Source organism: Pinus tabuliformis, chromosome 9, assembly GCF_031772625.1.
Source record: "Pinus tabuliformis cultivar Carrire ecotype Pingquan chromosome 9, CPIR1, whole genome shotgun sequence".
Taxonomy (NCBI): Eukaryota; Viridiplantae; Streptophyta; class Pinopsida; order Pinales; family Pinaceae; genus Pinus; species Pinus tabuliformis.
The window spans coordinates 939,995,822-940,067,910 of record NC_142307.1 but is presented as its reverse complement, the minus strand read 5'-3'; the positions used below and the strand labels follow the sequence as shown (position 1 = coordinate 940,067,910).

Genomic DNA, 72,089 nt, shown 5'->3' with positions numbered 1-72,089 from the left:
CCAGATCTCAGTGAGGCGGGGGAGGCATACCTATACCCGCCGAGATAACTTAGTACAAAAATAATGATGCGCCCAAAAACATGAAACTGAGCGATAAAGTACATGCTGAATGGTACATGACATGCTGGCATAAATAAGCCAAAAAATAATACAATGTGTCCCATATACATAATGTGCCTAGAAAAAACATGAGGCATGACTTAATACAATAACATCTGAGTACATGAGATATAATGGCCCTCCCCTCAAAAAATGGGTGGGAGGGAGGGTATAACAACCAAAGAACCCCTGTTGAATAGGGAAGGGATCTAAAAAACTAAATGGATTATCTGAATGAGACGTGCATGCTATGAACACTACAAGTGGCAGGAACCGAACCCATCAAATCTGCAGAATTGCATCTGAGTCTATAACATAATATGAAGGCATTTGGGCATGTGGGGGGGTAATATGAAGGGCTACCCCCTCACGAGGTCTGAAGCATCTCACACACACCTGGGAATCACTGGTACAATAGTTGTATCACTGGACCATCACATGTATGAATCAGGAGCATGAAAAAACCATGTCAAAGGGCAATAATGAGTCCCTCTGCTTAATCTAACGCATCGAACAAGAATGGAAGATGGAACTAAGATATATCGCCCTCTAGGCCATTCGTCTGGAATAAATGTGTTGATGTCGATAGAATAGGGGCTGCCATAGGTGAGGCAATGAGGATCCTCAACTAAGGCATGAAGGAAAATAGTAATGTGACTAATTGACTGACAATAGGGACAATGGGGAAATGGGTTTGAGGGACAATCAAACGACTTCCCTTATCAGAGCATAAAGTGCATGGTTGACCTCACAACGACTTACTCGACTCCAGAGTGGATGGGGGACAATACGACTTGAGGAAAAAATGGGAAACTCAGGATGAGCGACATGAAAATATGGATGGAACACTGTGACATGAGACATTGGGACGTGAAACAGAATCCATGGATGCAAAGGTGACTCATCGTAGATGCTCTGAACAAGGGTGACTTGATGACACTGCCACATAGAATAGGCTCAGTGGGGACCATGAAGACATGAGCACATGATGGTTAATCATGAAGAAAATTGACACATGAGATGAAAAGTATTAAGAGGAGGTGGACTTCAATGTACAAGTGTCACTTTATGAAGAAAGTCAATTTTGAGGGGCGACAAAGTGACCCTTCTTGGAAAAATGGCTTCCGGGTGAAGTGTCAAATCATCAAAAACTGAGAAACACCCATTATAGTAATCCATAATAGCATTCCAATAGTACTAACGATTCTTCAAAATGAGCTACAGTTTGGTCACAATGGGTGACATAAAAACTGTGGGTTTTTCTATAAAAGGACGTTTTCCCTCCAATTTAAATTCCTTTGCTAAGTGAGATGTGGTGAATTTGGAGAGGAAGGAGAGGACCTAAATCTTGTGGAGATCAGAGCAGAAAAAACAACTATCAGAATCAAGATCTGCGACTTTTAGGTAGGTGGCCTTACTCATCTCTTCAATTTTAATGGTTTATTTCTTGATTTTTGGTAGCCTGCAGCTCCCTGGGAGATCACTGCTCCTCTTCTTAGCTGGATTTCACTTTTTGGGGCTAGAAATATGATCTGGGTCACAAGAAATAGGTGAAAACCTATAAGATCACACTTTTTGCATAGAAAATTGCGATTTGGAGCTGAAACGAGGGGTGGTCTGTTGGCCTAGTGGGGGCTGTAGGTTGATCAATCAAGGCAAGTGTGTTCTTCCTTGAATTGAAAAGAAATGCGGTGTTTTATAGGTATGGAAAAGTTGAGAATAAAATGGTGTGAGTGAGATTTGGATACCCTTTGATTCAAGATTCAGAGGGACAAGGGGGTTAAAGGGGCGTTTGCTCACTATGGGGTTCTCAAGTTGGTAGAGAACCCATTGATGAGGACAGGTGAGCCCTTGCTATCGAGGATTGTGTGCTATTGGGATCCAGACTAGGAGGTCTTTGTAGTGCAGGGGCACAAGATTGATCTCACATTACATGATATTTATTTCTTGATCGAGCTCCCTCTCCTAGGGGTTGTGGGGGATATACATCCAGTGTTGCCTAATGGGAGGAACACTACAAAGTTTATGGAGCGCCATTGTCCATGGTGTGTGCATTTCAAGGGCATGATCATCTCTATCAGTGATATAGATAGACTAGAGACATAGGTTGTTGCTGCAACAGTGCTATGGGTTCTGGGCAGCCAGGCATTCCACCACATCACCAGTGGGTAGATGATGCTGGTTGACAGTATTTTGGCAAAGATCCACTATGGGTGGGCCAAGATGATGTTGTCATCGGTGAAACGAGAGATAAGTCTATGAAGGAGGTAAGTGAACCATGATTGTGCATTTTGTACAGTGATGTGTGTGTTCTGCTTTGAGAAGATACCCTCCATCCGTCCTCATGTACAAATCTGAGATGGGGGCCCACAAGAGCCTGGGATGCACCACTAGGGGAAGCTACTGTTTAGAGGAGGAGGAGGAGGAGTCGGATGGGTGTTCTGACTTGAATTTTTCGCACACTGGGATCAGATGCCCCTCTACATTGGTGATTATCCTTATAGCGGGATGAAGTATCAGGGTGATATTGACCTACCACTTCCACCTGAGCGAGCATGGGACTAGATGGTAAGTGTTGAGTTGTTATTTTTATGGTGAATTTCATACTTTTATCACATGTATACGATACTTAGTGTAAAATATGTGGTACGAAGGCATAGCACTGGTAAAACTGACAAGATATGTAGGACAAGCCATAGCGCTAGGGACTGCATATCAAGGAACATCATCATCCCGTTAGGGTCCAAAGGATAGTGCGTTACTCATTGATCTACACCGTAGGTGTGAGGTGCTATTGACTAGAGTTTCTGAGTGTGGATGGCATGAGTTAGACAATCAATACATAGATGAGTGTACAAGCCTTCCCTCAGAGTGGCGAGGGATCATGTGGTGCATGGCGATGGCTGGTTAGGCAGTACGTGATCTACGTGCAGGTGGAGTAGAGCCTTGCGCACGAGATCCGCTAGATAGTGACTAGATATGGGGACATGTGGGTCCCTTTGGTTTTGATTTTTGGAACATTCTATGGGCATGTCGGATGTATTTAGAGCTATGGGCTCCAAACACTTATATGTTTTATGTGATACATAATATGATTATGCATTTTTATATGATGATGATGGTTCACCATGTGTTTTGTTTATGGTTGTCTTCTGTGGTATACATGTGATAAATTCCAATATAGAATGTTATTTGCAATGGTATCTACATAGTTATTTTTGGCTTTAGGAACATGACTGAAAGTGATCGTTTCAAATTCACGTACCAACAACTTAACTCGTAGATATTTTCTAAATAGGACTTGGTTATGCACATGATACACACCATTCAATTGCATGACAAGTAGCAAGGAATCTAAAAAAGCATGAAGATGAAGGATGCAATGAGTGAGGGAATCAAATGACAAACCTATAAATGCATCATATTCATCCTGGTTATTGGTGGCGTATCCAATGCACACATCATTCAAAAGGAATAACATATGCATGGGAATAAAAATGGTTGAGGTTAGATTCCTGGAGTAGCTACTCGCATCGTTGGCATAACTATTACATGGTGTGGATGATGGATCCATATGAAATGCATGAAAGACAATAGATGAGATGATGTAACCTACCTAACTTTATTACAGAAATAAAGACATGCAAATCAAGGGGATATGCTATGAGTGAAATTTGTTGAGGTAGAGTGCATTGGAAGAATTATGAAGGAGATGGCCTTCATAATCCTCCAAAATATATTCCCCCTTTCCTAAGTGTAAGGGTAATCAGGGGAAGACATGGCTTCCATGATGTCCCCATCAGAATGGAAGATGGGCGGATGAGAGGAAGACTGACTACATGATGCGGCCGAGGTAGCTGGTGCATCATCTTGAATGGTAGACGATGATCTAGTAGATAGAAGATCTACCGATGTTGAGACTTTGGATTCTACCAAAGGAGGTTCAATAGAAGCATGCGTAGAAACCTCAAAGAGTTTTGTCTGCGAGGAACTCAAGGATGACAATAGGTAAAGTCTGTGGCCCGTGGAGTCCTTCATCTCGACATTAAGGGGAGGGATCATGATGGTGTGACCAGAGTCCCCTTGTTTTGGTGTATTAGTGGTACCAGAATCCATGGGTAGAGGAGTAGGTGATCTACTATGAGTGGTCTCGTATTCATGAAGCACCTCTAGGCAATCGCGAAATTCATCGAGACGAGGGCAACAATGGGAGTAGTGACCAAATGATCACACAAGGCACAAGGGTGATTTGTGCATAATGTTTTGAGTTTCTTTGCTAGACTCGATAAGTTAATTTGGACCTCAAGGATATTAGACTCAGGAAATGTTTCAAGAACCAAAGGTTTGAGATGAGGAATTCTAGGACAATTATTGGTGGCATGCCCAACAACTTTACACAAAGTGCACGGAGGTGATGGCTTTGGGGCTTTGGGGGCTAGAGGAGCTTGGGGAGCCTTGTCCTTAGGTTCTTTCCTCTTGGATTTGTCCCCTTGTCTAGATGCTTTCACAATAGGAGTGGGTTCTTATTGAGGTTGCGGTGGAACTAGAGTAGCGACAAGGGCCGTAGGGATCGGTTGAACCAGGGTGAAAGCATGATATAGTCTTAGCTGACCAGGTGGAGTGCTTGTAGGGGGATCAATGTACCATACTGGGATCCCCAAAGTCATATTAGGGAGGACCAGTGAAGCCATGACAGGGATAGAAAGATTCCCGAAGGAGGAAACAAGAAAGGTATATGGTCTGTAGGGTAATGTCCCGATAGAATATCTCCTGGATGGTTGAGATCTGAAGGAACAGTTCTTGGTGGGAACATAGGAGAGGCACCCACAAACAAAGGAGGTCCATGGGGGGTGGATATGGATGGCTCGGCTCAGATGATAACAATAGGGTGATGAGGAGCTGGCTATTGTTTAGGTGTACCAGACTACTTGCGAGAAACCCTTGACACTTGTAACATGTAAGAACTCAAAGAGCTAGGCTCTAAGATGAGAGGGGGAGGACCAAGGAAAGCACCCAAGAATGAATAATATTTGTAGATTCTGGGTGAAACACCAGTGGGAGGAGTGGTAGACTACTTATCGGACATCAACGAGATAATGGACTCAAGGGAGGTCACAGATTCTGGCTCGTAGTATGTCAACTGATCGATGGTGACGATCTTCCCTTCGTGGGGGAAGAAAATCTTGCATAAAATCGTAGATGTGATGACTGACATGGAATAAGTGTAACTACAACCAAAGAGAATATTGTAATCAAGAGGGGGATCAATAAACTCAATTTCTACATGGACAGTCTTCCCTGCAAGAGTCACTGGACAATTGTGATACATGCCAAGAGGCTGGGAGGAGTGACCGTCCCAGGGATGGAAAGTGATGGTGGATGGGGAAATTCATGTGACTTAAGTTGTTTCCAAACGGCAATAGACATCACAGAGGTGGATTCACCTTTGTGAATAATTCATCGGGAAATGATGGCATTATAGACTCAGACTGGTATCTGGAAAGCAACAAATGAAGGTAATGGGGGATGTTCTGATGTATCAACTTGGAAGACAATCAAACGATTGTCTGAAGGATCTATTGCACCCAAAAAAATTAGTAGAGATTTATTTTGAGATGGTCATGACTGGAGGACTTCTAGTGTTGACATGGCAGTGGGGGATTGCGCCAAGTCATCTACTATAATGTATGTATGTGCATCTCAGTTAGAGGCCACGTTACGGCGTAATGGTCCCTTTGGGATCTTGGGAATTGCCTCAACTTTATGCTAATGGATTTGTAACAGACCATTTGGTGTCATAAGAGGCTTAGTAGATGCTTTGGTTTTGGATTCAGTGGTGTACGAAGTTGATGGCTTTTCATATTGACGTGATTGAGTTTGCAGTTTGATATCACAGGGGTTGACCTTATTAGAATTCATCATGAGAATATGGTAGTCGCCAGGACCAAAAGGTTGGGGGCGCTGGGATGCTTGAACTCTGTGAGGTTGAGAAACAACAAATCCTTGTTGGGGAAAGGATTTGCAAGCATTGTCGGTTAAGATGGTGTAGGATTCTGAGGCAATTGCTAGATGGGTGGTTGACCTCTAGAAGTTGCTTGAGCTTTGAAAATTTGGCACATCTGGGGTAAGAGAGGACACTCATGTGTAGAATGGCCATGTACACCATAACATGCACAAGGCTTGTTCATACAAATATCCTTTTTCTGCTTGGGCTGACTACCCTGTTGCTAGTTATTGGTGTTATTTTCGTTCCCCTAGGGTTCACTAGGTTGGTTACCTTGATTACCTTAGTTACCCTTGTTATCCTTCCCCTTATTCGTGTTCTTCAAAGTTTGGGGAGTGGTCGCACTCTGTTGTACAAACACTTGACCATGAGGGGGAGGTGGCTGTGGGTGCTGAAGATGCATGGTAGGATGTGGCATTAATGCCTGAGGGGCTGGAGCGCTCGGTGGTGCATAGGTATAAGATGGTGGAGGGGAAATGATTTTGTAGACAGGTTGAGCATTGGATGAAAACATGTTGCTAGCACGAGGGTAACAAGTGTTGGAGGAAATGGTGCCCACCTGTGGATAGACATAACTTTGTTGAGTATATGGCGAAGGCTGTGAAACGACTTTGTTTGGTCAATTTAGTGTGTTCTAAATTGCTGATTAAAATGTCAATTCAGGATTCGTTAACTGACGAAGTGAAGTGTACTATATGTACAAGATAACCATTTTCTTAGTATTTTGTCGTGTTTGATATTTTTTTAGTTTGTTTTTGGATTTATCTTTTATGGATTTCCTAGTGTGTGATGGCGAAAATGAAAGTTAAGTATGGATGGTAATGGTGATTTCTACAGTGATTTTCCAAACTTAAAAGTGTTCAAAAAGAAAGCTCTAAAATAACTGTAATGAAATCAATTCTTAAGAGGAAGTGAATGTATCAAACAGTGAACTAATGACAATGGCCCAGTATCCTTATTGCTGTATGAAAAAGAAAGTAAAAACTGAACTTAAAGGAACTCAAAGACTGAAAGCAAAATCAACTAATTCACACTACTTCAACTCTTCTGATCCTTTACCCTTCAGCTCAATCTACCTTATGGGAAGCAATCATGAAAAATTTAAGCAATATGATATCTAAATTACAAGAAATTAAATTGCTTAAAGGAAACTAATCACACTACTTCAACTCTTCTGATCCTTTACCCTTCAGCTCAATCTACCTTATGGGAAGCAATCGTGAACAAGTTAAGCAATATGATATCTAAATTGCAAGAAAGCAAACTGAATCACACTACAATAAGTAATATTCTGATTCCTTACTAATAGAGTCACTTGACTATAGAAATAAACCATAAACAAATGAGTAGTATGATGTCTAAGTAGCAGAAAAATAAATAAGAAAAACACAATTTGAAAAATGACAGTGCTAGAATTAAACTTTAGAAAATGAAAATTAGCAGGAAGGACAAGATGATCTCATATGTCTGTAGTTATCAAAAAGATGAAAATTTGCCCGGGCTGCCTAAGAAAACCTGTAGAAAAGCATTGATCAGCTGACAGCTATAAGAAAACATAAATGAAAATGTAAACAACAGTGAATTAAAAACATCAAAACATGTTATATACAAGCTAATAATTATGAAAGTAGAGACATAAGAAAATTTAATGAGAACTATACAGGGCTTTAGTGCGCAGGGGCCCTCTGCCACCTCAGCCAGTCAATGAACAGTCACAAAAACGAGCTCAGGAAAGTAGTCTTCTCATGTATTAAAGCAACAACAGAATATGTAAACAGAGTGCAGTGGGGTAATAATAACAACAGTTCAAAAATTACATCTCCAAAAGCTTCTTTACAGTGTTTATCAATGCGCTATTTATAATGAAAAGTGTTGTAACTAACTCCTAAATCCTATGCTGTTAAATGCGTTGCCAGAGACACATAGATCTCCTCAGCTCGAGATCTAGCGTAATGGTCATTATGTCCATTAAATATTTAGAGTGGTAGCTGCTGGATTCAGGTTACGGGGTTGATCTCCAGGTGTGCCGATATCTCCGTGAGCTGAGGACTGTGCCACGTAAACCTTCACGTGCTCAAAACAGAGACTTGCCACCACTAAATTCCTTGGTTGGCTTTGACTTTGACCTTTGTTGACCGTGACCTTTTATGGATGATTTGGCTGATCTGAAGGGACATGTTTCATGTACACATCACTTGTAGCTTGCCCATGTGGCTCGTTTCTTCATAGGACACCTGTAGCATAGCCTTTAACAAAATGGCTGCGGAAACCTATGCTGGCTGTGGAAACTGACAAGTTTCCGCAGCTGCCTGAACAAAAATCTAAACCAAACAACAGTCATAAGCATAGTTAGAAAACCATGTCAGAAGCTCTTTTTAGACTATAATGCAATGATTTAACAGCTTGGTGGATGAAATAAGTGGAAAGAGAAGGCTGAGAGGGTGTATAGGAAGGTGCAGGTTTGAGGCTCCACATACCCCCACTGTGAAGGTGTTGCATGTCCTCATGCAACCAAAATTTAGTCATTTCCCTCTAATCCATATGTTCTGAGGCTTTTTCTAGGACATCTAGCCCTCTTTTCTTCTTCTTTGGTGCTAACATCATCCTGGGTTTCCTGACTAGACATTTGAACTTGAGATTAATTAATGCTCTGCTTAACTTTTTGCACTTTTTCTTCAGTTTCTTGTTTTTCTTTTGCCACAGTCCTAAATGGAGCATAGTGTTATCATGGATAATCTTATCTACCTTGCTCTACTCTTTGAGTGCTTCATTTTCCTGCTTGATATGCCTATTTAGGACTTCTAATTCAAATACCTCCTGTTTCAAGGACTAAACTTGTGCATCTAGTGGCAGAGTGGTACTCGGACCTGCAGCTGATTGTTCTAAGGATTCCAGGTAGTTATATACCTCTTGCTGATTAGGATCTACCTCAGGTGTCTTTCTCGGACTAAGCTCAAAATCTGGTGGAGGAGGAGGATTGTTCTCTCTTTCCGGCCGAAAAGGGCTTTCATCATGTGGAGGACTTGGTTCAATGCTTGGCTGAGCTGGAGATTTCTCAAGTGTCTCTTCACCTAAATCGATAATGTGAGGCTGTTTTTCTTGGGTTTTACTCACCTTTCCTCTTAGCCTAGTGCTCTTCCTTAAGTATGGACTAGTACTCTTTTCTTGTGTACTCTGTTTTCCTTTTTGCTTTTTCTTTGCTATAGCAGCAACCTGAAGATGTACTAATCTTTCTGACAGTGGTTGATAATCCTCCTCTATGGATTTCTCAGGGGATGGATAGACTTCTTGGATGGTTCTTTTGCCTTTTTCTTTCTTCTGTTTCTTGTCTTTAACTCTATCTTCTTCTTCTTTTTGGTCAGTTTCTTGAGTTTCTATAGTAGGGGAGTCTTGGACTGTAGTGTTCTTTTCTCTCCTCCTACTTTTTCTTGGAATCTTTGGTGGAATACTTCCAGAGACCTCAGATGGCTCTTGGAAGTAGTTTCTTATCAAGAATTGCTCCCAAGTATCTTTAGTTTTCTTCAGCTGGTCCTCAATAAGAATTTTTATGAGTCCATGATGGTATAGATGAGTTTCAATGTTGCCTATGTGTTTTTGAACTGTAATACTCATCTTTTTCAAACTTAACAGCAGAAAATGAGGCAAATTAAGAGTGTGACCCTCTAAGAAATTCATCATCAGTCTAGCATGATACATATACATAGAACCAAAACGTCCTTCACACATGATAAATTTTTAGATAACTAATAGCAGACTAGACCATTCCTCTTTTAGTGCATGAACAGAGATGCCTCTTGTAAACACGGTGGTATCCATACCTTGGTTTCGTAGCATAATTCTCCATATTTGATCATCCACACTTCTATTTTTAAACCACCTATCACCTTCCTGAGGTAGGCCTGTGGCAGCTGCTACTGTGGCTTCAGTCACCGTGAACTTCAAGTCTCCAATCTCCACTGTTTGACCATCAAAAGACCGTGCAAAAGCTTTGGTCACCTCCTTGTTATGGCCTTTAAACTTTTGGATAAATCGTAACCATCTGGCTTTCTTCAGCAATTCTTTAGTTTGAGGATAACCTTCCAAGTATTTCGGTCCTTCTGGCTCTGCTCTCAGTAGTTTTCCCATCCTCTGTTTTTAAATTTCAACTGAGATCTCTTCTGCATGTGAGGGTTCAGAGAAAGAAATGGCTCGGTTACAGGGTTTAGGATAGACTGTAGTGGTTGTAATCGGGGTTTAGAATAAACTGTAGTGGCTGTAATCGGGGTTTAGGATAACTGTAGTGGCTGCAATTGGGGTTTAGGATAACTGTAGTGGCTGCAATCGAAAATGGAGAACAGGGAATGGAAATACCTGAATTATAGGAGGAACAGAGGGTGAGCAACAGTAAACAAGTTCATAAAATAAAATGCGGATGCATGCGAGGACTATGGTATTAATGGAGTGGTAAACGAATGGATTAACCTCGGGATTCTTTTGAATTGGATGAATGTGTATGAAATTTTTACACGTCTCAATGGACGGCTGCGGAAAATACGGCTAAGAAGAACCGTAACAAAATAGGTCACGTCTCAAGAGTACGGGTAATAAATGAAAGTGCAGTCAGTCTTGAGTTTAAACTCGAAATAATCATGAGACCCTTGGAGAAATGAATGCAAGGTGTGTGGAGTGATATCGTGGAATAGGAGTGGTAATGGAGCTATCTTATCAAATCATTGCACATAGTAGAACTTTTTATGGTTTGATAAATATGCGTAATTATGACTTGAATTGTTATTTGATAAAAAAATTTGATCATACCTTTGGAAACTTTGTCATTTCTTGCTCAAGGCTTCTAACCAATTGCTCTTCCTTGATGTCTTGGAGATGCCCCATGTCTTTAGCTCAATTACACCTGCATTTCATGATTATTGCACTAACAGTTGATTGTAAATTTGAAAACAGAGTGATGCTGGCTGCGGAAATCGTTTCTGGCTACGGAAATTTCTTCTGGCTGCGAAAACGGCTTCCAGCTGCGGAAATTGAGACAGCACCCACTTAACTGAACAAAGATAGTTAGAGAATAGCTAACTGAATGAAAATAGTCCTGAAAGGGACTTTTATTGATGAAATGAAATGGAATGAGTGGAATGAAATGAAAATAAAGTGGAGTGAAGTGAAATGGAAATGAGAATGGGATGGAGGTGAAGTGAACTGGCAAATGAGATGGAGTGGAGATGGAAAGAGAAGGAGAGGGGATATTTTTTTTTTTTAGAAAATATAGAGTGTCAAGTGTCCTTGATTTTCACTCCATTTTTTCTGTATAAGACTGCCAATCTATGATTGTTTTTCAGGCTTATACAATTTTTTTTTTTTTTTTGAACTAAAAGAATAAAAGGCTAGGCTGGTGAGGGAGAAGGATCCTTCTCCACCAGCCTTATTGCAGAATTCTCTTGGAACATTTTGACAAATTCCTCTTTTGAGAGTGGCTTATGATAAATTTTCAATCGGTGGCCATTCACAATGAGAGGAGTTTGAAATTCATAATTGGTCCTCATTCTTACCGCTCCATTGTTAAAGACTTTGTCAATCTCATATGGCCCAAGCCAATGAGTCTGAAATTTTCCTTTGAAGTCTTTAAACTTGGAATCAAATAGTAACGCCCAATCTCCCTCTTGAAACTTTCTCTCTTTGATGTATCTGTCATGCCACTTAGCTCTTTGATGTTGAGCTAGATCATTCCTTAAAATTACTTATTGTCTGATCTCATCTAGCTCATTCAGCTGCTCCATTCTATGCTTTTGGGCTTCTGATAGATTCATCCCCAATTGGACTTCCATCTTGAAAGTCTTGACTTGAACCTCAATGGGGAGCAGGACTTCTTTCCCATAAACAAGTTCATAGGGAGTGTTATCACAAAATCAGGCCCTGGAAGGCTGCTGACCAGGAAGACTTCAAGTAACTATTTCAGACCAATCTTTTGACTAAGGCTTAGCCTCCTTAGCCTGAGAGGGCTCTCTCAAAGGGTTATTGATTTTGACTATTAATAAGATGGCTAACTCTCTTGAAATAATATTAACAATTATGAAGGCTGGACAAACATTGCATAGGTTTCCATTGGGCTTATGGAGTCAATCATACTTCAGTAAACAATGACACTGCTTTTACATATAAGTCAGGGCATGTGGCATTTAGATGCTCAAAACACAACTCATAGAAAACCACAGTTTACAAATACACACAGGAAATCAGAGCAGCATAAGTGAATTCTGAGTGATTGTGTATTTATACAACTGTAAAAACATCAAGGACAAAGTAAAACCACACATCTTGAACATAGAAATACTGTATGAATCCTGAGAAGAAAAGCAGCAAATTATATTACTGAAACTGAGTTTTTACACAAGCCAAAACAATACTCTCTTTTATCAAATATCCAACCCTCATTACATAGATGTTTCAGCTATATATAGAAACATAATTCTAACTACTTCGAGCTTCCTCCTCCAGCATGAGGGGAGCTCGATGACTGCCACTAATGACACCTATTTGCTATTGAACTGACTCATAAATACAATAAGGAACTAACTGTAGTGTTTAAGAGTCCTAAACTAACTATAACTCTAACTCTATCTTCCACGCATAATGACTTCTCTTTGTTCTTTGACACCTGGTCCTTTTTGATATGGCTGAGCTGGATGTCTTTAGTACTCCATATCGACCTTGTATGCCAACTCCTTTAACTGCTCAATCATGCTGGAGATGTCCCTTGCTTCTCGGCCCTAATTCCTTAACTTTCTCAAATGCATAGCAGCCTGTCTTCTAGCTTTTAATGACTTGAAATATGGAACGCTGCCACGTTCCTGATGTGTTGGAGGCTGCATTAATAGATATGTATGCGGGCAACAGTTCTTTGTATACCATGCATTTACCCCTTTAACGGTGATAAAGTGACTTTATAACAGACATTCAACTTTGGATAAAGTATTCCATCCTTTTCAAGGTACACCTGTCTTGATCTGAACGGCTGTTGTAGCTCTACCTGATAACTTGCATGATCTTTTGTCGTTCTCTTTCCAAAATTTCCGCTCAAAATGAAAACTAGCTTGTTCTGCGTTAAAATCCACACCTTCAGCAGTTTCGTAGCGCGCTACGAAACTGCTGTGTAATTTCAAAAACACAGTCTTTCTTTCATTCAAACCAAACTCCTAATTGTTTGCATTGAAGCAGATACGTTTTCAGTGTGATTCTCACTAATGCAAGTAACAACAATGAGCCTGACATCTTTGTCTTGGTGCCTTAGAAACTCTGGCTTTACCAATGCACTCATGGATGGAATCACTGCATCCTGCATTATCTCAGAAGGTTACTGTTCCACCATAGATAAATAGTCCTCCACTTTCTGAAATTCCTGAACTGTACTTGAAACATTTGGCAGAGGCAACTGAAGTGGTTGTTGACAAATATCATAAATAATCTCATGGTTTGCCAACCATCCAAGTACACGGTACCAGTTTAAAAATATATTCCTTGGGCCCTGCTGATAGAGAACAGGGAACTGCAAACATACTTCAGATGAAACCTCTTACTCAAAAACCCCCAAAGATATGACTGGCAGTGATGTCAAAATAATATTGAAAAGCAGCATATACCAATCATCATATATGGGCTGTCCAGAGGAACTTGTATATGCTTCAAAATTGAAGAGTGTAAGCCCAAAAGATATATTTTTGTAAAAGAAATAGCAGATCATCGGTGCAAACCACATCAGAATAGTATCTTCAGCAAGAACTTCCTCATCATAGAGAGACCTCACAATTTCAGGGAACAGTTTCATGAGTTTAGCATCCTCATAACATTGAATTTGAATCTTGTACATAATCTCCAACTGTAGTTTTGCAGTTGTACAGAAACTGTCAAGGAGTTTTGCCCATGTCTTAACTTGGCGCAACGCCAAATTTGAATTTTGTTGCTGGTTTTTGCCAGACCACTGTACAGCATCCATAATAGCATCCCATAAGATACGCACTACTTCAATATCAGGTAACTTTGACTCTTTATGGCGCTGCTTTACAGTTTCAATGACTTCTGAAATATCAGCATTCTCTGCAATCAAAGTTGTTAATGAACTCTTCATGTCCTTTAATTTCACATCAAACATTTTCTTTTCATTATATTCGACAAGAGCGCCCAAACCCTCCTTACTAAAGTGTTCTGCAAAAGCTTCAGTGGTGCGTTTCTGTATTGGGAACAAATCAAGAAGATTATCTTCTATCTTCCCTCGCTTCAGCAATGCTATGAGATCATCAAGATTGTTGTCAACCAGATACTCCTTGAAAAAATCTGTGATGAATGAAAGTACAATTCCCTTCGAAACAAGGTTGTCTTTGGGAAGAGGTTGAAACACGGTTTCTGGTGGAAGCCCAGATAATTTCTGAGAGAATGTGAGTGAAGTAAAAATTGCAAGTTTTTTCCTTTCATTGTCCTCAAAAAGCTCAAGGGACTGTAAAAACCTTCGCATAGCATTTTCAAGATTCTTGATGAGGAAAGACCTCCTGCGAAGTATCTTCTGTATATACAGAACAGATGGCAAGATATTCTGCCTTGCAGGTTCACAATTCAAAACAGCATAAGGATGCCGATCCCCTTCTTCAGGTTTTATGGTACCCGGTTGTGTGCGACCTCCAATGAAGACCACCTCAAAAAAAAGGTAACGCCGTATCTTGAGAAGTCAAGATCTGAGGATTCAATGCTCTTGGCAACGAGTTCCAAGTCACCCTCATGCTCGAGGTAGATTTGGACCACGAATCTGAGAGCGACAAGAGCTGTGATGTCACTTACTACCGCTAGAAACGCCTTCACCTTTGGGGTTTGCCTTGCTACCCAGGATGATACCACATGCTGTACAGCTAAGGGCAGAGACGAATACACCTGGGCCTCATATCATTCCACCAGCTGTTCACAAGAAACTTCAACCCTTCTAATTTGTTGTTTCTACAGCGCTCCCATATATGACACGCTTCTGAATTGGTGTAACGTCGGCACCGCCCTAATGTTAGAATTAAAGGTGCTACCACAGAGCAAGTGAAACCGAGAAACCCAAAAAGGAGCACTCTAGGCATTTTTTGATGGTAAGGAAATGATGGCACAGGGTTTGCACAATTGCCACTCTTGTCGCTCTTTCAAACAACGTTTATAGACATTCCAAATCAGAAAGAATATTTGTATAAGTTCTGATGATACACTTGCCCATCCTGATGTCAAAATGTAAGTGACGAAGAAAATAGCCTGTCTAGGAACTGCTTTTGCAAACTGCCTGGGTAAGTCTTTTGGGCTCGAAATGATGTTATTGAGTTGGTTGATGCCCGTTCCAGACAAAACATTCACAAAAAACACATTCCAAACTGTGAAGTAAAGCATTTTGGCACATGCACTCTTTTGCTTTCCACCATATGACACTGAACCTTGGATGGCTGAAAACAGCATCATTATGGGTGGAATAACATAAAGAAATAACTGGAGAATAACACTAGGAAGGTAGCCAGTGATGATTTGTCTTGCAAATGTCGTTCCCAGCACTTTTCTTAGGAATGGAAAATATCGCTGTAACTTGTCAAGCTGTGAAAGACCCCATAACTTTAAAGGCTTTGAGAAAGGATTCTTTCCACGCAGTGAGCATATCAGGGGCTTTCTCCTCAAGGCTCTCTGTGTCTTCTTTTTAGATTCAACTCTACCATTTTTACCTGCGTTTGGGGTACTAAAAACCTTATAAGCTGACAACTGTTGATGCAAACCAAATGGATTTTGATAAACATGACAGCTGGGTAAGGTCTGCTATGGATTAGGACAAATCCCCGATTTCGTAGCGTAGCCGGTGCAAAATATGAATTATGCGCTACGAAATCACTTAAAGCATGTTGCGCTGCGAAACTGCTGAAAAGGATTTATGTGCTTTACCATCAAACAAATGTAAGACATTTGGCATTGAAATTTTGTCAGTGATAACAGGGAGAATGTCCAGTTGTGTTCCTCCATGTAGTTCTGTAGGCCCATAAGTCTTCAGGAAGCCTTTCTGCCCAATCTCTTTTGTGTAGATGAACAATTTTGGTGATGATGTTCTCAAGAAATTTGTTTGTAGTATCCACTTGGCCATTTGCTTGCGGATGGTAAGGAGTAGATTTTCTATGCTTGATTTTGTATTCTTCCATCAGCTTCTCCATCAAGTTAGATGTAAATTGACTTCCCTGATCTGTCACAATTTCTCTTGGGACACCAAAACGAGTAAAAATATCCTCAAAAGGAAATTGAACAGCTGAATTTTCAGTGGCAGAAGGCAATGCTTTGGCTTCTACCCATTTAGTGACATAATCAGTGCATACCAATATATACTTCTTTTTTCTAGATGGTGGATTAATGGGTCTAATGAAATCTAAAGCCCATTTTTCAAAGGGTTCGATGAGTACCTGTGGCTGTAATGGCATTTCATTTGAAAGAGTCGGTCTCCAAACTCTTTGGCAGCTGTCACACCTTCTGACATATTGTTTTGCATCTTTGAAAAGGGAAGGCCAATAATATCCTAAAGAAAGGATTTTATAGGCCGTCCTTTTGTCAGAAAAGTGTCCACCGCATAGTTCATCATGACATGCCTTGAGGATGTTAGGCATTTCATCTTCCCGAACACATCTTCTGATCACACAATCTAGCCCTGTTTTAAACAATTCATTAGAAATCCATGAATAACTTGAACTCTCCTGAATAATTTTTCTTTTTTCACCAGGAAATAGATGTGGAGGTAGCTCCCCTGTAACCAAATAGCTAGCAATATCTGCATACCAAGGAGTCTTAGTAGTTACTGCAATAAATATTCATCTGGAAACTTATCCTCTACAGGATAATCTTCGTTAGTATTTTGGATTCTAGACAAGAAATCAGCTACTGTATTTTGTTTCGCTGGTCTATCCAACACAGTAATATTGAATTCTTGTAAAAGTAAGAGCCATCTTGTAACTCTGCCGTTAGTAACAGGTTTATTCATGAGATATCTAATTGCAGAATGATTAGTATGGACAAAAGTTTCATAGCCAGTTATATAGTGTCTAAACTTATTGATTGCATGAACAACAGCTACGAACTCTTTCTCAGTCACAGTATAGTTTAACTCAGTGGGAGTCAAATTTTTACTGGTGTAGTAAATGGCATAAGGAACTAAATCCTTTTGTCCCAACACAGCTCCTAGAGCTATATCTGAAGCATCTGTGGAAATATGGAAAGGAAGTTTCCAATTCGGACCTCTCAAAATGGGTGCTTCAAATATTCTTGTTTTCAAAGTTTCAAATGCAGATTGACAATCAGGATCCCATTTGAATTCACAGTCTTTTGTAAGTAATTTGAAGAGTGGAGATGCTATTTTGGTGAAGTTTTCAATAAATCTTCTATAGTATCCAGTAAATCCACGAAAACTTTTAACATCTTTTTGACAATGTGGAATAGGCAACTTGGAGATGACTTCATCTTTTGATCTATCAACTTTAATCCCATCTCCTGAAATATGATGTCCTAAAACAATCCCTTCAGTAAACATCATAAAGCATTTTTCATGACTTAATAATAGGTTTGTTTCTTTACATCTTATAAGGACTTTTTCCAAATTCTCTAATGCCTCTTCAAACGAATTACCATAAACTGTAAAATCATCCATATAAACCTCTACACAATCATGGATTAGATCGGAAAAGATTCCTAGTACTGCCCTTTGAAATGTTGCGGGTGCATTACATAATCCAAAAGGAAGTACTCGGTAAGCAAAAGTTTCCCATGGACAGGTAAATGTGGTATTGTCCTGATCTTCAAGTGCTACCTGAATCTGATTGTAACCACTAAAACCATCCAAAAATGAAAAATACTTTTTGCCTGCTAAAGTATCTAATACCTGATCGATAAAGGGTAAAGGAAAGTGATCCTTCAAAGTTTCTTTGTTCAATTCCTTGTAATCAATGCATACCCTCCATTTACCATTCTTTTTAGGTACTATAACCAAAGGAGAAACCCATCGGCTATCTGAAATTGGATAAATGAAGTTTACATTAAGTAACTTTTGGAGCTCTTCTTTCACTATCTCCCTAAGGTTTGGATGCATCCTTCTCTGAGGTTTTCTGATTGGTCTATTGTTTTCCTCAATGTAGATGTGATGAATGCAAGTCTTAGGGTCAATACCTTTCATATCAGTATATTCCCATGCAAATGCAGTAGAACGTTTTTGCAAGATTTTGGTTAGTTCTTCCTGTTGTGATCTTTCCAAATTTTTGTTGATATTCAATGTTTTTCCTGGAAAGATCTCAATGGCAGAACTACCAAACTCTTCCATAGAGAAAAGAGACATTTGTCTAGATGATAAATACTCAATGTCGGAATCTAACTGAAATTGTGTGTGGTCATATTCTGAAGATGTTTCAAAATTTTCTAATGTGTTCAGAATTTGACTATCTTCACTAACTTCAGAAATGGTAAAGACAGGTTGTATAGTATCTTCATCATCAATCCACTCATTATCTCCTATTTCTGTAATTTCTTTTGCTGGAGGGTACAGATTGAATTTCTTTGTCGAATTACCATCAGAAATATACATATCCCCAGACCTACAACTGATGAAAGCATCGGCCGTGGCTAGCCAAGGTCTTCCTAAGATGAGAGGGTGTCCACCTAAATTACTCTTGGGGGTTAAAATCATAAAATCTACTGGATATTCCCAAGAGTCTAAGGAGACTGAAATGTCTTCTAATACACCATCTGATTTAATAATTGATCGATCTGCAAGTTGCAGTAAAGTAGGTGTAAAGAGAAGATTAGGAAGTTTCAGTTATTCCATAGTCTGTCTACTCATAATGTTGATAGCAGCCCCTAAATCAATCAAAGTATTTGGAATTTCTAACCCATTGATATGTGTTTTGACAATTGGACTACCGGGATCTACATACTTCTGCATAGTAATTTTTCCCATCATGATGTCTGCAATTTTCCCTACCAGGTGGATTCTTCATGTGTCTCTAGGTTTCCTTCCTGGTCTTTTAAGACTCAACTCCTTTATTGTTTTTGCTAGAATAGGAATCTCTCTAATGGCTTGTAACAAGGGAATCTTGATACAGACATTCTTCAATTCATCTAGAAAATCATAGTCAGGCAACAAGATTTGTTTTTCCACCCCTTTGTCAATTTGTAATCTTTCAGGAAAAGGAGGTGTGGATGAAGATGCAGGTTGCTCAACTATAGGAGTTGTGGGGGTTAGCTCTTTTTCTTTTTCTTTCTGAGTGTTTGGGTTTTGAAGAGATGCTTCAGAACCCTTATTGGCTTCAAGAGATTCTTCCTCAGAAATGCTTTGATTTTGGGCATCTATAGAAGGTTTATCTAGAACTCTAATAGATCTGAGTTGTACATCATTGAGAGGAACAATCATATAGGCAGGAAATTGTTGACCTTCTACCATGTAAGCATTTTGAGGGTTTTTATTATTGGGGTTTGGCAATGGCTGAGAAGGAAGTTGATTTGAATTCTGTTGGAATGGAAGCAAGAGTTGAAAATTTGGGTTTTGTTGAGAGGGTTGTTGTTGTTGAAATGGCAATGATAGTTGTGGGTTTTGATTTGGAAGTTGTGGAGCTTGTTGGTTTTGAAAAGATGGAGGATATTGATAAAATTGAGCAAATCTCCCATAAGGATTTTGCATACCTTGTACCCATGATTGAAAAGGATTTTGAGGTTGGGACCAAGGTTGTTGCCAAGGATTCCAATTTGGTGGGGGTTGAAAGTTCATAGAGTTGTTAAACCCTTGATTTTGTTGCCCCTGCCAAGGTCTCCTTGCAACAAAACAGAGAGACTCAATTGTATTTGGATCTTCTTGAAAGATAGCTTTGAGCCCAGGAATTGAAGGACAATCCTTGGTCTCATGATTCTCTGAACAAATCGCACATGTTTCTACAACTTTTGCATCCAAGGGACATTCCCTGAGAGCATGTTTTTTTCTACATTTTGGGAAAAAGATGGCTAAAGCTTCAGCTTCTACTTTCTGCTTATTGTGGATCTTAAGAGTGTCTAGTTGCTCACTAAGACTCCCTAAGATATCAGTTTTGAATTCATCAAGCATATTTCCAATCTCAGCCCTACTTACTAATCCAGTTGCAGGTTTGTTTGCTCTAATGAGAGAAGGATCTCTAGGCCCTTTTCCAGTTTTAGATTTTCCTCTTGAGAGATGGACACACAGTTCTGCTATGTCATGAAGTGGAAGTTGAGATATGTCTCCTTTTCCCATCATGTTCAAAATATCTATCCATTCATCTCTAATGGCTTTTAATAGAAGGGCTTTCAAGGTCTCCTCATCTAAGTTACTCATTTTTGCTCTTTTCAGATTGTATTGAAATCTTTCAAGTAAATTCTCCAAGTTTTCATCTTCTCTTTGTACCATTTTAAATACTTCATCCTTGTGGTTGGTAGGCATACAATAATCCATGTATCTATCCAGAAATGTTTGTTTCATATCACTCCAAGTCCTAATGGATTGTGTGAGTAATCCCATGAACCATTTCAAAGCAGCTCCTTTCAATGTTGAAGGAAACAGTTTGAGTTTTTGAGAGTCTTCCAGATAATCATAGGTTCGACACACAACCTCAAACTCAAATAGAAATGTTTCAGGATCTTCATTTCTTAACCCATGAAAGTTTGGGAGGACAGATGGTGAAATATTTTTCATTGTTGCTCGAGAATCCTCATCGACTATAGGAAATCCAAATGAGTTATCTCCATCCCTATTTCCCCCATTATTACCTCTACCTCCTCCATTATTTCCTCCTCCCCCTCCTCTACCTTTACCTCTACCAAATCCGTTAACTCCCTCTTCTGTCATGGTAGTTTTCTCAGAGATTTCAGAGTCCTCTGGTTCCTCTACTAATAGCGAATGAGGAGGAATTTCTCCCTCTTCTTCCTCAGATGATTCTACTTCTTCAATTACAATGTGTCTCCCTGTAGAAGAAAAGAAAGGATCTTTTCCTAATTCAGATTCGATGGATGGTGAGGAAGAGTCTCCTAACTCAACTACTGTCTCTTGAATTCCAGGAATCCCAGGGCTAGGAGTGTAGGTTGGAGATGATGGAGGTGTCTCTTGTCTATTCCTTGAGGTAGAAGGAGTTGTAAAAATCGAACTCTTGGCTCTAGCTAAAAACCTTCCCCTAGAATCTCTTGCTCTATGCATGTCATTTTTTTTTTCTTCAAGTCGGGCTAATAATTCTCTTTCTGATCTTCCAGGTCACTCTAGGTGCAAGAAGAGAGCATACTCAAGAAACTATTAAACCAATAACTTTCTCTTTTATGATCCTCCAGATCACACTAAGTGCAAGAGGAGAGCATACTTTGAGAGGTTATCAATTTTCCTTCCTTGAAATTTTCTTGTTTTTTTTTTTAAGAAATTGGCTACCTAATTTCACTTCCCCGGCAACGGCGCCAAAATGTTTGGTCAATTTAGTGTGTTCTAAATTGCTGATTAAAATGTCAATCTGGGATTCGTAAACTGACGAAGTGAAGTGTACTATATGTACAAGATAACCATTTTCTTAGCCTTTTGTCGTGTTTGAGTTTTTTTTAGTTTGTTTTTGGATTTATCTTTTATGGATTCCCTAGTGTGTGATGGAGAAAATGAAAGTTAAGTATGGATGGTAATGGTGATTTCTACAGTGATTTTCCAAACTTAAAAGTGTTCGAAAAGAAAGCTCTAAAATAACTGTAATGAAATCAATTCTTAAGAGGAAGTTAATGTATCAAACAATGAACTAATGACAATGGCCTAGTATCCTTACTGCTGTATGAAAAAGAAAGTAAAAACTAAACTTAAAGCAACTCAAAGACTGAAAGCAAAATCAACTAATTCACACTACTTCAACTCTTCTGATCCTTTACCCTTCAGCTCAATCTACCTTATGGGAAGCAATCATGAACAAGTTAAGCAATATGATATCTAAATTGCAAGAAAGCAAACTAAATCACACTACAATAAGTAATATTCTGATTCCTTACTAATAGAGTCACTTGACTATAGAAAGAAACCATAAACAAATGAGTAGTATGATGTCTAAGTAGCAGAAAAATAAATAAGCAAAACACAATTTGAAAAATGACAGTGTTGGAATTAAACTTCAGAAAATGAAAATTAGCAGGAAGGACAAGATGATCTCATATGTCGGTAGTTATCAAAAAGATGAAAATTTGCCCGGGCTGCCTAAGAAAACCTGTAGAAAAGCATTGATCAGCTGACAGCTATAAGAAAACATAAATGAAAATGTAAACAACAGTGAATTAAAAACATCAAAACAACATGTTATAAACAAGCTAACAATTATGAAAGCAGAGATATAAGAAAATTAAATGAGAACTATATAGGGCTTTAGTGCGCAGGGGCCCTCTGCCACCTCAGCCAGTCAACGAACAGTCACAAAAATGAGCTCAGGAAAGTAGTCTTCTCATGTATTAAAGCAACAGCAGAATACGTAAAACAGAGTGCAGTGGGGTGATAATAACAACAGTTCAAAAATTACATCTCCAAAATCTTCTCTACAGCGTTTATCAACGCGCTATTTATAATGAAAAGTGCTGTAACTAACTCCTAAATCCTATGCTATTAACTGCATTGCCAGAGACACGTAGATCTCCTCAGCCCGAGATCTAGCGTAATGGTCATTATGTCCATTAAATCTTCAGAGTGGTAGCTGCTGGATTCAGGTTACGGGGTTGATCTCCAGGTGTGCCGATATCTCCATGAGCTGAGGACTGTGCCACGTAAACCTTCACGTGCTCAAAACAGAGACGTGCCATCGTTAAATTCCTTGGTTGGCTTTGCCTTTGACCTTTGTTGACCATGACCTTTTATGGATGATTTGGCTGATCTGAAGGGACACATTTCATGTACACGTCACTTGTAGCTTGCCCATGTGGCTCGTTTCTTCATAGGACACCTGTAGCATAGCCTTTAACAAAATGGTTGCGGAAACCAGTGCTAGCTATGGAAACCTGTGCTTGCTGCGGAAACTGACAAGTTTCCGCAGCTGCCTGAACAAAAATCTAAACCAAACAACAGTCATAAGCATAGTTAGAAAACCATGTCAGAAGCTCTTTTTAGACTATAATACAATGATTTAACAGCTTGGTGGATGAAATAAGTGTAAAAAGAATGCTGAGAGGGTGTATAGGAAGGTGCAGGTTTGAGGCTCAACAGGCTCCAATGATACTGTTGGTGGTGTGAGATGCCCTGGGTGCATTAGCACCCCCAGGATGGGGGATGTCTAGAATGATGGTATAGACATAACCGGTTTGTGCAGAAATAAAGTCATATCTCAGAGTGGTTTGGAGAGCTTCTTCCTCTGTTTAAAGAAAGTGAGACATGACATCTTTGGCAATGGGCAATAAAAGACTCCTAAGAAACCAATCAAAGTAGTCACAGTCTTCGAAGGGTGGGGAATGGCATGTGCTCATTCTTCTACACCATTCCTGAAAATGATCGGAAAGATTAGTGGCAGAGGACAGACAAAATGCTATCAAGAGCTCTGTACCAGTGTCGTATTGGAGAGGTAACTTAAAATATGAGAGGAATACTTTATCTAGCATCACGAAAATGGAATGAGAGGCAACTTTCTAGTCTACATACCACTTTGCAACATCTCTAGTGAGCGTGCGTTGGAAAAATCGAAAACGAATGGAGTCATCGGTAATGGAATTGGATGAACACCACATATGGAATGAGTGGATGTGATTGGTGGGATTCTCTCCAAAATTACCCTCAAACATTGGGATGTCAGAAGGGAGCTTATTCAGCATAGTTGGCCAACTAGCATTGTGATGTATAGGGTCATTTATCAACTAGCTAAAATCTGGGAGACTTAACCCAGCCATGAAAGGTACTAGAGGAGCTGCTGGAATGGTTCTACTAGATGTGACTACCGGTGTAGAACCAGATCCCACACCAAGTTAGGTTCCTGCACCAACAGTGTGTCTAGACATGGTGACAGTATGCGATGAAGGAGGCCTGGATTCAGATGAACCAGAAGAAGAGCTGGTATGGGGACTCGGGGGAGGGGTAACTCAAACCCTATGGTGAGGAGTAATACACCCAAGCAGAAACTAGGGATGAAGGCCTAAGAGTCTTGTAACAAATGCCTTGGTGGTAAGGCACAAGTGACACAAAAATGGTGAAGGGAGATCAAAAGATGTTTTTGTCTCTGACTGTGGAGATAAATGAATTAATTTAAGTCTTGGCTTGGTGGTGTAAACCAAGCGCCCTTCGCTTAAGGTGTGCTTGTGTGTTCAAGTGTGATTATTAATCAAGCCCAGATCATGTCTGAGAAAAGAAAAAAGATTGTTGAAATAAACTGAGATTAAAAACAAAATATGAACAAAAAATCAACTAACTAAACCCCACCCAAACTGGGTTTGCAAACATTGTGCTGGTTGGTGGAAATATCAACTTAAAACACACTAAAAAGGCCAAGAGATTGAAGCATTGATGTGACTGGGATCAAATGACAATATGATACTAGAAAGTGGTTTAGAAATATCAAAGAACCAGGGGGGAAATCGCTGTAAAAAGATAGGGAGATGGGTGTGAAACCTAGGGAAAACAGTGGTACCCTAAGGTGAATGACAAAACAAGGTTTAAAATGAAACTTTGGATGGAAACAACCTATCTTTGAAGATCTGAAATAGGAAGGTACATATATGGAAAATATGGTTGAAAGCGCTGCAAAAACTCAGACTTCTTACTCAACTAAACTCCTCCTATAAAGGTGGAAGCATACTAGAAGCCCTAAGGGGCTAAATTCCACTTCGACGAGAAAAATATAGTATATCAAGGCCTAAGCGGGATAGGACAGTGGTCAACCAACCCAACAGACAGCTCTTGGCAAAACCTAGAAACAGATATGAAAAAATCCTAGAAACCCTAAAAATCGTAGGTACTGACCTGATTCCTGGGAGATCGCACTTTTTGGGCCAGAAGGTGCACTCTGAACTTCCATATAGTACTTTTGGGGGAGAAAAATCTGATTTTTTCTCCTTGATTCCCGGTCGGCAAGTCTTGGAAAATTTTTTCGTCTTTTCCATCGATGGTTCTTGTGCCTATGGAAAAGACTAGAAAACTTATGGAAGTTAGAATTTTGACTAATCTAGGTTTAGAATGCTAGTAAAACACATTAAGAGACTGAAAAAGAAGAAACTCTAAGCTGAAAACTGAAGGTCACCCAGGTTTCTGGGTCAGAAGTGAAAATCTAGTGGACTTGTCAATTTTGTTATATTGTTTTCTTCTCATATGTGTATGAAAAGAAATCACCTAAGACTGTGGATGACAAACAATATTAACAATATAAATGGCTACTAAACATTGTAGATCTACAATAGATGATAGAAACAAAACCTGCCAAAGGCGTGATCTATTCCACAATCATAGTTAAACAACCAAATGAAATAGTATTAAATGCGGGTAACTCCAATAATCCAATGGAAACCATTATATAAAGAATATATTTTACTAAACAACACTTGTGAAGGGAACAAATAAGTGTTACCAGTCCCCCTCTATGGGATAGGTTCTTGGCTATCCTCAAATGTCTTCAGCTTTTGTAGAGTCTCTCTCCTCTATAATGTATAAAACCTAGCAAATAAAATGTTTGATCTTCATGGGAACTCAAATGGAAAAGAAAACAGTGAGCGATAGTGATAATAATAAGAGCTGCAACAGTGAGTGCAATAATGAAAATAATTGAAAGTGATTAATGAATGGAAAACTCTTCTATTTATAACAAAATATTAGGTTATCCTCGAATAATGAGAAATAATAAAATATTATTAACCCCAATCTAGAAATAACCACTTGGGATATTTTATTATATTTGGTTAGGAAGGAAAAAGTATTTAAACTTTTATTTAGAAATAATAAATAAATAAATGATTTATTTATCATCTCAAGAAATATGGTTAAGGAATAATAAACAAGTAATTATTTATTTAATTATTCCTAAGGGATTTAGACAAACTTGACAAGGAATAATAATTAATTAATTATTCCTAGAGAAAAATAAGATAATTAATAATTTATCTGTTTATTTTTCATAACTATGTCAAATATGACAAGGAATAATAATTAAACAATGGTTTAATTAATTATTCCTAGAAGATAATTAAACAAATAGTGATTTATTTAATTATTCTTCATGGGTTTAATTATAAATTTCTTAACAAGTGTGGTTTATTAAGTAATTTCTCACAGTGAAAGCAATTTTACTATGGTAAAATTGGCCTTACATGGTGTACTTCGATCCATCTAGTAAATTAAGGCTAGATGATAAATGTTTTGTGATAACAACTTGTGCGATAGTGATTACAACTTTATGTGTGTGTGTGTGATAGATGTTCATAGAGCTAAGACAACTCAAACACACAAAGGAAAACCTTCAAAATCACCAGAACAAGGTCACAAGCATGACAAAGAAATCAACATGCAATAGATGACAGTTGATTGGGCAAGAAAAGGGGTGAAAAAGACTTTGACAGAGCTCAAGGAATGAGCTCGAGTGTTTGCAACCATCAAAATATAAACCAAGGAAGGGTTTGGAATTTGAATGCAAGCCAAAATTTTGGAGGGTGTCGTAGCTGCTACAACACTTGGTGACACATTGGTTGATTACCAACTTCTCTTTTTTGATGCACTTAAGGTGCAGGGCCTTGGTCCTTTGGGGAGTATTGATTCATCATGCATATCACTTCGACTTCCCCACTTACCCCATGGATAGACATGGTTCGCCTTGTACAAACTTAGTTGAACACAACATAAGATTCAATCAAATCAAAGTGTTTTGAATTGGGAATGGTAGTTTAGCTTGCGAGCTTAATATTCTATAGTATAAGTTTTCATCTTTGGTGTTTCTCCACTGCTAGTAGGCTTGGACAATACCTCGGCTGAGTTACATAGGAACACAAGCATTACTCCACTGCTAGCATGTCTGGACAGTACCCCGGTGGAGTTTCCTGCTTCACCTCTTTGCGTAGGAAACCTTTCTCTTCTTTTGCCTTTGTTATTTTTTTAAAGAGAACTGTGCATAGGCACATATTTATTTTTGGGGTAGAAGAGGGATCTCAACTTATTAAGAGCAGGAGAGGTTGTTCCCTTAGAGAATCATGTAAATACCTTTGATTCATGTTTGCTCATTTAGATTTTCCCCTTCTCCATTTCTACTAGTTGGATAAGATTAAACACACTAGAGAAGAAGTCTAAGTACATGCATGAGGTTTCCCAGGCTGGACACAAGTTTATGGTTTGACCAAAAATCTCCTTACAGATGGATTGTATTTTTCATCAAGACTTCATTGGCAAAAAGTACAACCAAACACAAAGAAGATAGACACAAGACTAGCCAACTGTTACAGTGTCACAAGACTCTTTGAACTTCAGCCAAATACACCTTTAGAAGCCAGAACGCAGTGCGGCACAACACTTATTTACAAAATAAAAACAACATAACAGTAAGGAAAATAGAACAAAAAACAAAAACAACAGAGAAAGGAATGAAAACGACTATGTACATAGGGCAGGGTACAGCCCCAGATCATTGAAAGTAACATTTTAAGTCTTGGCCATTGACGGGGAGAGTGTCAATCCTCCCATCGAGTGATTGAAGACAATACATGTGTTGGCCAAGATTCTCATGGACTGTAAATGGACCAATCCATAAGGATTGAAAGTTCATGTGTTTGCATTTGTCCTCATGGGCTTTGTCCCACTTTAAGACTAAGTCACCCACACTGAAGCTCATGCTCCCTACAGACTTCTTATCGAACCATCTCTTGATATGGTTATGGTGGAGTGTAATTTTTTCTTTTTCTTTCATCCTTTCTTCCTACAGCTTATGCGGTGTGTCCATCCTACATTGTACTAATAGACACGACTTGCCTTAGGATTCTTGGGACAACTGGAGAGCAGGAAAGTAGATGTTTGGCGGGAGGATGGCTTCTTTTCTGTAAACCAGGAAATAGGTGGAGGTATTTAGAGAAGGCTTAGGTGTGATTCGGCTAGCCGAGAGAGAATTCGCCAGAGCAGAGTGCCAGTTTCGCTATTTAGAGTAAATGGTCTTTTTGATCAAGCGGAGGAGGTTCTTGTTTGTAGACTCAACAACATCCATTCCCTGCACGTAATAATTAGCATAATGCTTCAACACAATACCATTTTGCAATGAAAACTCATAAAGCTTCAACGAAGAAAAGTATGTTGCATTGTCAAAAACAAGTGGTGTAGGAATGCCAAACCCGTAGATGATGTTCTGTTGTTGGAAGCTGATGAATTCCTGGTTGTTCACTTGTTTCAATGGGAACTACTTATATCCATTTTGCGAAGTAGTCTGTAGTAGTTAGAATATAGTGGTTCTTCTTTGTTGAATGTGGAAAAATCTATCCAATAATATCCAAGCCCCACTGTTGGAATGGTTCTTCCACTAAAACAGGCTACAGTGGGGCTGCTGACCTTTGGTTTTAGCCAGTGCATCTCTGACATATCAGACACTCGCGGGCATAGGTATGTGCATCCTTGAAAAATGTAGGCCAGTAAAAACCAACCCGCATGACCTTGTGCATTGTTGTGTTACCCGCGAAGTGTCCCATGGATGGTTCGTCATGGAGATCAAGAAACACCCTTTCTGAATCCTATGCCTCCAGGCACCTGACAAAGACACAATTGTGATTCTTTATGTAAATAACCCCATGCATTAGATGGTAAGATAAATCTTTGAGTCAGATTTCCCTCTTCTGCCACATGGGAAAGTGAGAGGGTGCGGTGCCATGCTCAAGGTACAGGTGCACCTTTTCATACCAAGATTCTTTGTGCGAAGTGGGTGAGGCTCGGTCAACATTGTACATTTCAATTTCTTTCTCCTAGCCTGCGAGCTCTTCTTCTTCCTCCTGCACATGTACTACTTCCGTTGCTATTCTGCATAGACCATGGCCCTTGATGGTTTGAACTCGCTTGATGTCAAGATCATACTCTTGTAGTCTTGCAATCCATTTCACCCTTCTTTCACCCAACTCTTACTAAATAAGCAATGCTCTAACTGCTGGGTGTGGCACAAAGACAATGTAATGGTTCTTCAGGAGGTAGGGTCTGAAATGATTCACCACTTTGTACACTACATATGCTTGTTTTTCCATGGCGGGATAGTTGAGTTTGGGTCCTTGTAGGCTTGCATTCATGAAGGATATGGGTCGCTCATTTTTCATGTCATCCTTCTGAGTGAGTGTTGGATTGTTGGGGCCTAACCTAGATTCAACGTTAATTAGGCAAACAAATCCCTATACTACTAGCCCTTTTGGCATCAACCCATGGAGTGTGGACCGAAGTCTCACCTGAAGCAGTATGGGGGGATGCTAGAACCAAGTTTTCGCACCCTGAGATGGTTGTGATGTCGGTTCATTCCTTCTATTCCTACTTCCATGCAGGTCGTTAAGTTATAGGGCTCTAGCTCCCTAAGCCCTTATTCCTCCCTTTGATACCTTCGCGAAAGGGTGCAACTGAACTTTGCACAGCCCTAACCCTCAGTTCAGATAATTCCACGCTATTAAGGCATCATTTTGCACAGGTTCCCTGGTTTTCTTAAGGATCTTAATTATCTTATTAATCAATTACAGTTAGCACCGTGTAAACAGATGTTATTACTTGCATTCACTTAATCAACGTAATTACATAAATTCGTGCTTCATATAAGCATTATAAATAATATTCATACACAATACGACAAAATGCATTAACTGGAACAGAGACATAGAATTTGCATAATACTTCTCTTTATTGATATCTTCAAGTGATTAGAGACTCTATCCACCCTGCGCACACAGCTGCAAGGGTTTGTGCACTCAGCTGTAGACTTCCACCCTAGGCCTTTGCGCATTCAGCTACAGAGCCTCTACATACGCTATGACCCGAAACTTAGACTCCTTTATTCAAAGCTATAACTCTCTAAGACTTAACTAAACTACCTAGAGCTTACTTACTTAGTTCGTTTTATACAATCCCATGGTCCGCGAACCATGGGTAGATCTTTTACAACCGACTTTACTTTACAAAAATAAGGGTAGACAACCCTTTATGACTCATGACACCTTTGTACTCCGCGACCACAAAATGTGGAGTCTTTACAAGTTTATTAAAAAAACCGACCCAAAACATGGACTTTTAGCCCCAAAACTATCCTTGGGGGATCTCGTTCCCAACAGGTCCCCAACACAAACATCATGACTCGCCCTCGAGTCACTCGGTAGGCGCGAAGATCTTTGCGCAAAGTCCTTCTAGCTCAACTCGTATGACCAAAACTTGAGTTGTGCACTGTGCGGCTGCCTGCTTTGCGTCTTCGACCATTTGCTTAGTCACTGCTCCTGAACTATCAGCCTGGAGCTTTTGCTAAGTTGCTTGCAGAGTCGCAAGTTTTCCTTCAATAGAGCTTATTACCATGTAAGCCTCATCCAACCAAGGCTTTAGTCTTGCCTTCAACACTGCTTCCTTGTGCAGCGCTACATCCACCTGTTCTTTTTGCTACTTGGCCTACTGTAGCTTTTCTAGTCTCTGTGTCAGCACGACAGTTTGTGTTATTCGATTGACTTCATCATAGCTCTACTGTAGTTCGTGTGCTTTCGTCTCAATTCAATGCACATTGGGGTCCTCCTACAAGCTTGTTAGGACCTCAAATGACTACTCAAAAAGTTGCGTGCAGTCTACTACTGTATTGTCCACCGCCGCTACTGCTTCTGTGACAATGGTCGCTCACTACTCCTTGACTTCTGGCGGAGTTGAAGGTCGGGGCTTCAACTGCAACTATGTGATCTACAGGTTCAACTCCAATTGAACCTTCGCCATGTCAATGCGAGTGTCGCACACCCTCATAGCTAGCTTGCGGATGTGCACCTCGACTAGCTCCTCCTTAGGAATGGCCAACTCTGGGACCATTTGGAATGCCTCCTCGATGACCTAGATAGTGCGTTTGTTTTGATTGGTTGTCACAGTCATAACGATGATAGCAGAGTCTCGCTGTAGTGCCATCTGCTCGTTGTTGATCCTCTGTTCACTGATCACCTGGAGGGAGCGGTGCTCATGGGCCCTCAGCTCTGTAATCACTCCATCTTGCAAGAGGTGGAGCATTTCACTAGGAAGCACTGCCAGATTCAACCGTACTCCCTTTAGGGCACTAACAATGGGCCTGTTATCTTTGTTCTCCATGGTCAGTGCTCCATCAAGAAGCACTATCGCACTAGAGGCCTTCAAATGCATCATCTCGGCAGCCTCTGAAGTGTCGATAGCAAGGCTGGTGGACACCATGCCAGCCTGAGATGCATGGGTCTCCAGCTCTTTTAAACGTGTTCGGATAGCCCCCAAGATTATCTGCTGCTGCTGCTCAAACTGTTGCAGGGCCTCTGCGGTGACATCCCTCACTATGTCACTAATATCATGCAAATCACCCTCTGTTAGGGTGATGGGGTCCGTGATGTCTTGGTAGCCTTTGATTTCTTACTGGACCCTCCTTTCTCATACTCCCTTGGATGCTTGATGTGGGTGGATTTCTCCTGAGGGTCCCCGCCGTGCTATTTTGTCTCCTCGTCTATCTCATCCTCTGTCTCAGGTGAAGGTGACCTCGTGCTTTTGTCAGAGACTCACTTTGTCTCACCTATTTTCTTCCCTATCTATTGAGTGGCATCACGCTCTACCTGGTCCTTTTCAATGGCCTCCTTTTTCCTCTTTTCGGCCGGCTATGTCATCTTAAGCTTGGTCTCCTCCTTCTTCCTCTGTGCGGCGAAATTGCTTCCTCGCATTGTCAAGTTTGTTGTAGTGTGCTACTTTGCCATTCATTGATCAAGTACTGCATCAATGGTGTCATCTGTTGCCAAGTAAGGCAAGTTGTACCATTTCTACACAGGGTCCTTCCGCACCTTAATGGATACATGATGAAAATCAGCTTTAAATTCTGCGTAGCTCTATAGTTTAGCATATACTGTAGGCGACAATCGTGGCTTGCAATTGATGGCCATGTGGATGTTCATCTCCATCAAGATCCAGAAGATCTTGCTATCCTTGATGTGCTCTGCATCCTTGGTCACCCACAATGAAGCGTACTTCACTGCTTTTGGTAGGTATGGCATGACTGAAGGGAATTGACTATCCTCTGACATCTCCCACGCTACCAGTGCCATTGACAGTAAGAGCCACGCATAGTGGAACGTCTTACTGAGCTCTACACTTCACGACAATTTGATAAGAACACACTGCAAAGGTAGTTCGACTAGTTGAACTGGACTCCTTCAGCGCACTAGGCTACTAGCATGACGACAGGCGCCGACACCTCATTGGCGCGACACTTTCACATCACTTTCCCTGCTAGAATCTGCATAGCTACTTTCACAGCAGGGTCACTGATGCTGGATATAGCATATCTGCATGGCTTTGTCACCAATTTAAACTTTTCTTTCATGGATTCCATGAGGGCCTGTTCACCACATTTTCCGCCAAATATCATGGCCGGATTCTCTCATGTGTAAGGCAATCACATGATCTGTGGATCAACCTGTCCATGATGGGTATCTGCTCCTCCACCCACAGCCACCCATCATGCACCAAGCATAGCAGCTTCTTGATTACCAATACTATCACCAGGGTGCGGTTGTAGTGTGACACCCAATGCAGGTTGAGCAACGCTGCCTTGTCTACTCTTCTGAGCCACCTCCATAGCTCCAATGCAATCATTCCAATGTTTGTATCGATGATGCGGTGCATCAGCTGCTCTGTCACCAGGTGTGGGAAGTTATTTTGATCAGCTAAGTCCCAGTCTTCAAGTTTTAGTAGCAGCACCTGTGCTAAGTGCGGTCCTTTGAGAACAATCTCATCTGGCAGCAGAGGGGTTTACAAGGGGGTCTTGCTCTCATCGATGTCTTTTGGCACCTTGGTTTTTCCCTTATGCAGAGGGACATACTCAGGCAATCGAGTAATAGGGTCAGCACCCTAGGCTCCAACCTCTTCCACTTCTACTCCCACATCCTCATCAGGCATTGAGATTTCTTCGATTTCTTCCACCTTCGGCTCCAAATTGATAACTTTTCCCTTCTCTTGTGCGGTCAGCTTTAGTGGGTTTCTTCTTGGCAATGCGCGCACTGGTATTGCAGGTTGCTTGCCCTTCTTATCCTTCATGATTTCCTTGGTTGGGGTTGGCTTTGGTCTCGGTGTCCTCGGCGATTTAGGGACTTCTGCTAATAATTTGGACACTTCTAGAGCAGCTACTTCTACCTCTATCTCCATTTCTGGCACCGACTCATCTGCTACTTCTTCGATATTTATAGTTTCTATGGGTGCTGACATAACACTTTCCAATAGTGCTCATGATGTCTCTGGTAAGTTTGCAAATGCTAAAGTCACTTTCAGAGCCTCAAAGGATTCTCGGTTCATGTGTGCTTGAGAGCTCAACAACTCAAGTCTCAAAATTCCAAGTGTTTTTCGCTGGATAGCTACTTGTAATATATAGGGCATTTTGAATTCAAATTTGACTGTTCCCCCCAAATTTGGTTCATTAATGCCAGATTGGTGGGAGATCTTCAAGGATTTGACCCATAAATTTCGTCTCAAATGCCGGACGCCCGCTCCATTTGGCCGCATTTCTACCATCAAATCATGAACAGTGACTTTAACAGTCACTTTTCGGCTGACCTGCGTGATTTCTCCCTGGTTAGCGCACATTCCTTCGCACTACCACGAACCCTATGACACTTGCTTCGAACAATCATCCAATCGCGCTGCTCCCCAACCCAGGTAGTGTAGTTTAAAGTCTTGCGCCTCCATTCTGCTTCTTGGAGCGCTAAGACTATGCTACCTTCATCTAGTCACATGGCTGGAATGCCAGTGTATGGCTTCAATCGACTGCCATTCACCTTTCCTGGGAAGGTATCTCCATTCACTTTAACTAGCTGTACTGCTCCTCCGTCAGTAATCTCCTTAATGACATAGGACCCTAACCAGTGCATCTTGAATTTCCCTAGAAATTTATCAAACTTGCTGTCATATAACAAAATCAGGTCATTTACCTTAAAGGTATGCAGCTTAATGTGCCAATCATGCCATGCTTTTTCACGCTGCTTTTGGACCTGTTGGTGAAATCCAACTAGAAATCTCTCTTCCTCAAGCTCAGCCAGCTGTGCGAGGCTTTCTTCTAGGGCTTCGCGATCTGTCATACCCGTGAGTACTGATATGCATATACTAGGCACAATATATTCCATGGGCATCACTGCTTTAACACCATAGAAAAGATGAAAGGGTGTTTGTCTAGTCAACTTCTTGCATGTCGTCTGATAGGCCCATAGTACTGCGGGTATGTGTAGGTCCCCATCACTTCGTTGAGTGTTGCAAACCTTGGTGAGTGCATTCTCCAGCACTTTATTGAATGCTTCCACTGTCCCATTAGCTTCTGGGTGATAAGGCGTGCTCTTCTAGTGATATACCTAAAATTCCCCTGTTAGCACGCTGATCATCTCATTCAGAAAGTGTGTACCGTGATCACTCATCAAAATATTCGAACACCCAAATCGTGTTAGTACATACTCAAAGAGGAACTTCGTAGTAGTCGTGCTTGTGCAATCCTTCACATGTTATGCCTCTGCCCATCAGGTCAAATACTCTATCGCGGTGATAATGTACCTCGCTCTTGTCTTCTCTTGGGGATGGATGGGTCCCACAAAATCTATCGCCCATTTATAAAAGGGTTGTAATGTCATCTGTGTATTCAGAGGCATCTCATCCCTCTGTGATGGCCTGATAGTCCTTTGACACACATCACATGCCTTACAATACGCTTTTGAATCCTGATGGAGGGTAGGCCACCATAACCCTTCGCGTAGAATATTCTATGCGGTCACTCTCCCTGCATAATGTCCTCCCACGGCGCCCCCATGAGTGTCTACGAGGATGCTACTTCTTTCAAACTTTGGTAAATACCATCGCAATATCTCATCGGACCCCATTTTGTACAGATGCCCAACAATGATAGAAAAATTTTCTGCCCGCACGACTAAATCCTTCTCCCAGATGGTGTATCCCTTTGAGGCAATTCATGTCGTCAAGAAGTGTATTATATCCTCGAAATGACTATCGACGATGTGAACTACAAATCGCTGCGCATCAGGAAGTCCTTCCTCCAAATTAGTTAGCTCTTCCCCTATTTCGATGCGCGACAGATGGTCTGGTCCAGCGTTTAGTCGTCCAGGCTTCACAATAACCTCAAAATCATATTCCTGGAACAATAACAGTGACCTGTAGATTATCTCCCCAACATAGGCTTATTGACCAGGTATTTCAGTGGGGAGTGGTATGTATACATCTTAAAATGGCCTCCCAACAAGTAGTTTCTAAACTTCTGGAGCGCATATACCATAGCTAACCCTTTGCGCTGGGTGATGGAATAATTCTTCTCCTCCTTGGATAACCTTCTGCTTGAAAACATGACAGGATGGTCCAAGTCTTCTCCACCAGCTTGTGTCAGTACTGCTCCCAACACTATGCATGATGCGTCGACATGTAGATGAAACTCTTTCTTCCAATCCGGGAAGACTAAGATCAGTGCAGTGACCATATTTTCTTTCAATACATCCAAGATCTTCTTACAGTCCTCATTCTAGCAGAATGTGACATCCTTATTCAACAAGTTTTCCATAGGTACGGTAATCTAGGCATAGCCTTTGATAAAATTTCTATAATATCCCGTATGTCCTAGGGTAGCACACAGTGGTTTCACAATCCACAATGCTTCCATGTTTAGTATCTCTGTGATCTTCATGGGATCTACCATCAGTCCCTGTTTGCAAACCACATGACCTAGCAGGGTTCCTAAAGGAACACAAAATAGACACTTCTTTAGATTTAGCGTGATCTAGTACCTTTGGCAAGTATCTAACATCAGGCGTAAAATCGCGACATGGTGTTTCACCAGCCCAAACACAGTCCAACCATAAAAGTATACTTTGAGGAACTTATGAATAAATTCCTTGAACGCAACAATGACTATGCACGAGAAATGTGCAGGTGCATTCTTCAACCCAATCGACATTACAGTGTACTGGAAACAACCCCACTCAATCACGAAGGTTGTGTTTCTCCTATCCTTTGGTGTGATTTTGATCTATTGGTACCCCGAGAACCCATTAGTGAAGGAATATGTCTCCTGGCCACCTACATTGTCCAACACTTCATCAGTGAACGGAGTTGGAAAGGATCATGTACGCAAGCATCATTCAACTTTCTGAGATCCACATATATCCTTATTTCATCCTTCTACTTCTTCTCCTGTACCACCATTGGGCTTACCTAGTCAAATTCTTCCACATGCTCAATAATTCCTACCACGAGCATCTTGTCTAGCTCTAAGTGAACCTTCTCCTTATACTTTGGATTGAGACGGTAAGGTCGTTTCTTAACCAGCTTCACATTGGGCTTCAACGTGATCTTCATAAAACCTATGTCCCTGATTATACCTTTTAGATCCATAAAATTGGTAGGGAATAAATCCTAGTATTCACAGAGCAATTCAGCAACCTTATCTACCGTCACGTCATCCCAGTAATCACCAATCTTTGCAAACTTGGGCTCTGCCTCTGTACCAATGTTTACCTGTGTCGTTTTTAGTGGTGCAGTTATATCAACATTCCCAACTTGTGGTCCTTCAACCTCACGGTGACCTTCTGTTTCAAGGATGTTAATCTTTCATAGATCCTCATCCTCTTCTTCAACAGTTATGTTATAACATTCTAGTGCATGACTCAGCTAAGTAGCCCACTCAGGCTGAACCAGGTCTAAAGGACCTTGCGGTATCCTAAATATTGTTGCTTTCACCTCTTGTAGTGCCTCATCAATACAGTCAAACCCGTCTTCAAAGTTGGATGTCAATATGAATCCTTCACGTAGAATATCCCATTCACCTATACCATGGTGAAGTTTTGTTTCTACATACCAATTCATCGGGACAATATCCAAGGTGTAATAAAACAAGTGCACCCATTTAGGTTGGGGCTTCTCTCCATAAGCTTGAGCCCATTTGGCCAAGTGCAAGCGTGAATCATCCTGCCCATCATATTTGTTTGTAATTCATACCTCTAGCTTCCCTAAGCATGTTCTCATCATTCTCCTACATTCACGCCAATCATCAAAGTTTCCCTTGTGCCTACCCCACCATCTTGTGGGTGTAGCATGCAGTGCCCAATCCAATGCCTGGAAGTGCTACTTTTCTGGTGCCTCCCTCTCAAATGCATCCAAAAAGATATCTACATTATTCAGGCCATCATAAGTGGGTAGATTTCTTACCTCTGATGATACACAGTGCAGTGATTGGGTCATAATGTTACAGCTCAGCGTAGTTACCTCATGTAACTGATTTAGCCAACACTCTAATTATTCATCAGAGTCTGAGGTACATGAACTCTTGTGATCCCATGTAATTCGTCCATCCGCCATTGGATTCACCCAATATTTGTCTTGCGCTGTTATCTTATAGATACAGTCGAGATCGTCATCACTCTCATAATCGTGGACTGGTTCAGTATAGCGCGATCCCTTAGCAGGATCTAGGGTTTCTATTACGCGAATAAATTTTTTCTCAAATATTATCTTTTGCTTCTCCAGGTTGATTACCTCATTCATGTCAGTAGCCCAATTAATTCCAAGGAGCGCAGGTTAGGGGTTGCTATCATCCACAATTTCTATTACTTCAAAGTTAGCCAGTGTGCTCATGCCTTCAATATCTATAGTCACCCCTTTCAGTCACCCCATGGGGACGATCTTCTGCTGATTCCCCATCCTTAGCTTAATTGGAGACGACTACAACATGAGTCTCCCCATCCGTTCCCAAGTCTGTTTTGGTAGGACGTTCACGTTTGACCCGAGGTCCAAGATAACCTGATCCATCTCATAGTCTCCTATCTATGAGGTCAGTCTCATCTCCCATCCCATCCTTGTTTTATGCTTACCAAGCTTTCGTACTATGCACAACTCAGTTGGAGTGTTTCCAGCACATCTACTTTTGAGCTCCTGTAACCCCTTCATAGCCTTGCTATTGCGCAGTAGCTTCAGGCAGGTCTCTAGGAAGATTGTAAACATAGAAGGGTCCATCTCTTGATCAAGCTTATCCTTGATCCCTGAGGTGGAGGCCTCAATGAAGCTCTTCTTCACCTCCATGAATGTTTCAGGTGCACACTCCAAATCAAACTCAGTCTCTTTTGCCGGAGCTTTGTGAACCCATGTGTTGTCCTCATGCTATTTCCCCTTATCATCTCCTATTGTGATTCCACTTCAGAGCACTATATTTACGTTCGAATCCTCTTCGCATGGCTCATACCTCATCATTTGTAGTTTCTAATTCATCTAGGGTGGTAGCCCCCTTTGTCATGTATCCTTTCTATCAGCGTAGGAAAGTCTTCTGTTTCATGATCAAACAGAGTGCAATACTTGCACGACAGACGCGTAGGGTTAGTGCAATCACGTGCATAGTGTCCTGTGTTGATTTTGGGTAGCATCAGATGTGCTCTAGCCACTAAATTTGCTGGAGAGGTTGGGGCACATGAGATCTCCAATACCCAGAAAGGATTTTGGCATATTCTAAACAGTTTAGGAGATATTAAAATAATTCATATTTTTAATGGAGACCCTAAGTCTAAACTTAGGGAAAATAAAATATTAATGTGTATTAATATGAAAATATGTTAGAATGGTCCAAAAGACATGGATCAAGCTAGATCTAATCTTATCCATTGATTAAGGACTTAATCTCGATTATTGATTTGGCAATGAGGAAAGTATAAGAGGAGGCTTGAGGGTCATTGGGGAACACACTAAGGGAGACCATTCAGTTCAATTTCTAGGGTGGGGTTTGTTGAGAAATTGAATCAGTGATCCGAAGAGCAGTCAAGAGGTAGCAAGTATGGAATAGAGAGATAGGAGATCAGTGCAAAGGTAGAAGAGGTAGACTCAGAGCCAGAGGAAGCCATGCAAAGGTAGCAGAGACCGCGCAGAGCCAGAAGAGCCAGTGTCATCCACGCAGAGGCTATAGGAGTGATGCAAAAGGCTAGAGAGGCTGCATAGAGCCTCAGTAGATTGATGCAGAGGGTTTTAGGTTGACACAGAGGGTTTAAGGCTGAATTAGAGGTTAGTAGGGCCTACACTGGATTCAGAAGAACTACTGGAAATTTGTCTATCTGTGGGTAAGCCAGTTTGGCACCCTGTTGTACTAGAAAATTGCTGAATAATAAAAATCCTCCCTTGCTACATCGGTTTTCCCACATTGAGTTTTTCTGGGGACATTATTCCAAAATAACTGTGTCAATGTGTGCATATGTTTGTTTCTATATTACAGTGTGATCTCTGTAGTAGTATTTATTTTAATGTTTGTTGAAGTAATTTCATGAATAACTTATGATGAAATAAGTAGGAAAAGTAGATCAGTTTCTGCAGTGATAGAATTTTCACATGGTATCAAAGCAAGTAATCAAAGACAAAAAAGGAAAATTAGTTATGGGTCGAGACCATGATGTAGAGGCATCAACCTCAGGAGACTCATGCAGATTTTGAGAAGATTGCACAAGAAAGAGAGATTTCGATTTCTCTATGTTGGCTTCCAAGTTGGAAGAAGAAGTGGCATGCATGACTAGTGCTGCATCATCAAAAGTATGGTATATAGATATTGGAGCCTCATGGCATATGATGAGAATCAGGGAGTGTTTCTCAGAATATCGAGAAGAGAAGATGAACTTTCAGATCACCACAGGGAACAAGGCAAAGTGTACTCTAGTAGGAAAGGGTACCATAGTTTTTCAGACAGAATTGAGAGAGTGGTTCCATGCCACAAATGTACTGCATGTACTAGGATTGGGGATGAACTTACTTTGTATGTCACAACTACAAAGCAAGGACTATGACATCTAGTTCATCAAGGAAAAGGTATACGTCAAACACCCGAGCTAGAAAAAGAAAGTGCAGATTGGGATCAAAAGTAATCGGTTGGACATACTACAACTAAAATCCCTAGTGGCACTAACAGAAAGTCATGGGGATAAAGAATTGAATGAACTATGGAACATAAGGATGGGTCACTTGCACCATGGAGCTTTGAGAATTCCTAGGAGCATTGTAATTGGAGTTTTGGATCTGAGTACAGAACAAGATGATGTATCTAGGGGATGCACTCTAGGTGGCATTTCCCAGGAGAAACCACAGGGCCAAGAGTGTACTAGGATTGATACACTCAGATATTTGTAGACCTATGTCCGTCAAAGCTCTCAACGGTGCCGAGTCTTTCCTTACCTTCATTGATGACCACTCGAGGAAAACTTGGATCTATTTTTTGAATACTAAGGATGAGGTTTTCTGTCGATTCAAGGAGTTCAAGGCCCTAGTGGAGAGTATGTCGATAATGACTTCACTAATTATTGTGCTAAGGAGGGCATCAAAAGATAGTGGAAAACTCTCTACAATCCTGAGTAGAATGGGGTGGCAGAAAGGAAAATTAGGACTATTGTAGAAGTAGCTAGGGACATGCTGTATGATCAGGATATGCCAAAATTCTTGTGGGCCGAAGCATGTAACACAATTGTCTGGGTTCAGAACGGGACTCCTCATCAGGAATTGGGAAATATTACTCCAAAGAAAGTCTTCACTGGGAAGACTCTTGAAGTCAGTCATTTCAAGATATTTTGGAGTTTAGCATATTGTCGCATACCTGAAGAAAAGAGGAAGAAGCTGGATCAGACTGCAGAAAAGGGGTATCTGGTAAGATATAGCAAAAATGCTAAGGCATATAGAATCTATCTTCCAGTGAGAAGGAAGGTAGTAGTACAACGAGATGTAAATCTCATGGAGGATAGAGCTTTTAGAAGATCTTACGAAATGCCTTCCGAGGAGCAGTCGAAAAAGGATCTGTTGGTCATGCATCTTCAACCAACGGAAGTGAAGAATTCTTCCTCAAATTAGGAAGATTCTTAGGATGAGGAGGAGGAGCAAACAGAAGCACCTGTTGGCAGAGGAAGAACCATCAGGGAACTTCGTAAGATTCTGTGTGATGCAGAAAGCTTCATCAAAGAGCCAAGGAATAGTAAAAGGGAGCAAAAACAACCAGATAGGTATTAGGCCTTAGTAGCTCAGGATGGGGAGCCAACCAGCTTCAAGGAGGAAGCTCAACATCATGTTTGGCTAGATGAGATGGTGGAGGAGTATAACTCCATAATGGTAAACGATGTCTGGGAGGTGGTGTCAAGGCCTCAAGACAGATCTGTTGTAGGTTCAAGATGGATCTACAAGATCAAATATGCTGCAGATGGTAGCGTTGAAAAATACAAGGCTAGGTTTGTGGCTAAGGGGTATGATCAAAATGAAACCTTTGCCCCAGTAACCAGGTATACATCTATTGGGACTGTGATATCTCTTGTAGCCCAGATGGGATGGGAGATCCATCAGATGGATGTCAAGATGACATTTCTGAATGGGGTAATAGAACAAGAGGTATACATTGAACAACCAGAGGGCTTTGAAACTCATGAGAATAAGTCTCATGTATATAGCTTGAAGAAAGGCTTGTATGGGCTGAAGCAGGCACCAAGAGCGTGGTATGGTCGAATATATGGCTACTTGTAGAAGACGGGGTTTGTCAAGAGTGACAAGGATCCTAATCTCTACTATCTGGTCATAGAGAATGAGCCACTTATCTTCATATTATATGTGGATGAACTCTTCCTAACAGGATCATCCAGACTCATTGAGGACTGCAAGAAGAATCTAGCCACATGGTTCGATATGAAGGATTTGGGACGAATGCAATATTTCCTAGGATTGGAAGTTTGGCAGCAGAAAGGAGAAATATTCCTTGGGCAAGGGAGGTATGCTACAAAAATCATGAAAAGGTTCGAGATGGGAGACTGTAGACCTATGGCTATGCCAATGATCACCAACTAGAATAAGATTGATGCATCAGAGGACAAGGATGTCGATCCCACCCTATACCAACATCTCTTAGGGTCCCTGATGTATCTAGTATGTACTAGGCGAGATATTTCCTACGCTTTCAACACCCTCAGCCAGTTCATGGTGGAATCAAAGAGGGATCACTGGGTAGCAGCCAAACATGTTCTTAGGTATTTATAGGGAATAGTTGATTATGGCCTCTTATACACCAAGGGGAAGGATATCAGGTTGAGTGGATTTATAGATGCAGATTGGGAAGGAAGTTCAGTGGATCAAAAAAGTACCTCTAGGTACTGTTTCAACATTGGATCATGAATGACCTCTTGGTGTAGTAGGAAATAGAAGTCCATTGCACTGAGCTCATACAAGGTAGAATATATGGCAGCTAGCACAACTTCGTGTGAGGCCATATGGATTAGAAAATTGTTGGTAAATCTGTTCAAAAGAAATATGGAGGCCACCAAGATCATTTGTGATAATTAGAGTTGTATCAAACTCTTTGAGAATCTAGTATTCCATGATAGGTCGAAGCATATTGATATCTGGTGTCATTTTGTCAGAGATTGTGTCCAACGAGGAGCTATACAGTTGAGCTACACTCCTACAGGGGAACAAGTGGCAAATATACCAAGGCCCTTAGAAATTCAAAGTTTGACTACGTCAGGGAAAATATGGGGATGGTAAAGAACCCCTTTCAGAAGTAGTGTGTTAACAACATGAATGAAGTGGGAGTTGCAGTGTAGATGCAGTGTTGGGAGAAAGGACCACAAGCAGCAAAAATGCAGATGGAGTTGCAATGTGAATGCAATGTTGGGAGAAAGGACCAGCAACAGGACAGATGTAGAGGAAGCTATTGTACAGATATAGCAATGGCAATAGTAGAGTCATGGGCAATAGTATAGGATGCAGTAGTGCAAAGGATGCTGGGCAAGGAGGCTTAACATTAACATAGGGATCGATGCCGGATGATTAGTGTGATACTCAGTAAGGAGTATTACTAGAGCACAGTCCTCACTAAGAGGGAGTGTTGATTTGGGGTAGCATCAGATGTGCTCTAGCCACAAAATTTGGTGAAGAGGTTGGGGCACATGAGATGTACAATACCCAGAAAGGATTTTGGCATATTCTAAATAGTTCAGGATATATTAAAATAATTAATATTTTTAATGGAGACCCCAAGTCTAAACTTAGAGAGAATAAAATATTAATGTGTATTACTATGAAAATGTGTTAGAATGGTCTAAAAGACATGGATCAAGCCAGATCTAATCTTACTCGTTGATTAGGGACTTAATCTCAACCATTGATTTGTCAACAAGAAAAGTATAAGAGGAGGCTTGAGGGTCACTTGGAGAACACACTGAGGGAGACCAGTGAGTTCAATTTTTGGAGCAGGGTTTGCTAAGAAATTGAACCGGTGTTATGGAGAGCAGTCGGGAGGCAGCAAGTACGGAACAGAGAGATGGTATATCAGTGCAGAGGTAGGAGAGGCAGATGCAAAGCCAAAGGAATCCATGCAGAGGCAGCAAAGACTGCGCAGAGCTAGAAGGGCCTGCATCATCCACGCAGAGGCTGCAGGAGTGATGCAGAAGGCTAAAGAGGTTGTGCAGAGCCTCAGTAGGCTAACACAGATGGTTTCAAGCTAATTTAGAGGGTTTCAGGCTGACGTAGAGGTTAGTAGGACCTACGCTGGACTCAGAAGAATTGCTAGAAATTTGTCTATCTCTGGGTAAGCCTGTTTGGCACTCTGTTGTGCTAGAAAATTGTTGAATAATAAAAATCCTCCCTTGCTACACCAGTTTTCCCACATTGGGTTTTTTCCAGGGACATTAGTCCAAAATAACTGTGTCAATGTGTGCATATGTTTATTTCTGTATTACGGTGTGATATTTGCAGCAATATTTATTTTAATGTTTGTTGAAGTAATTTCATGAATAACTTATGATGAAATAAGTAGGAAAAGTAAATCAGTTTCTATAGTGATAGAATTTTCACATCATGGTCCTCTGCAATTATAGTAGATCAACTGTCCCCGACCACTGCTAGGTCCTCCTCTGCCGCGGCCTCTTCGATGCCCCTGAAAGCCTATCCATGCCATCCTCGCGCTCTGGTCAGGGGGTCGCATTTCTGCCTGTACTGTATAGGCGGGTGTTCTATCCATCATCAATTCATACATTTTGAAGTTGTTCTCATCATGCCCTACCGACTTACAGAAGTTGCAAAACAGTTGCTGCGGTGTTTGTACAAACTTCTGCAACAAATGACAGTTATTCGTGGCATGTTTTCTTGCTACCGGATATATAATGCACCACAATGCAGGCCCTATGCTTGGTCTTGCCTAAGCTTCTGGTCTCAAAGGCATTAGTCCTCCTCCTGCAATATAGTTTGCAAATATCAGGCAATGGTCTTTGTCATGCCCCTCACCCTTGCATTTAGACACCATACCTCTTCGCGCACCTCTAATCGAACTGTTCTGTCCTACTTCAATCTTTGCATCTCAAGGAAAAGATTTTTCAGTTGCACATAGATCTGCTGAACCCCCAGATTTGGATCTTGTATCAGTGTTTCATTCAGTCTCATTGCAATCCCCAAGGCCTTTACCTGAGTCTTTATCTTCTGTTGTGATAGCGCAACCCTTAGGTGAGGTAGGAGAGAAGCCACAAACCGTTCACGATGTTGTCTGTCTGTTAAGTTCATGTTAGCTTTGTGGATTTTACACTTCAACCTGTGACCTAATTCCCAAGGTGTCTCACCTGGTTGCATCGCAATTTCCTTGAACCCCACAATTGACTGTGCCTTAGATTTAGGCCTACTGAATTCTTTATTCAGTGCAGTCTTGATGTCTTCCACTCCAGCATTCAGGTTATCATTAGAGTACTTGATGTACCAGGTTAGCGCACGATCCTACAGAGCACTAACTAGGGTTGCCTTCTTCATTTTATCATCTATAACACCTTGAGCTTCCCGTACAGCTTTTACCATGAACCAAAACTGGTTCGAGCCTCATTTGTCAAGCCTTTGAACAAAGGCAACTTTATTGAATTTGCCATACTAAACTACGGTGGAGGTGGAGGTGGTACGGGTGAAGTCGCAGGCGATGGTGGTGAAGTTGGAGGTGGAGTGGGTGGAGGTGGCAGTCGCGGGAATCCTTGTCTTATTAACTGAATAACACTTTGTGGAGAAACCTGCGCTATTCCCTCTTCGTCACCTCGCAAAGGTGAAATCAATGGACTATATTCAGGACCCTTTCTTCCTTCGTTCCTGTAAGTTTTTCTGCTTCGTGTAGCTCCAAACATCAAGGTAGCTGCATAACCCACTTTTCACACAATAACATTTTAATCCAGGTATTCAAAGATTTCAAGTACTTACCTCGCGGTCCTTTGAAAAAGTGTTGCTCCACCTCGTTGTAGCTGACTGAGGTATCAACCGTGAATTCAGTCACATATCCTCCTAGGATGCGATTGAGCTAATGATCAATAGCGCGGTCGATCGTATCCTTAGATTCTTCCAATGTCCACTCTAGCTGCAAGGTCCAAACAATAGGACCGTCAAGTTTCCACCTTCCCTGGCTATCTGCTAGCTTCGCAATCCACTCGTATAGCTCAATCGGAAAGGAACAAAAAAATATCTCGTGTATTTCTGTATATAGGTACCTGTCCAGCCACTATTCCTTTGTCAGCCGTGGACTTCTGTCCTCCCACGCTGCGTATTCATGGACCTTCATATCCAACTAGTCTCTGATCTCTTTCTTAGTTGGATTCTAGTAATACGACATCAGACATCTCTTATGCAGATTTTGGTCCCAAAAATGGAACCATTTGTTAGCTTGTTGGGGCCTGACCTAGGTTCTGCATTAATTAGCCAAACAAATCCCTACACTACTGGCTCTTTCAGCATCATTCCGCAGAGTGTAGACTGAAGTCTCACTCGAAGCAGTATGGGGGGATGCTGGAACGAAGTTTCTGCACCCTGAGATGGTCGTGATGTTGGTTTATCCCTTCTAGTCCTGCTTTCGCGCAGCTAGTTAATTTCTAGTGCTCTAGCTGCCTAACCCCTTATTCCTCCCTTCGATACCTCCACGAAAGGGTACGACTGACCTTCATGCAGCCCTAACCCTCGGTTAAGATACTTTTGTGTTGTTAAGGCAACATTTTGCACAGGTTCCCTAGTTATCTTAAGGATCTTAGTTATCTTATTAATCAATAATAGTTAACACCACATAAACAGATGTTCTTACTTGTGTTCACTTAATCAACGTAATTACATACATTCACACATCATATAAGCATTATAAATGATATTCATACACAATATGAAAAGTTGCATTAACCGAAACAAAGACACAAAATTTGTAGAATAATTCTCTCTATTGATATCTTCAAGTGATTATAGACTCTATCCACCCTGTGCACACAGCTACAAGGGTCTGTGCACTCAGCTTCGGACTTCCACCCTAGGCCTTTGCACACTCAGCTACAGAGCCTCTACCTACATTACGACTCAAAACTTAGACTCCTTTCTTCAAAGATATGACTCTCTAAGACTTAACTGAACTACCTAGAGCTTACATACTTAGCTCCTTTTATACAATCCCATGGTCCGTGGACCATGGGTAGATCTTTTACAACCAACCTTACTTTACAAAAATAAGGGCGAACAACCCTTTATGACTCATGACACCTTCACACTCTAAAACCACAAAATGTGGAGTCTTTACAAGTTTATTACAAAATTCGACCCAAAACATGGGCTTTTAGCCCAAAAACTATCCTTGGGGGATCCCGTTCCCAATAGTGAGCACAGTAGTGAGAGAAGTTTTGGAAGCAAAAGTATAGAGAAAGAAATCTTTGCCAAAGTTTAGGTTCTACAACATAGGCACTTCTGCTATAGCTTGCATGATATGGGTGAACGTGTCCCTGAACATTGTCTAAGTAAATCCTCTCTGCAGACAAAGATGATCCATCTAGCCCAATGAGTGGGACTAGAAACCTACCTGACAATCTATTGGACACTTTCCTAAGTTACAATTTAAAAGAGAGACGAAGAAGATGGCCTACCTCATTCTGACTCTATCTCATCATCCTTTATTGAATACCTTGAATCACCCGTGTCACGGTTTCGTTCCTGCTATTCAAAACATCTATACAGATGTACAAGAGATCAAGACACAACAAGGCATGCAAATACAAATAGCACATTCGAAAGTAACCTACTTAACAGATCAAGGAGTGTTAAGACAAATGATACATAAACATACACATTTATGGAAAATGAACCAGTAGTTGTATATTAATAGAATAATGAAAGAAGCATACAACCAAGCCTTGATGTCAATAGGCTCTCCTTGAATGAATTTCCAAGTCCAAGCTAGGCTCTCTAATCACTCCTTATCCAAGCCAAATGAGTAGCATATAGGCACAATCTTAGCATAAGGGTGCAAATAGACAAAGACCAACCATTTGAGAATGGGAAAAGATGAATATATAGCCAGGGAAAGGGAGTTAGGATCTCTCCAAAGATAGGAGAAGGTCCTCATCTCAAGGTGGTAGGTCATAGGGATAAGACCAAAAGTCCAAGTTGAGAGAAATCGACCTCATCCACGCCGAACAACCTCCAACTCATCGCTCTGGAAGCTTCTATATCACGAAGCTTCTCATCCTCTTTTGGAAAATTTCCTTTTAGGGATCATCGTGGGTATACAAGCAAACAGAGCGATGGCATCACGGGTCTAGTGTAGTGAAACTAGCAACCATTGTGGTTTTCAGTATCATAAGAGCAATGATTCTAAAATTAGGGTTTTAGAACCATTTCCTTCATGGGAAGCTCAAGGCATTTTCCAATCAGTGTTTTAGGGAGGATCTGAGTTGTATATCTGAATGAATACACTGCATGATGATCATGTTTCAGGCACTTTGGGGTATGTCACAGGGAAGTGTGGGAGGTGTGAAAAAATATTGTGTAACAGATGCCCCCTAAAGCATGATGGAAAAACAAGGAGTTATGTCTGAGATGCTTTACGAGATTTTGCAAGGATGAGAACAAACACTATCACAAGACCTGCAAATCAAGGATGCATATACATATACATATATGATATCAAAACATGAATCCAGGGTATGGATGCAACCATCTAAATAATAAAGACTGTGTGAAAGGATCCATGGTATGGGTGCAACCATCCAAATAAAAAGGATCATCTGTAAATCTAAGATCCAAGGTATGGACGCAACCATCGAAGATATAAGGATCACCATAAATGTAAAGTCCCATGGTATGGTCATAGCCATCCATATAGTAGAAACATGTGTACAATCATGAATAATACATAACTCCACACAACCTAAGTCATATAAGACAAGACTTAGGTTCTTGCGCTCCATCCCAAGTTGCTCAAAATACAAATTCTAACATGCGAATGAATGTGTCTAAGTTGAACATGCTAGAAATCCACCTGATTACCGACCAATGATGTGGATCGTTAATAGGCACAAGAGACACCACCAGTAATGAAAGTGGTCCTCAAGATATGATAGTACAATCTGTGAATGTGAAAATGAAGCTAAATTCCAACACTCATGGAATCATCTGATCAAAGGCCAATGATGAAAACCTATTGTCAGATGCGAAGAACTTGCCATTAAGGAATGCAAGATCTAAGGTACTGAAAGGGAGTCTATAAGTCATCTTCCTGAATAGTGAACTGAAGTCAATGAGAAATGACTCGTCGAAGGAGGGCCATGATGATTCCCCATCATTGATACGAAATGAGGAATAAAGTGGAATGAAATGAATAGGATCCAATGCTGTAGCAAAGGGTTAGACAATGTATTTGTAATAGACTGCAGATATGACTTCTCTTGAACATATCAGTGACACAACTCTGAATTGTGGAAACATTTGACTCAACATAGGACCAAGGGTCATAATGATGAAGTGGAATAATCAAATGAGAGGAAAAATGGATTACCCAAATCTAGATGGACAAGTGATGAAGTGGGGATATCCCAAACCCGACACGAGAAACATATGAGTGTCATGTTCAAGAGAGACATTCTGCCTATACAAGAGATGTTTCACTTTCACTTTTCCCCCCACTATTTCTAGTGAGTACCTCTTTATTTTTACACAAGCTTGAAGAGTATACCATATTCTTGTCATATAAGTTCATCCTTCGGATGATTCCATCCTAGTAAGTTTTATGAGTCCTAATAAGGAGAAAATTGGGCTCGTCATGGTGACAAGTATTTTGTCATTTAATTTTTACAAGTCCGGTGGAAGGATAACCCGGTATCTTTTTCATATTTAGAGAGTTTGAAAAAGAAAATTCCATAATGTCCCTTTTTGTAATTTTTCCCTCGAACTCGAAAAGGTAGAAAACAATATTCGAGAGAACCTCTTGATCATGTCAACCAAGGTGTTCCTCTTTCGTAAATAGTCAATCCCAGCCCGAAAAAGGGGTAAACGTATATTGAGATGACATCAATTCATTTAATTTAATGAATTTGGAGTGACAAGTACTCGACAATATTTTCATGTTTCAAGAGTCAAAAAAGAGTTGAAAGATGACTCCTCTTGGAGGAACGAGTGGTATAAAAGGATAGAAAATGGTTTTGGTAATGATGGAACTACTAAAAACATGTAAAGTTCAAGAGGTTGGCTGATAAGACCACTCATCGTAGATGTTCCTTAGGAAAGGGAAAAAAACCAAGTGGAAGCATATGAGCAGCCAAAGAGAAACCAAGGCTCATCTAGCAAAACAGGCTGATAAAAAAACAATCACGAGATGTAAAGTAGGAATGGTTTCATTTTTACACAAGCTTGAAACATGGGAAACTATGCTTGAGTATACTTGAAGATGGTTTCATTTTTCAAAAGCTTGAAACATGAGAAAAAATATGCTTGGGTTTGGTTTCATTTTTACACAAGCTTGAAACAAAGATAAACTATGCTTGACATAAGTTTACATGCCCCCAGCATAATGACTCAATTCAAGGAAAATGCCCCCTAAGCATCATTTCATTCACCTAATTAGGCTATTGGTTACTAACAGGTAGGTGGAATGAAGGTTCACTTATGAGAACAAGTGAAAGACTCGATTGGGATTTTACGAGATCTAATCAAAGACTCGAATTGGAAGGGGATTTATTTCATTTTTTAATAAGCTTGACATAGGAAAAGAACCATGCTCATCACACCTTGTCTCATTTTTTTAATGAGCTTGACACAAGTGAAATAACTTTTCTCATGGATACCTATTTCATTTTTTAACAAGGTTGACATAGTAAAAGAACTATCCACATTACCCTTGTTTCATTTTTACCGAGCATAACACAAGACAAGGAACTCTGCTCCAAACCCTTGATCATTGACCAAAAGAGGTCATGGCTTCCAAGAGGTTCTCATGAGATGGGAGAACAACACTCTGGAAGGGATGCATATCCAGGGATCCAGATGAAAAATTGGGCTCCAATGCCCCCAGTACATGGTGTACTACATCACCTACTAGATCATCAGTAGAGGTAGGCATGGAACAGGTGGCCACATAATTAACCTGTGGTGGAGGTGATACGACTTGCAAATAAGAACAACTTAGGGATGATGGTTGATTGGGAGTTGATTCAAGACCAATGAATGTAAGTTGATCAATGATCACAATGATTCCTTCATGTAGGAAACACATCACTCGAAAGAGGGAGAAAACAAGAGCTCCCATGATGTAAACATAGTCACGGCCAAAGAGTAGATTAAAATATAAAGGGCCTTGGACAACCATCATGTCTATATAGACAATATTTCCTCCCAAAGTAATAGGAACTTAGGAAGGATCCCTAATGATTGACTGGTTTCTCTATTAAAAGCTAACAGATTCTGGGTGATGATGACAAGCTGAGGAGAACCTAAAGCTTGCCAAGCAGTTGAGGACAGAATGCTAACAGATGCACCCTGATATATGACTATTCTAGGGACGACCATATGGTAAGCATGTACTGTAATCCAGAAAGACAAGATGATATCCTGCCAGTCGACTCAAATCAAAAGAAGTGACCAAAATACTCGGAGGGAGTGTCGTAGGAACATGAGAACTACCCTCTTTCTCTATGGGAATAGGAGAAATACTTTCATGCACCTTGGGAATGAGAGGATTTCCCTCTAGTTCCTTCAAAACTAAAGAAATGAGAAGAACTTGAGCAGTATGAGGTTCACTCTCTACCGGAAAGGTATGGTTAACTGAAGGTGGAGTCAATTCTACCATTTTCTCAACCAATGGTTGGTCGAGAACAGACTTACGAGACTCAGTTTCAGAGAGGGTGGGGTTGACCAAAGATGACTTTTGATCAAACACTAGATCAACTAGTCAAGGATCAGAGGAAAGCTTTCGATACCCAGTCGAAAGATGAGGTTGAGAAGCTGTAAGGTTTTCCAACTCTTTGGAAGCTTCATCCATAAGAGGAAAAATTTGAATGGGATGATTACCTTCACACAACTTACAAGGAAATTTGACTTTTCCCTTTTTCCCATGAGCTTTACTATTACTAGTTGAAGGTTTATCACCAGCGTGATTGCCAGAGGCTGATTGCAAAGGTCGATGTGAACCTGTAGACCATACTTCTAAGACCTTGGGAATACCAGGAAAATTCTGAAGAAGGTGGTCACCCTTACATAACATGCAATGGAATTTTACTTTCTAGGGCGGGTTGGAAGACTTTTCTACATCAGTTGCATCTGTAGGAATGATTGCTTGGTTTCCCCCTTTCTTATTTTTCTTCTTATTCTTTGTCCTCTTCTTGTTATTCTTAGCTTCCTGGTTACTAAAACCAAGACTTTCACTGGGCGAAGAGGAAGAACAAGGTGAAGAAATAGGTGAATAAGGCGAGGGGTCAAATTTAGGATCAACATGAGGTTGATGTTGTTCAGGTGGAGGAGAACTCTGCTGAAAAGAAGTTTGGACACTTGGAATCACCGAGGTCGAAAACAACCAAACTAGTAGACCAATGGTCAATCTAGGAAGGGATAATGTTGCCATATAGGGAGCACCAGTATTTCCAAAAGAAGGAAAATAACTAGGATTGCCATCAAAGGGGTTACCTTGACTAGTACACCGAGGAAATGTTGCCATCAGTATCAACATAAGTTCTGCTAAGGAGTATTTCCACAGGAAGGATGTTTTTCCACAGTTAATTAATTGATTTTATAATTTAACAAAACAAAATAAAAGAGGGGTAAACTAGGCAAGAGGGTTTTCCAAGTATCCATGAACTACAATATACAACCCAGGTGAAACCAAAAAATTAACATATGATGGCCAATCTCCGCGAATGTTGTGTTCGGTGTATCACATTTACAAGGCGGCTGACTCGGTTACCTGTGGCTAAAAGATAACAACCTAGTGGGATCTCCCAATACATACACAATGGTACGGGGAGCACAAGTCCATGTTAGTGTTGTCTAATGTAGAACTATTCAATGAGAGCATCCCTATATACTTTTCATACTAAAGTGCCTCTGATATACCCAAAAGTACTGGATAACCTTTTATATACTTCCATATTGGGACGAGATTTCACCCCGGGAATCACTGCAGGCACTTAACGATAGCTGCTATGTTTAAAGATGCCAGAACATGTCTCTAGCCTAGACCTCTCGATATTTGCATTAAATTCCAAATGATCCTTAGGTCAATTGAGGTAAAGTTTAAGTTAATCTTCAATTCAGTTTTGGTTTTGGGCTTAAAACGATGTCACCTGAATCCCTAAGATGCAGCTGTATGAGAAAAGGAAATTTTCCACTTCAATGAAAGCTAGACTAACCAAGGGAAGAAATTTCAATCAATAATGCATCAAACAAAATGCATCATGCAAAATCCATTCCACTAACTTTCTCTTTCGTCTTCCAAATGCAATGCCAAAAGTAAAAATGATTTTTACTTTTCACTATCCTAAATGCAACTTTTTCGAAAGAAAAACTATTTTGAATTTACTAACATGAATTTATATGAATTATGCTTTTCTTTTCGTTTTCAATGATTTGATGCACCTAATACAATATTTAGCTTTCAATCACCAAAAATGTGATCTATTTTCAATGATGAATCTAAAAAAATAAATTTTCAATGCAACTAATCTAATGCATTTTCACGAAAAGTAAATTTCGAAATACAAGCTAAAACAAATGCAAAATGATGTTTCCAATGATTTCCACAAAAAATAACACTCAATCAATCAGAAAAACAAACATCTCAATAACACCAACAAGAAGCAAGTGATGACCAATTGACTAGAAACCATAGAACTCAATCAAATTTCACTTCAAAGCCAATGAGACAAATTTTGCAAATTAATCAAGACAATCAATCAAAAACACTGAAAAATCCAAGCATACAAGATAGGAAAAGACCTTAGGGGCCAAGAAACACTGGATTCTAAAGAAGAAACCTTACAAATTCTCACATTCAAGGATCATCACTACGTTATATACCCAAACTCGTGATAATTGGGTTATCATCAATACTTTGCATAGCCAAACCCGCGATGGTTGGGGTTATCAGATTTCAACACAACCAAACAATGAAGAATTTGTTTTTCATCACGACTATATAGGTAAAAACTAGAAATGCCATCACAACTATTAGAGATAAACCTACGATGGTCATTGGTCATCAACACTACTTTGTATAGAAAAAGTATTCTTGATCTCCATCGCGATTGTAAAGGTAAAAACTAGTGATGCCATTGCGACTGTTAGAGCTAAACCAGATGTGGACAAGAAATATAGGAAAAAAAAAAACATATTCCAAGAAAAAATCTAAACTTAACACTCTAAGGCAATAATCAGTGATGGTGTAAACCCAGACTGATGCAGACAAGCCAAGAAATCGACGGTTGGTCTAACTAGTCATAGGATATGATTGAAGGAGTGGATGGAAAGAATTATAGCCTCCCTAGTGGAGTCACCATTTTGTTGTCTAGGTAAATCCTCTCTACAGACATGGATGATCCCTCTAGCCCAATGAGTGGGACTAGCAACCTACGTGATAATCTACTAGACACTTCCCTAAGTTACAATTGAAAAGAGAGATGAAGAAGATGGCTTACCTCGTTTTGACGCTATCACATCATCCTTTGTTGAATACCTTGAATCACTTACGTCACAAGGCATGCAAATAAAAATAGCATATTCAAAAGTAACCTACTTAATAGATCAAGGAGTATTAAGGCAAAGGATACATAAACATACACATTTGTGGAAAATGAACCAGCAGTTGCATATTAATAAAATAAAAGAGGAAGCATACAACCAAGCCTTGATGTCAATAGGCTCTCCTTGAATGAATTTCCAAGTCCAAGCTAGGCTCTCCAGGCACTCCTTCTCCAAGCCAAATGAGTATCATATAGGCATAGTCTTAGCATAAGGGTACAAATAGACAAAGACCAACCATTTGGGAATGGGAAAAGATGAATATATAGGTAGGGAAAGGGAGTTAGGATCTCTCCAAAGATAATAAAAGGCCCTCATCTCAAGGAGGTAGCTCATAGGGAGAAGACCAAAAGGCCAAGTTGAGAGAACTCGACCTCATCCATGCCGCAAAACCTCCATCTCGTCGCTCTGGAAGCTTATAGATTATGAAGCTTCTCATCCTATTTTGGAAAATTATCTTTTAGGGATCATCAAGAGTATAAAAGTAAACAAAACGATGGCATCGTGGCTCTAGTGTAATGCAACTAGCAACCATCACGGTTTTTAGTATCATAAGAGTGATGATTCTAAAATTAGGGTTTTACAGCCATTTCCTTCAGGTGAAGCTCAAGGAATTTTCCAATCAGTGTTTTAGGGAAGATATGAGATACATATCTGAATGAGTACACTGCATAATGGTCATATTTTGGGCACTTTGGGGTATGTCACAGGGAAGTGCGGGAGGTGTGACAAAATTCTGTGTAATAGGATGTAGGGTCTGAAATGCTTCACCATCTTGTACACTATGTATGCTTGTTTGTCCATGGTGGGATAGTTGAGTTTGGGTCCTTGCATGCTAGTGTTCATGAAGGATATGGGTTTCTCATTATTCATCTCGTCCTTTTGAGTGAGCACAATAGTGAGAGAAGTGTCGGAAGCAAAAGTATAGAGCAATAAATCTTTGGTCAAGTTTGGGTTCTATATCATGGGCACTTCTACTATAGATTTCTTGATATGGGCAAATGTGTCCTTTTCTATCTTTCCCCAACTGTAGAATATGTCCTCCTTGATCATCTCTTGGATGGGTTTGACAATCTACGCATAATTAGAGATTAACTTTATGAGGAAGTTGATCTTCCCTAGGAATACTGCATGGCTTTCCTGTTCACAGGGTGACGAATCTCTGTGATGGTCTGAACTCTATCTGGATCTACCTTGATCTGAGTGTTGGCAATTATGTGTCCAAATAGGTTTCCCTCAAACACTACGAATATGCTTTTCTTGGGATTCAAGGATATCCCTTAAAGTGGTTCTGCAATCCATACAGCTTCTCGAGTGATACCACACCCTTGGGTATGACATTTCCTTTGCTTACATCAGCTGCATCCTACAAAGAATGCTCATGCTCGTTCTAATTTATTGCTATATCCTTGACGACGTCAATGTTGGCCATGAAATGCATTATTTGTTTATCTCATAAAAAATGCATAAATTAGTGATGTTATCTAGGATAGATAGCTTATATAAAATTTCAAAATAAAATCTATCCCTTAATGGTGTCATCCTAGTAGCTGCATCTTCCAAGGCATCTGGAGATGCATTATGCATTCTTGGTACAAAAATAATATTAAAAGCTTGGAATTGAGAGATGAGTCAACATACCTCTTGTTGACAACCTTAATATGGGGTGTCACACAATGTATGTGGTTACGTACCTGATGTACCACGACCACTTTGATCAAAACAACGTTGAGGATGATTGCTTTCTATAAGCCCAAGATGAGTGCTTCATACTCGGCGACATTGTTCATGAAATCAAACTCCAAGCAGATAGAGATTAAGTGTTTCCTCTGCAATGGGTATGTTACGACACGACCGGCTCTAGATCCCTCCTGCATATTGGAATCGTCAAAGTACATGGGCCACATATCATCTGTACAAGGACCACTTGCCACACTAGTACTACTATGTTATGAAACTAGCTCAAGAAAAGATAGAAAAGAGAGATCAATGCCTTAGAATTCAGCCTCTTCAAGGGGGCAACCTCCTTTACATTACACAAATGAGAAATTATTGGATGATACAAATGAAAAGACCTCCTTTCTATATATAGGAGTCTAAGGGGTCATAACATAATCAGAGCCGACATAACAATAATAATGTAAGGGCACAATAATAACAATAGTGGGCTTCTATGGGGCACAATAGTAACAATATGGGTACTACATGGGTACATCAATATAATAAGTGGGTTGTAATAATAACAATAAGGGGTTACATTAGTAGTATAGGGGCCTAACATGCCCCTCTCCTTCAAAAAGCGTTGTCCTCAACGCTTGAGTGGTTCTTGATGCTATTGTATAAAATTATTGTCCTCCCATGTGGAATCTTTAGCAGGTAAGTTCTTCCACTTGATGAGATACTCTAAAATTGATCGATTTCGTAGCTGTCGGGTTCTTGTTTCTGTTACTGCTCCAGGTTCCAATATGATTTTTCCTTCCTCTTCAATTTCTGGCAATATTGTTTGAATTGGGATCTTTTGCAACTTTTGAATAAGTGGCCATACTTCTTCGTCCTTCTTCCATTCATCCCTTGCTTCGTTTATCCAATCTGGATGGATAATAGAAATAGCATAAAACAATGCTTCCACATCCTCATCCTTGAAGAGTCTTCCCATTCGGTAAGGTCGCCATTTTTTAAGTGAATGTAGTATTGCAAACATTTCCTTCTCATAAATAGCTTGCTTGAGATGTAGCAGTAAAAATACCCAATCACCTACATCAAAACATTTTTCACTACGATGTTGATCTACCTATTGTTTCATTTGATCTTGCACCGAAGTGGCGTTATCCTTTAAAATTTGGAGAACTTGTTGTTGATGCTCGATGTGATCTTTCACTGCTTGAACCTTTTTCTTCTTGATATGTCCTTCTATCTCTAGAGTTTGAGGAGTGGTAATTTCTTCCAATCCTTTACAAGATATGGTCGGATTCATTTCTTGATGCTCGATGTGATCTTTCACTTCTTGAACATTTTTCTTCTTGATATGTCCTTCTATCTTGATAGTTTGAGGAGTGGTAATTTCGACCAATGAATTACAAGATATGGTTGGATTCATTTCTTCTTTCTCGATGTGATCTTTCACTTCTTTCACATTTTTCTTCTTAATATGTCCTTCTATCTTGAGAGTTTGAGGAGTGGTAATTCTTGCCAATGCTTTACAAGATATGGTCTAATTCATTTCTTCTTTCTCTGGGGTGGGATCTTGGCGTATATCTTCTTCTTTTGATGTTTCTTGATCCCTCTTCCTCCTCTTCATATTCTATGTAAAATAATTTCTTCTCAGCACACTTATGACCTTTAGTGCATTTGCTATCACAATTGTAACAAAGGCCTTTTTCTCTTTTTTCTTCCAATTGTTGTGGTGTAGCTCTTGTAGGTTGTGGAAGGCTAGGAGAAACAACACTTCCATCTTTATAGTTGTGAGGGGTATGCTTCCTGGTTTCCATAATTTTTCTTTCCACTATGTCACAAAGGCCTTTTACTCTTTCCAATTGTTGTGGTGTTGCTCTAAAGACGGTGTTACTCTTTGTATCCTCATAATGTGCTATCATTTCCTCCGTGAAAATTGACCACGTAACAAGTTGTTTACGAGAACAAAGCCCTTCATACCATAAAAATTGATCTGGTTCTAAATATGAAGATGCAATACATACCTTTTGTAACAGTGGTACACCATGTAGATCAAAATATTGCTCCATCTGAAGTATCCAATTTACGGGATCCTTGCCATCAAACTTCCTCATCTTGTTTTTTCTTGATTTTAGGAGCTCGATCTTGAAATGACTGTAACTATGTATTTTCGGATCTTTAAGTTCTGAAATTGCAATTTGTGGTAGCCCTATTTGTTCTCTTTCCAATGCCACCAGTCTAATCCAAATTGTATTCTCCAAGAAAGAGTTATACACAATCTCCCAAGTTGACCTGATTATAGACCTTTCTAGAAGAGCTAACTTGTATGAAGTGCCACGTGTCACTGTTTCGACCTTTGGCTCTGAAAAATATCTACAAGAAAACATAGTCTTTTTGCTTTCTATACCTTCTTATGAAATTTCAATCCGATGCTCAGAGAGAAAGTTATGATGATTTTTCCCAGGTCACCTGTTTGGAATGTAATTTAGGAGTCTGCAAAATGACCAACTTCCTCAGATGATATCTCCACAAATATAGCGCGAAAAGCTCTGAAATTTGGAATCGAGCTTCAGTTCGATCTTGTCTCAAATGGGTTTTTTTTTTTAGATTCTGAAACATCACAAAAAAAAAATTATAACGAAAATTCCACGATGACCTGTTTGGAGCAGCGAAACCCTAGAATCCAAAGCTCTGATACCAAATGTTATGAAACCAGCTCAAGAAAAGATAGAAAAGAGAGATCAACGCCTTAGAATTCAGCCTCTTCGAGGGGGCAACCTCCTTTACATTACACAAATGAGCAATTCTTGGATGATACAAATGAAAAGACCTCCTTTCTATATATAGGAGTCTAAGGGGTCATAACATAATCAGAGCCGACATAAAAATAATAATGTAAGGGCACAATAATAACAATAGTGGGATTCTATGGGGCACAATAGTAACAATATGGGCACTAAATGGGTACATAAATATAATAAGTGGGTTGTACTAATAACAATAAGGGGTTACACTAGTAGTATAGGGGCCTAACATACTATCACTACTACTACTACTATTACAAACTACTGTGCAAGTTTCATTCTCACCATTTGGGCAGGGAAGGAGACCCAACTGTGTGTTTTGTGGGGTCGGGGACGGTTGTGTAGATAACACCCCAACTATGTCTCCAAAAATCAATTTCCGAACATCAGTTATGTGAAAGCCAATAGTTCATTTTTTCTATTCAAGGGAGTCACATGGTGTCTCATATAACTTTCTAACAACACCCAGATCTGATTATTTTTGCCCTTGTACGAAAGCCATAAGTGTGACCAGTCAATAGAAAAGTAGCCTTGCAGCTTGCTGGACCAATCTCTGCTCAGTAGTACTTCGTATGCTTCTGGGATGTGCACAACAACAATGTTAATGCACTGATGAACTCGTCCGCCAGACGACAACCTGATGATCACATTCCCGAGTTCACCAATGGATGGTACACATGTTCTGTCAAGTTAGATGATATGCACACTTGTGCTACTCCATTGAGTGTTGATCTTCTTAGCAATGGAAAGTGATATGACATTGATAGACGTGGAAGAATCAACCAAACAGTTGTGAACATTGAAATTAAATATTTTGAATCATAACAAAAATGGTGGGTAGAGCGAGTTCACCTCTTCCAAATGGAATGCGTGAAGAATGGATGCAAGTGTGTCAGGAGACTTACACAATCCCTTGTTGGAAGAGGTTGTGCTTCCTGTAGAGGTCTGCCCAAATGCTTGTAGAAGAATTTCCCACTGACTCATGATCTTGGTTAACTCATACAAAGATATGTTCACACGAGTCTTCTTCATGTCTTCTAAAATGCTATAATCCAGAGTGGGGAGACTCACCTAGGTGTTCGTGGGTGGAATTATGTTCATGTTGTCTGGTGGGTTGCTTTTTTCTTTGCTACTCATGGGCGTATGATTGTTGTAGTCATATTCCTAGACTTGCTCTAATTTTTATATGTTGATGTGACCAGTGGACCTACTTCCCTTAGTATGTCCAGTGTTATTTTATCTCTTGGTATCTCAATCATAGCGGAGCCCCCTTGGCTTCTAAAGTTATATTGGTTGTTCTGATTTGGGGCCAGACTGTCACTCAGAGGATCCTTCTCTGTGGTCGTCTTATGGGAAGTGAGAATGCATTGATACATGTTGACCACATGCCTAGAACTTGGGGCTTCATCAGATGCAACAAATTCTTCTTCTTCTTTGTGGTCAGAATCAACTTGCTCATTAACTGTGATGTTATGATAGAACTGTGTAGCCATGGTCCTCATTCCACAGTTCCATTATGTGCATGTTCTTTCTCAATTCTTTTCATGATGAAACGCGCAATACAAATCTATCGCGAGCTGGTCAAGGTTGAGCACTAAATTTGAGCTTTACGCAAATTTGGCTAGCTGGATGTTGCTGCTGCCTAAAGATATGTTCTTCTTCTGTGGGTACTGTTAGCTCTGCTACATACTTCGAGATTTGAGGGTCAAATACATGTCTGATCATGCTGGTTATGCCTACAAAGGACCCGTATCAGTCGTCCTTCTCTTACCCCTTTCATTCTGCTCACATTCTCCTAACTCCCACCATCTCTATTTTTCCCTTCATACCCGGCATAAACCTCTGTTTCTTTAAGCCCCAAGTGCTAAGCTTAAGATCCCATGGCTCCATATCCATGTGACCCCATCCCTCCATAACCCTTTGCCGCCTTTTAATCTTAGCCATTGATCCTCGACACCATGATCCAATGGCCCTCCCGTCACATCAATCGAACCAACATGTGCAACTAAACCCCGCCGTCCGATCGCCTACCGCGCGATCCAACGACATTTGCTCCTCCCGCACCCGTGAGTTGCCCGTGCTTTAACTCGTGATCAAATCGGTTTCTGCTACCATGCGTTGCACAATGATTGTGATTGTGAGCCCTCGTACGTTTACTGCTTTCCCCCCCAAAGGCAGTGCGATAAATACCGCTCACCACCAAAACCATCCTCCCCGCCCGTTAACCTCCGCGCACCTTCGACGCCTGATGACTGTTGGATCTACCTGCTCGAGATCCAACGGCCCGCGTTTCTCTGCCTTCGTATCTCCTGATACCCTCCGCCGACTGATTCTCGCCGTCGATCTACGCGATCCAACGGCCGATCTTCCCCCTTCTGTTCATCCATACTGCCCACGTCCATAGCCATTCCATGCATTCGAAGGACAAAGGTGGTCAGCATCCAGTACTCTGCACAGTTACTTCTCAACCACCATCTTCAACAAATAGCATGGCCAAGAAGGAAAGGTACAGAGCTGAGTAGGTAGACACATTCAACAGTTATGGAATTCTATTGTCTACGACACTCCACTTGCTCGAGAAGTACAATAGAGAATCCACAGAAGATCAATTTTGTTCACTACAGCAAGCAATTGCACTCAGAAGTTCTGCCAAGTAGTTAAAGCGGTTGGTGGTCCATGATGACCCCTCCATGTCTAGTATAGCAGAACACTTTTGTAATAAAACTCTATATAAACCCAAAAAACAGATGTAATCAGGGTTGATGGTTCTTGTTTTGATGTAAGGTTCAACTTCTAAAGACTGTAACTGCTTTGATACTTGCAGCGTCTCGTCTTCATTTTCAGCTAATACAAGATTCTTTTGCTGTTAATTGCTCACTTTCCATCTTTTTTCTGTTCTGGGTTGTGCTTGATATGCATTCTTCTTGAACTCTTGATGTTTAGCATTAGAGGGGTTATCATCCCACCTCTGTGTTATAATCTTGCATGTATCAGTGGATGTATTGATTAGGTTTCTTTTCACTTAGTGACAGAGAGCTGTCATCTTGTATGTGAACTAGGCAATTAGATTTGTAGACCTCTTTTATTGGTTGCAGCCGGCCATCACAGGGTCCTGTGCATCTGCTGGTGTGGTCAGTATTCTCCATATTCACCCAATCCTTAAACTATGAGTAATTTGTGGTCTAAAGCCTTGTAGTCTAGGGGTGTTCATGCATGTCTGGAGTCAAGCAAAGTAGGAGTGGTTATCTAGCTTGAATATGCATCATTCCTTCCATTCATCCATTTCCAACATTGAGTTGAGTTTATGATGTCCCGAGCATCTCTGAGCTACAACCTAGGAGAGTTTCTTGGGGTGATAATAGGTACCTAGAAGGCCTATTTCTTACGGTTGTCTCAGTCATCCGTTGTTTGAGTTCAACAACTTCGGTAGTCAGGGACTTGATGAGACGAGTAAGGCTCTCGGTGTCACTTGATTCCTTTTCCTTAGCCTTACTCAAAGAGGCTTGATATCTTTTGCCCATGTCCTTGGAGTCCTTAAAGGATTCACGTTTGCAATGAGTCCAGTAGCATGCAGGTCTTTCTCCACGATAATAGCCTCTTCACAATTTTTTATCAGGGTTGTTTTTGCAGCTCGCTTGACGAACTCCAAAATACTAGTCAGTATTGAAGACATGTAGTAGTCGATGGTGATGGAGTCACGAGGTTTAGTGTCTATTAAGAACATGTTTAGAATTTGGATAAACCTCTTCTTGAGATCTTTTAACTTCTCCTTCTGCTCCATCTTAAGACTACCCAACTCCTTTAGCAACATGACAAAGGTCTTGTCTTCTTGCGAACTTTTCAAGAAATATCCTTTTGAACACCCCCTTAGTTCCAGATGGAATTTGGTGGAAGGTTGTGCTACCATACAACTGCTCTTCCATCCAAGGTACATGGGAACAATTTTCATGTAATGTCGTCATAGTGTACCTCGAGCATCTACAGATGTAGGTAGAATGTTTCTAAGTGATCTTCTGCCTTCACTGTTCTGTCAGGGTCATATTTTGTTAAAAGCTTCTCGACATGTATCAGCATCTTGTGTAGGACACAGGGGAATGCCAATGGGCCTTGAGTCACCCTTTCTAGATTTTTCTCTGCCATGTTGTCCTCTTCTTCATCCTACTCCTCTTCTTTAGAATTTGATGGTTCTTCCTCTAAATCTGTTGGTTCTTCTTCGATTCCACCTCATCTGCTTCCTTTGCCTTCGCCTCCTGCATTGGAACTTGAGCCCAAGAGTAAGAGGTTGTCTTCTCCTTCCTTTCGAAAGACTGGAGGTTCCTCTTCTTTTTCCATAGCTTTAGCCAGCTCTTCAAGAGTGGCGAAGATTTCTTCTTCCACAAATGAGATTACCACCCATGTGGGAGTAATATTTTGCTTCCTCTATGAATATGGAAGAGTGTACACTCGTGGAATTAGTCCAAAAACTTTAGTGAATTAACAGGTGATGGGGTGGATAACGTAGATATTCTGATACATAATTTTACTCTCAGGTCTGAGAGGTGATAAATGACCAACTTCAGGGTTGCACATAGGGGAGAGGGAGTGAGAGTTATTGTCTTGAAAAGATGATGGATGAGTTGGGTCAGTGGGAAAATCAGCCATAAACTGCTGGTGGCCCTCCTTCTAGCACCAAAAATGATGATGGTGCTTGACCCACCAACATTCAGGAGATCTCCCTGGTATGAAGTCCCAATTAGACCTCACACTATTTTGTGTAAGATTCCCATCCAGTATGATGTCTCGGTTGCCATTTACTTAGAGATTTTCCTTAGCTCTTGTTGTTCAGCACATGAGAGTGTTATGCTGGTGTCTTCAAAAAAAGAGGTAAGTATGCTTGGTGAGTGTGTAATGTAACTCATTTCTTGGTTCTCATACTGCAAAGGGAGAGAGTAAAGTGAGCCTCTAAGTGAGAGGTAATAGTACCACCCAAGAAGAGACACATGCGAACCAGAAAGGTCTATCCAACATCCAGCGAAATAGTCCACAATGGATGTGGTAGTCATTAAAACCAAAGTGAAGGGGACAACACATACACCACCAATTGGAGTAGTTCACACGGATGTGATGGTCATTATAACTAGAAAAAAATTATGGCATGTCGAGTATCCCGTAGAGTAGTCGACCAGGATGTGACAACGGTGATAACCAATACACAAAGGTGGTCTGTTTAGTATCCCGTAGAGTAGTCCACAGGGATGAGACAACAGTGATAACCAATACAACACATTCCCAATAATGTAAGTACTAAAACAACAAAAATAGTTCAACTATCTTAGTACAGGTGAAACAAACATGCATTACAAATTATGAAAAAATCGTCTTACAATTATCTACAAAACATGCATGAAAACGTGCTAGCCTTAATAGGCTTCTGTATTAAACAAAAGTCCCAAGACAGATTTGTACACCATACATCACTAGTCCCAGTAGTGGGACATTGGAGCCACTCCTCACACCTCAAAGAACTGACTGTCTACTCTCAAGGATATGTGGGAGGAGCCAAGGTGAAAAGTCCTTGCTCATACAATAGGAGGGGTATATATAGCCAAGGGTGATGCTTGACCCTTGCGACTCTTGGACTATTCTCATGACTGTTGAACTTCCTATGACTTTGCAACTGGCATGACTCTTGAAATTCTTGTGTGCATCCATTGGAATTCCACTTTAAATTACATTTAGTTACAACAGATATGGCATGTAGCAGTAATGTGGCCATGACAACTCATGACATAACTTAACATGACACTGCTGACATGTACTGGCTGACTGTGGTGTCCATGTCAAGTTTTTGTGCTGCTAAGTGATGGATGTACTCTTAGGTGTGCTTTGTCTTCTCCTCTGCATGGCTTGGTGTTGTGGGGTCTTCGATGGTCTTGGTCTTGTAATATGGTTCCATGCATGCATTCCTTTCACTTGCTGCTTGGTGTGCTTTGTTCTTCTATCCAACTACAAGTAAGTATTCTAGCATGTGCACTCCTTCTTCACTGCGTTGATCATCTTGCCATGATCTACCAGTGTACATGTTCCTGCCATTCACTCATGACGGGACGACATCAAATCCAAAACCTCCTAGTCTAGCATGATGCATTGTTTTCCATGTTTCGGGCCTGAGATAGGTGACAAGATGGGAGAGTGCGCATCAACTGCGTAGTGTGCATTTCAGGATATCGCAGTAAATCAAGGAAAGGCAGATCCAAGTCTAGATCGGGGATAGTGTGCTGGAAATGCGGAAAGAAAGGACACCTAAAGAAATACTGTAGATCTTGGAAGGGAAAGAAGGAGATGCACAACAAGAAAACAATCATGAAGCAAATGTGACAGGTGAGGTGTTACAAGATGCTTTGATTCTTTCTTTCAAAAATATCACTAATTCCTGGGTGGTAGATTCAGGGGCCTCATTCCATGCCACACCTGATAAGAAATACTTTCATGACTATGTTCAAGGAGATTTTGGACAAGTTCGTTTGGGTGATGATAAACCCTGTAAAATTGTTGGAATGGGTAACGTTCTTGTAAAACAGCAGAATGGAAACCAATGGCTACTAAAGGAGGTAAGGCATGTTCCATATCTAAAGAAAAATCTGATTTCAACAGGGCAGTTAGGCGGTGAAGGTTGTGTGACAACTTTCACAGATAAAGCTTGGAAGGTCACCAAAGGAGCCCTGGTAATATCAAAAGGCAAAAAAGTTGGTACGTTGTATTTATGCAATGGTATTTCTAACTCTGTTAATGCTTTAACTTCCAAAGGAGCAGATGCAGCATTATGGCATCATAGGCTCGGACACATGAGTGAAAAGGGGATGAAGATTCTTCACTCAAGGAATTTGTTGCCGGGTTTGAAGAATGTTAATTTGGACTTCTGTGAGCATTGCATTTATGGAAAATAGAAGAGAGTCAGATTTCTCAGAGTTGGGAAAGAAAAGAAGAGCGAAAAATTAGAGTTTGTGTATACAGATGTATGGGGACCTTCTCAGGTATCATCTCTCGGTGGCTCTCATTATTATGTTACTTTTATTGATGATGAAACTAGAAAAACTTGGATTTATTGTATTAAGAATAAATTTGATGTATTTGATACTTTCAAGAAATGGAAAGCTTTGGTTGAGATTGAGACAGGAAAGAAATTGAAGTGTCTTAGATCAGACAATGGAGGTGAATATTGTAGCAAAGAGTTTGATAGGTACTGTTCAGAGCATGGAATTCGTAGAGAGAAGACAGTTCCAAGAACACCACAAGAAAATGGCATGTCAGAAAGGATGAACAGAACAATCATGGAGCATGCAAGGTGCATGAGATTGCATGCATGATTGCCTTTACAGTTTTGGGAAGATGCTGTAGATACTTTTGTTTATCTAATAAATAGAGGGCCTTCAAGTTCCTTGGATGGTGGTGTTCCAGAGGAAGCATGGACAGGAAAAAAGGTAAACTGCTCTTTTTAAAGCCTTTTGGTTGTGAGGCCTTTGTCCATATTGATAAAGAAAATAGAACAAAACTTGAGGCAAAGTCAAAGAAATGTAGCTTTATTGGATATGGTGTTAATGATTTTGGTTATCGCTTATATGATTATGAAAATCATAAAATCATTAGGAGAAGAGATGTAATATTCAATGAAAAGGTCTTGTATAAAAATCAGTTGCAGGAAAAGAAACAGGAAAAAGAAAACAAGGAATATGTAGTTATTGATGAAATCACTGAAATAGTAAAGGTGCCTGAAAATAATAATAATCAACAATAGAAACCACCACAACAGCAACAGGCACCCCAAACACCTGAAAGTGGTGTTAGAAGATCTACCAGGATAAGTAGACCCCCTGAACGATACTCTCCTTCATTATATTATTTATTGTTGACTGATTCTGGTGAACCCGAATGTTATGAAGAAGCAATGCAGGTTGAAAGCAGGAAGAAGTGGGAGGTAGCCATGGAAGAAGAGATGGACTCCTTAATGCATAACTAGACTTGGGACTTAGTCAGGTTGCCTGTAGGAAAAAATAAATTGAAGGATAAATGGGTTTACAGGTTGAAGGAAGAAGATGGAGGAAAACAGAGGTACAAAGCTAGACTTGTGGTGAAGGGGTTTGCACAGAAGAAAGGTATCGATTTTGATGAAATATTTTCTCCTATTGTTAAAATGACTTCAATCTGAACTATTTTAAGTCTAGTAGCAGTTGAAGATTTGCATCTTGAGCAGTTAGATGTAAAGACAACCTTTCTCCATGGGGATTTGGAGGAAGAGATATATATGCAGCGGCCACAAGGATATGAGGTAAAAGGGAAGGCGAAACTAGTGTGCAGGTTGAAGAAGAGCTTGTATGGCTTAAAACAGGCTCCAAGGTAGTGGTATCTAAAATTTGACAAGTTTATGTCTGAACAAGGTTATACTAGATGCCACTCTGATCATTGTGTTTATCTGAAAAAGCAAAATGATGGTAGCTATATTATATTGTTATTGTATGTAGATGACATGCTTGTTGCAGGGTCTAGCATGCAGGAAATAAATGTGCTCAAAAGAAAATTGGCAAATACATTTGCAATGAAGGATCTGGAAGCTGCAAAACAAATCCTTGGTATGAGAATCACTAGAGACAGGAAAAATCACAAATTAACATTGTCTCAGAATGAGTACATACAAAAGGTGTTGAAAAGATTTAATATGCACAATGCAAAACTAGTTAGTACACCTTTTGCTAGCCATTTCAAACTTAGTAAGGAAATGTGCCCAAAGACCCAAGAAGACATGGATTATATGTCTAAAGTTCCATATGCATCAGCAGTTGGAAGCTTAATGTATGCAATGGTCTGCACAAGGCTTGATATTGCACATGCAGTGGGAGTTGTAAGCAGGTACATGAACAATCCATGAAAGGAACATTGGATGGCAGTGAAATGGATTCTCAGATATTTGAAAGGTACCACAAATCAAGAATTATGCTTTGGTGGTGCAAACACTTCTCTACAGGGATATGTTGATGCAGATATGGCAGGTGACAGAGATAACAGGAGGAGCACTACAGGATATGTATTTACTGTTGGTGGAATAACTGTCAGTTGGGTTTCAAAAATCCAAAGTGTTGTTGCACTTTCAACAACAGAAGCAGAGTATGTTACTGCTACAGAAGTTAGTAAAGAAATGATTTGGTTACAAAGGTTTATGGGTGAAGTGGGTAAGGAGCATGATATGGGCATGTTATACAGTGATAGCCAAAGTGCCATTCATCTTGCAAAGAACTCAGCATTTCATTCTAGGACTAAACACATACAGCTCAAGTACCATTTCATATGATCAATGTTGGAAGATGGAGAGTTGAAGCTGGAAAAGATACACACTAGCCAGAATCCTGCAGATACACTAACAAAAGTTGTAACCAGGGAGAAACTGAGAATATGCTCATTTTCAATTGGTCTTCAAGGACGACGATGAAGATGAGAAATAGCCAGGTCCAAAGAGGAGTCATTGTTTAATAAATGATGCAGTGGTGGAGTTGCTACAATCATTCTCCAGGTGGGAGATTGTTGTGTGTGGAGCATGATTGTTCAGAGGTCTTTGTTTCAGCCGGATGTATACCCCAGGAAGTTTGTACACCCCTCCACGCGGGAGGGTGTGGGGGGGCCTTGTCCCCCCCGCAGGGGTCCGAGGGGGCCGATCCCCCCGGCTGGGGGGTCCGGGGGCCAGCGGTCCCCCGGCTGGGGGGCTCAGGGGCAGCGCCCTCGAAGCTAAAAACAAATGTAAAATTGCCTTGTAAAAGTATAGTAATTTATAGTCAATCTAGGCCATTCATTAGGTGGATGATATGACAGTAGAACTTATGTTTAGTTTAGGGTTTTTTGCCCTAGAAGGCAACCCCTCTCTTTGTATGAGGGCATTGTATTTGAGGCTTTGTAATACATTTTGTGAGCGAGAAGCGGAGAGGTGAGACTATGAGAAAAAACAGAGGATATTACAACGGATCTGTTGTAGGTTGTGTCTCTTCATTTTGTTGGATATTAGAAAGGAAGGACTGGCTGTTTGGGGTGGACGTAGCCCAAACTAGGTGAACCATGTATATCCGTGTCTCTCTTGTTTTATGCATTTTTTATGTTTTTATATTTCTGCAATATTTTATGTGTTTCATTGCTCTGTAATATATAATTTTATAACATTTATACTATTTCTCTCTGCTGAATTATTGAATATGAAAGAAGATTTTATCAAAGGGTTTCCCCATATTGGGGTTTGTCCCTGGCTAGCCACCACATCTTGTGTCTCTTGTCTTGGCTTGTTTTTTGTCGATCATTTAATGTTCTATCTGCACTTTACTTAATGTACATGTGATTTCTAATTTGTGGATAATAATAATAAAAATAAGTAAACTTCTCTAAGCATAGAACATACCATAACTTAACATGGTATCAGAGCTGAGGTGAAGACAAAGCCTAAGAGAGAGCAAGAGCAATCACAAAGAGAAGATTGGCAAGCTATCCTAAAAGAATTCATGGGGTCCTCAACACACTTCCCTATTGAAGACAAGTTCCGTGAGAAGTCTGACTACCATGGATGGAAGATGTCTCTCGATCTAACATTAGAAGAACAGGAAGTGTTGGACCATGTGAGAGGAGGAATTTATGAGCCTTCATCAAATGCATCTACTACTGCTAGGAACAAATGGACCAAGGGGGAAGTAAAAGCTAAGAAGATCATCTAGGACTCTATCGACAAACGTTTTTTGGCCTACATCTCCAATCTGAACACCTCCAAGGAAATCTACGATAGACTAGTGAGTTTATTTAATGTTAATGATGCAAATCAAGTTTTATTTCTTAGAAATAAGCTGAAGGAAATTAAGAAGGGCAAAGATGAGAGCATGCAAGCATATTTCTTAAGAATCGCTGAGATCAAGAACGATCTCCTATCTATTGGAGAAATTATTACTGATAGGGAAATGGCACTCTCAACCCTTGGAGGATTACCATCTGAATAGTACGTGTTCAGGACTACTCTTCTCAACAATAACATAATTCCTGGTTTCGAGGAATTAATGGCAAGATACATTCAAGAAGAAACAAGGATAGAAGAGCAAGAAATGCCCATGCCTAAAGGTCCTTCTGCTGCCTTTTCTTCTCATGCTAAGAAAATAAATAATTTCGGGACTAAATAAAAAGAAAGGCTGGACCTAAGGGTGGAAGAAAAGGATGATGTTACATTTGTGATAAAGCAGGTCACTATGCAAGGGAATGCGCTGATAGAAGAAACTCTCACCAGGACGATGATCAAAATCCCTCTCATGGAAATCAAAGGAATGGAAAATCTAATAGCAGAGGTAAAAGGAGTGATGGAAATAATGGAAGAGGACAACCATTCAAGAAGGCTTGAAATTCCAGGTATGAACCTAACACTATTGACAATAAATAGGATGAATCTTATCTACCAACCGCTCTATCAACCTCCTGTCCTCCAGACTTGTTGGGAAATTGGCTTATTGATAGTGGTGCCTCAAGGCACTTCACTGGTTACAAAGAAGTTCTCCATAATCTGATAGAGAAAGAAACTAACCTAGAAATTGTCCTTGGAGATAATATGAAATATCTCGTGAAAGGTGTAGGCAACGTCTCTCTTAAATTGAATCAAGGTAATACGATCCACTTATAGATGTATTATATGTACCGGACCTCAAAAAGAACCTAGTGTCCATCTCGGAAATGGAAGACAAAGGCTACAAGGTGACCTTCAGCGATGGCAAGGTACGTGTATGGAAAAACATTGTTAAAGATGCCTTCACTCTTGGGTTTCGAGTTGATTCATTATACCAGGTCGGTGGAAGTCCGTTAGGTGTCATGTCTTGTGACACATCTCTTCAGTCCGAACTTTGGCATCGGAGGTTTGCTCACCTTCATTATAAAGCTCTACCTGATGTAAGACAAATGGTGACAGGGATGCCCAAATTCCAAGTAGAGAAAGAAGGTGTATGTCTGGGATGTGCCGAAGGAAAGATCAAAAGGGGACCATTCCCCTCAAGGCAAAGCAAGACCTCTGATATATTAAAGTTGGTTCACTCAGATGTATCTGGTATGATGCCTGTGAACTCATTGGGAGGATATTCATATTATCTTACTTTTATAGATGAATCTTCTTGAAAGACTTGCATATACTTCTTGAAAAATAAGGATGAAGTGTTCTCTTGCTTTCGACAGTTCAAAGCCTTGATCGAGAATCAAACCGAAAAGAAGATCAAGATCTTAAGGACTGATAATGGGATTGAATATGAATCTAATGAGTTTCATGACTTTTGTAAAGAGGCTAGCATTAAGAGGGAGACTACTACACCATATACTCCTGAATAGAATGGTGTGGAAGAAAGGAAGAACCGTATGATTGTGGAAGCTATCCGTGCCATGCTCCATGATCAAAGACTTCCAAAGTTTCTATGGGCCAAAGCTGCAAGCACCATTGTATATGTACAAAACCAATGCCCTCATCAAGCATTGGGTTCCAAGTCTCCTGAAGAAATGTTCACCGATAGGAAACCTGACGTATCTCATTTTAGAATTTTTGGAAGCCTTGTATATTTTCATGTGCCGAAAGAGAAAAGGAATAAATTTGGTGCATCTGGAAAGAAAGGAATCTTCATGGGCTATGGTGAAAATATTAAGGGCTATAGAATCTCTGTAGCCGGTCAAAGGGAAGTTGTGATTAGTCATGATGTCACCTTTGACAAAGATATGGCTCTCAGCAAGTTGAATAATCTTCCTACTTTAAGGAGCTCTCAAGAAGCTGACACCAGAGAACCAAAAGAAAAAGATGATGTAACAATGCCTGATGTTGATGAACCCATGGATCCTGTTGATCCACCTGAGCCTTCATCTTCTAGGAAGAGGCCCTCTTAGCTTAGGGGGCTACTCGATGATGCTGAAGGACACACTGCACCCTAAGGAACCTTCCATGAAAGTAAGAAACCTAACAGGTATCAGGGATACCTGACCATCATGAGCACGATCATACAAAATGAGCCTTCATCATTCTCAGATGTTGTCAAGCATCAAGTATGGAAGGATGCTATGACTGAAGAATATGAGTCTATCATGAAGAATGATTTCTAGGAAGTAGTTCTTAGACCCCAAGACAAGGCAATTGTCACTTTTAAATGGCCTTACAAGATAAAGCATGCAACAGATGGAAGTACGGAAAAGTATAAGGCTCGTTTTTTCGCTCGTGGCTTCTCCCAGAAGGAAGGTATAAACTATGATGAGATATTTGCACCTGATTCTAGATATACCTGTTGGCATTATGATGCAT

At 40.4% G+C, this 72,089-nt stretch overlaps 1 pseudogene; it reads right to left on the bottom strand.

Annotated features, from left to right (window-relative positions):
- Positions 1–13,664: 13,664 nt before the first annotated feature.
- Positions 13,665–60,724, bottom strand: LOC149151840 (uncharacterized; annotated as a pseudogene).
- Between the last annotated feature and the right edge of the window lie 11,365 nt (positions 60,725–72,089).